The sequence below is a fragment of the Polyodon spathula genome, chromosome 15 (assembly GCF_017654505.1).
Source record: "Polyodon spathula isolate WHYD16114869_AA chromosome 15, ASM1765450v1, whole genome shotgun sequence".
Taxonomy (NCBI): Eukaryota; Metazoa; Chordata; class Actinopteri; order Acipenseriformes; family Polyodontidae; genus Polyodon; species Polyodon spathula.
Genome location: NC_054548.1, coordinates 32666369 through 32717595, shown reverse-complemented (window position 1 = coordinate 32717595; position 51227 = coordinate 32666369). Strand labels below are relative to the sequence as shown.

At 39.8% G+C, this 51227-nt stretch overlaps 1 protein-coding gene across 1 annotated transcript; it reads left to right on the top strand.

The window, feature by feature from the left end:
• The first annotated feature begins 8345 nt into the window (after positions 1 to 8345).
• On the top strand, positions 8346 to 48351 carry LOC121327763 (splicing factor U2AF 35 kDa subunit). Its single transcript, XM_041271950.1, has 8 exons — positions 8346 to 8440; positions 13198 to 13285; positions 17361 to 17427; positions 21751 to 21800; positions 22205 to 22303; positions 39104 to 39237; positions 39432 to 39524; positions 48075 to 48351. Exons 1-8 carry the CDS (start codon positions 8397 to 8399, stop codon positions 48211 to 48213), a joined length of 714 nt encoding a protein of 237 aa, XP_041127884.1. The 5' UTR covers positions 8346 to 8396; the 3' UTR covers positions 48214 to 48351.
• The last annotated feature ends 2876 nt before the right edge of the window (positions 48352 to 51227 follow it).

The window sequence follows — 51227 nt, the reverse complement described above, 5'->3', positions numbered from 1 at the left end:
TAATGTGGTATTTTGATGTACTAATGTAACAAACTGTGGGTTATTACTTTATATGAATTATCATGTTACGCACGAATGTAACTTTTTTTTTTTTTTTTCTGTAGTGGTGTACTTTTTTCTTTCAAATAGCAAATATCTAAAATTGTTTGCGCGATGTATTTTAATATCAAATATATACACTATTGCAGTTTTGTTACGGGATACATTAGTTTATCTCTAATGTAAACACAGTTTTAAATATAGAATGCCCCTGTTTTCATTTACAACCCAAATTCTGGGCCGATTTGGTTTGCAGATATCCCCAAATTCTGGGCTGATTTGGTTTTTAAATAATTTTTTAATTCAGCCCAGTTTTTGGGACTCAGCTTATAGACGAGTTTCCAAGCACACACCACCATGCAACACCTGCATGCACTCACACCATCATGCAACCCCTGCACGCACACACCACCATGCAACCCCTGCACACTCACATCACCATGCAATCCCTGCACACACCCACCATGCAACCCCTGCATGCACAACCACCATGCAACCCCTGCACGCACACACCACCATGCAACCCCTGCACACTCACATCACCATGCAATCCCTGCACATATCACCCACCATGCAACCCCTGCATGCACACAACACCATGCAATCCCTACACATATCACCCACCATGCAACCACTGCACACACATACACACACACCACAACGCAACCGCTGCATGCACACAACACCATGCAATCCCTACACATATCACCCACCATGCAACCACTGCACACTCACACCACCTTGCAATCCCTGCACGTATCACCCACCATACAACCCCTGCATGCAACCCCTTCACACTCACACCACCATGCAACCCCTGCAAGCACACACAACATTGCAATCCCTGCACATATCAACCACCATGCAACCTCTGCACACACACAAACACCACGCAACCCCTGCATGCACACAACACCATGCAATCCCTGCACACTCACACCACCATGCAACCCCTGCATGCACACACCACACAGCAATTACTGCACGTATCACCCACCATGCAACCTCTGCACATACACCACCATGCAATGCTTGCACAGTCACACCCCCATGCAATCCCTGTACGTATCACCCACCATGCAACCTCTGCACACACACAAACACCATGCAACCCCTGCATGCACATACCACATTGCAACCCCTGCACACTCACACCACCAGGCAACCACTGCACTCACACCACATTGCAACTCCTGCACACTCACACCACCATGCAAATCCTGCATGCACACACCACCATGCAACCCCTGTACACTCACACCATGTAATCCCTGCACGTATCACCCACCATGCAACCCCTGCATGCACACACCACCATGCAATCCCTGCATGTATCACCCATCATACAACTCCTGCACACTCACACCACCATGCAACCCCTGCACACACACACCACCATGGAACCTCTGCATGCAAACACCACTAAGCAACCCCTGCACGCACACACCTAGCCAGCACTTTTAGTGCATATTATTTCTGGAAAAGAAGCACCTAGACCAACCATTCAAATGGTTATAGACTCAGGGGACCAGACTGAATGTAACACGCCCAGTTTTGTAGCAATTCTTTGCAACAAAAACAAAAAATCAGGGTGTTCAGCCCCATTCATGTCTAGGCAGTGTTAAAAAAACACATTTAGAACATAAGAAAGTTTACAAACAAGAGGAGGCCATTCGGCCCATCTTGCTCGTTTGGTTGTTAGTAGCTTATTGGTCCCAAAATCTCATCAAGCAGCTTCTTGAAGAATCCCAGGCTGTCAGCTTCAACAACATTACTGGGGAGTAGATTCAAGACCCTCACAATTCTCTGTGTAAAAAAGTGCCTCCTATTTTCTGTTCTGAATGCCCCTTTGTCTAATCTCCATCTGTGACCCCTGGTCCTTGTTTCTCTTTTCCAGCTGAAAAAGTCCCTTGGGTCGACACTGTCAATACCTTTTAGAATTTTGAATGCTTGAATTAGGTCGCCACGTTGGGAGTCTTCTTTGTTCAAGACTGAACAGATTCAATTCTTTTAGCCTGTCTGCATATACATGCCTTTTAAGCCCGGAATAATTCTAGTCGCTCTTCTTTGCACTCTTTCTAGAGCAGCAATATCTTTTTTATAGCGAGGTGACCAGAACTGCACACAATATTCAAGATGAGGTCTTACTAATGCATTGTACAGTTTTAACATTACTTCCCTTGATTTAAATTCAACACTTTTCATAATGTATCCGAGCATCTTGTTAGCCTTTTTTAAAGCTTCCCCACATTGTCTAGATGAAGACATTTCTGAGTCAACAAAAACTCCTAGGTCTTTTTCATAGATTCCTTCTCCAATTTCAGTATCTCCCATATGATATTTATAATGTACATTTTTATTTCCTGCGTGCAGTACCTTACACTTTTCTCTATTAATAATTTGATCTATCTTTGGTTTAATTTTTTATTTTGATATTAATTTGTATTTATTTTTAAATTTTTAATATTGTATAAAGTTAAATAATATATTTTCTTATTTTTTTTAATTATATTAAATGTCATTTGCCATGTGTCTGCCCAGTTCTGAATCTTGTCTAGATCATTTTGAATGACCTTTGCTGCTGCAACAGTGTTTGCCACTCCTCCTACTTTTGTGTCGTCTGCAAATTTAACAAGTTTGCTTACTATACCAGAATCTAAATCATTAATGTAGATTAGGAATAGCAGAGGACCTAATACTGATCCCTGTGGTACACCGCTGGTTACCACACTCCATTCTGAGGTTTTTCCTCTAATCAGTACTTTCTGTTTTCTACATGTTAACCACTCCCTAATCCATGTACATGTGTTTCCTTGAATCCCAACTGCGTTCAGTTTGAGAATTAATCTTTTGTGCGGGACTTTGTCAAAAGCTTTTTGGAAATCCAAATAAACCATGTCATATGCTTTGCAATTATCCATTATCGATGTTGCATCCTCAAAAAAATCAAGCAGGTTAGTTAGACACGATCTCCCTTTCCTAAAACCATGTTGACTGTCTCCCAGTACCCTGTTACCATATAGGTAATTTTCCATTTTGGATCTTATTATAGTTTCCATAAGTTTGCATATAATAGAAGTCAGGCTTACTGGTCTGTAGTTACCTGGTTCAGTTTTGTTTCCCTTTTTGTGGATCGGTATTACGTTTGCAATTTTCCAGTCTGTCGGTACCACCCCTGTGTCAAGAGACTGCTGCATGATCTTGGTTAGCGGTTTGTAAATTACTTCTTTCATTTCTTTGAGTACTACTGGGAGGATCTCATCCGGCCCAGGGGATTTGTTTATTTTAAGAGCTCCTAGTCCCTTTAACACTTCTGCCTCAGTTATGCTAAAGTTATTTAAAACTGGATAGGAACTGGATGACATGTGGGGCATGTTGTCAGTATCTTCCTTTGTAAAAACTTGTGAAAAGTAATCATTTAACATATTTGCTATTTTTTTTTTCTTCCTCTACGATTTTGCCATTTGTATCTCTTAAACATTTAATCTCCTCTTTGAATGTTCTCTTGCTGTTGTAATATTGGAAAAACATTTTGGAATTGGTTTTAGCTCCCTTAGCAATGTTCATTTCTATTTCTCTCTTGGCCTTTCTAACTTCCTTTTTGACTTGCGTTTGCAGTTCTGTGTACTCTTTCTGCGTACTTTCTTTTTGGTCCTTTTTTAATGCTCTGTAAAGTGCCTTTTTTCGCTGAATATTTTTTTTAATTGATCTATTAAACCATTTTGGCAATTTAGTTTTACATTTAGATTTGTCTACTTTAGGGATATAATTGTTTTGCGCCTCTAGTACTACATTTTTGAAGAACAACCATCCTTCTTCTGTGGGTGTTTTCTCTATTTTACTCCAATCTACTTCTGTTAGTCTCTGTTTCATACCTTCATAGTTTGCTTTTCTAAAATTGTAAACCTTAACTTTAGTCTTTACTTTTGGGGATTTAAAAAACACTTCAAATGAGACCATGTTGTGGTCTGAGTTTGCCAGTGGTTCTCTGACCTCTGTTTTAGTTATTCTATCTTCGTTATTTGAAAAGACTAAATCAAGGCATGCCTCCCCTCTAGTGGGTGCCTTCACAAATTGTGTTAGGAAGCAGTCATTTGTCATTTCCACCATTTCTATTTCATCCTTCGCGCTACCCACCGGGTTTTCCCATTTTATTTGGGGGAAGTTGAAATCCCCCATTAGTATGGCTTCTCCTTTGCTACACACATTTCTAATGTCATTGTATAACAGATTATTGTGCTCACCTTCTGAATCTGGCGGTCTATAGCATGCTCCTATTATTATGCCTTTTGAATTTTTGTCCGTTATTCTGACCCATATTGATTCGGTTTTATTTTCTTTGTCCAGGTTTAACACCTGGGCTTCAAGACTGTTTCTTATGTATAGCGCTACCCCTCCTCCTCTTCTGTCCTGCCTGTCTTTCCTATACAGTGTATACCCACAAATATTAAATTCGTCCCCATCACTCTCAGATAACCACGTTTCTGTAACACCTATCACATCATAGTTACCTGTTAGTGCAGTAGCTTCAAGTTCTAGAATTTTGTTTCTGATACTTCTAGCATTTAGATAAATACATTTAATGGTTGTCTTACCTGAGTTGCTGTTCTTGTTTTGATGCGGTCTCCCTTCTGTTTTTTTGTTGATTTCTCCCCCCTTCCTTTCTAGTTTAAATGCTTCCGAACCTGCTCGAGGATCTTTTCTCCGAGTAGACTAGTTCCCTTGTTATTTAAATGCAGTCCATCCCGTCTATACCCGTTCTGTACTTATTTGACATTTACCATTTCACCAAAATAATTTGCTGAAAGACCAAAATAACCTTTCATTTTTTTCTTTGATAATTTGTAAAAGCTCAAATCGCGAAATGGTTATTTTTGCCGATGATTGACCGATTCCTGACTCTGAGTGCAACACACATACACACACACACACACACAGAGTATATACATTACATTAATGACAGTATACACTAATGTGGACTTTTCAAGCTTATATCAGAGGTTGTTTGGGAAGTAAATATTTGGACAGTAAAAAATAATAACATTTTGTAATCTCACAGCATCATACTATAAAAGGACTTTTGACTAAACTGTTTATGTTATGTTATTTATATATTTTTATTTCCATCCTAGGATCAATAGCAGTAATACTTTGAAACAAAATTAAATTAAAACGATCCTTGAAACATTGATTTATGAATAAATTGTGCTATCTGAACTTTCATTTATGATTTTTTAATCTTTTTACAAATGTTTGTTTCATTTCTTCTACTCTCCATTAATGTGGATTAAAGTCTACATCAAAACATATATTTTTAATGTACATCACACACACACACACACACACACAAACAATGTGTTTTATTTTCAATAAACACTTTTTGGAGCAACAGTGAACAGTAGAAACCCCTTTATCTTCGTGATACAAAGCAAGAGTAATTGGATTTTATATGATGGCCTAAAGGAAGTTCCAGATAACTGAAAAAAAAATATCACAGAATAAAAGCTGCAAAGTGTAGTGTAATTTACATACGGGTGTGAGTCCTGACATAACAACACACTTTACAGTAACATTACAGAACTTTAATTTCCAGAAATGTAGTGAATTGCACGTACCAGGCTACAGCTTGAAAACGTGTGTTGTTGCGTCATGTAAAATTTCATTCAAAGAAGAACACAAGACATATTTTCATAAGTTGTATGATTTTGTACCTTTAAATGTTTATTATAAATGAGTCTATTTCACATACTGTATTTGTTACTTAGTTCAAAACAACATGTGACTTTTTAACTAAATATCTGCTATCAAACAAGGCCTTTTTTCTTACAATTTATAATAAATGCTCTAATTTTCATACTAAATAGCACTTAATAGTACTGCCATACCACTATGCACCATACTCTATTCACAAGACAATTGCTTAGCCTTCAACATCACACCCAGCTTGAGGTGGCAACGCCCTCACAGTGAGCGCTAATATGCAGGAAAAGAAGGGCGTGTGTGTGTATATTTCACTGCATAGCCTGTGAATGCCTACTTGTGCCACTGCAATCTACTTTGTGTTGAGGAGAAAAGATCAAGCATTGAAATGATACCCTATTTGAGGTTGCACGTCCAGACTGTCTGTGTGATTCCCCCCTTAGAATGTTAGCTAATAATACGTAACTGTGCCAACAAGTAACTAACTTCAGCTTCGAATCGTAAATAATTAACTAACCAGTCCAAGAATGGTGAACAAAAAACTAACTTCAGCCCGGTCCTTCTTTCTGTAAAGCTCGGAGCGAGGATCCGTTGGGTTCCAACTAAACTTAGCTGTGATTAGCTGAACGTGTTGGCAGACAGCAAGCGCAAACCCCGATTTTCTCGGTGGAAGTGGGCGTGGCTGATGGGAATGATTGACACTTTATGCTTGCACAGTTCAAATAAAACGTATTTTAAAAAACTGTGGAGCAGAAATGCACAGCTCAAATAAAAATCTTGCGCACCCTAGCGTAAATTAAATTTCAGTGTAAGGGAAGCTGTTTTTTGTCCTTGAGTAAATTCAATTTCAATTGAATTTACTCAAGGACAAAAAACTGTCACTCTGGGATTCTTCAAGAAGCTGCTTGATGAGATTCTGGGATCAATAAGCTACTAACAACCAAACGAGCAAGATGGGCCGAATGGCCTCCTCTCGTTTGTAAACTTTCTTATGTTCTTAAGTTATGCTGTTTTGCAGTGTTGCAGAGTAGCGAGCTAATAGTGCGACTACTTTTTTTGTGTAGCTTTGCTGTAGAGAGTTACTTTTATTTTACAATAGCGAGCTATTTTTTCCTGCAAAATGTATTTGCCGCTACCGCTACTTCAGCCGCTACTTTTTCTTCTTCTTTTTCAGCAGAAACGTAAATAAACTGTTTCGATAAATCGGTTGCCCCCGAATGTGTTAATTCCTGAGCACTGTGGACAACTATCATGCTTCCACGTTTGTGTCTGTTTAGTTTGGTAGGATGGGCTATCAATTGGGCTAGGAGTTTGTCACGGAAAATTTGGACATAAATCACGGTGCAGTCACGGTCAATGCGTTCAAAATCACGGAGAAAATGACAGGGAGAATAAAGTCACGAGTATAAAAAGTTAAATAAAATTACTCTCTTCAATAAAAGTATATTGCGGCGTTGGTGCGCACAGGTTCAGCAAAGAACCACGAAACAATCAAATTAAATTTCAATGTGTTGATTTTTTATTTACTCTGCAACGGTGACTACTAACTAACAGTAGCATTTATAAGCGCTGAACTAAGCAGAGAATAAAGACGCAAACGGGAAAGGGTAAGAAACGGCAAGGGTAACACACTGGGGGCGAGAAATACACACGAGGATCACACAAAGAGGGTGTGGGGCAGACAAGAGACGTGTACATTAAATTAAGTGCAACCGCACAACAATTAAACAACAAGTGGAACAATAATTTCAACTAAAAAGAGAAAACTCTTCATTGTATGTCCCGCACCGAATGCTGGCAGTTAGAATAGTACACACACACTGAATTTAACTGTTAACATAACTTTAACGAAGTATTTAATCGAACAGCTTAGTTTGACTCAGATTTTTTTTTCTTCTCCAAAAAATCAAACAAACAATAAAACAGGACATCACAGTACGAAGATGGAGCTAGTTTAAATATGTAATTATTGATTCGAATTAATAACACTGCTCAGTGTCTCTACTGTCTCCCGTGGTGAAAAGGTGCACATTTTCTAGAAGGCCTGGAGTACAATTCTTGTTATTGTTTTATCTGATGATGTGCCAAATGCAACGAGAAAAGTATCGAGTTAAACTTGCAATTGAGGATTACATGAGATGATCTTTGTCTTCTACAAATAGTAATCACATACAAAGTGTCATCACGTGATCAAAAATAAAACGCGAAACTAGAAGCCCTAATTATATTATTATTACTTTTACCTCTCAGATTGTCTTCGCAGCAAGGAAATATAAAAAGCAAACCAAGAAAAGGGGAGGAGGACATGTAAATTCAAAACAACTGCCAAAATTAAATGTAAAGCAATTGGGAAAAGTCGAATAAATAAATAAATAAATAAATACACGTCGAAATAAATAAATATATAGAGATGTATTTATTGGTTTGGGCATTTCTGTATGTATTCATTAATGTATTTGTTCATTTATTTATGTATTTACTACTTTGGCATACAATTCAGTTAAATGAGCGAGCTGGAAAAATACTCTGCTTTCACCCTTCTCTCTGGCACTCCTCCCTGATGAGTGACGCGACACATTTCTGCTTACTTTAGAATCACACGCGCAGATGCGCGCAAGTGTATAATTTGTGACGTAAAAGAGTAGCACCAGTCGAAGATGGCGGAGTACTTGGCGTCCATTTTTGGTACCGAAAAAGACAAGTGAGTGTTTTTTTTGTAATTTGCTTCAATCAGATGTCCCAAGTAAGCCGTATTGATCAATTGTGGTAATGTATATAAATTATATACGCTTATTTTTTACATGATGGGGGGAATTATGTATGATGAGTAGCAACGCCAGTCTAGGGTCTGAGGAAATGTGAGCATGTGCGCCAAAACCTTTAACTCGGTAGCGCGTGTACATTTTCGTGTAAATGAAAACAAGAATGAGAATTTTGTATTGATTTAAACTCCGTTACCATTTGGCTTCAATCGTTTTAAATTATGTATGTATTACTTTGAGGTGATTTGAACCTTGTCGATTGCTCCAGCCTAACTCGCAGGCCACACATACCCGCATTGTTAATTGCACTGTGTTTGTTACGCAAACGAATAAGCTGTTTTATCCAAATAAAAATATAAAACACATTTCTAATTTATTTTGGCTGGTTTGTACAAAATAAATACAAAATGTGTATTTTTCAACTGGCATCCTTTTAAATTCAGTATTTCATGGTACATTACTGTAAACAGGAAGGAGAGTAGTATTATGAAGTGAATAGAAGGTAATGTGTTAACCCGTTGTTTATTTTCTCACGCTACACTGCAGATATCTACAATACCGAACCCATTATTGTAGTTTGAACGTTACTTTTTGGCTTTTGCAGCAATACTTGGTATTTATTTATTTAAATATGATTGCATAATTTACATTGTCATTAGACACATTGACTGTTGTGGTTCCAAAAAAGCTGTTTTGGTTAGCTTTTGCTTTATGCAGAACATCACATACTAACAGTTCAAATTAAATAACGATGTGATCAGTATATCTCGTAGTTTAAAACTGCCTCCCTTGTAGCTGGACACATTTTACATTTTGCAGGGCATTTTGGATAATTGAGGTTGCAGTGAGTATGAATGTGGAGGTATGATTTACCAAACATTGTCTTTTTTTAATTGTTACGATAGTCTACTGAATTCCCCAAATACCACTAATATGTGATTTCACAGGTGTGGCGTCTGATTTTCCGTTTTTACCCGATTTACTCCCACCCCCGTTGCTTTTTTTCTGCATTCAAGTTTAACACGAAAACTCACCGAATAAGCACACACTGTATGCATAAACGCATGCGCAGTTGTCTGTGATTCAAATGCAACAAAGCAGAACTGGCGCCGATGACGTTAAGTTGATTTTACTTATTACAAATATTTGACTTTTTGGTGTAAAAAATTATATATAATCTTTTTCAAAATTACAGTAATGCTTTAAGGTTTTTGCTTTTTTTGCACACTTATTCCCAGTTTTGTTTTGCTTGTGTGTTTAATCGAAGAGCATTTTAATGTAACAGTCGATCGTTTCTCTTTGTAAAACAGCGTGGAGTAAAGTTGTTTAATTTTCCCGTATGTTCTGTGTGCACTTATACTTGCAACTCCACTACAAAATAAAACTTGAACGGATAAATGCCATCATATACAATGTGAGAAAGAAAGGGGAGAGAGATGTCGCAAAAGTTTGCATACCCCAATGGTGGAAATATACATACGTTGGGGATTTAAACTGGTGACTTTGTTGTCAACACTTTGTGTTTAAGCAGAGTGGTACTAATGACGCCCTATGCGAAATATAAATCCAGCCCCCCCTTCAGTGATGCAAAGTCATTGATGACATGGTCATAATTCAGAGTTGGCCAATGCAAATTCAGTGGATATAATGGCTAGTTTTGTACAAGCGTGTTTAGACCATGGAGGTTCGGAGATCATTTTTAGTCAATTTCAGCTTTCTGAAGCTAAGTTGGATTGTAAGGAACTTACAAATAAATAACATATCTGCTTAAATGTCTACTTTTGGTTGGGAAAATGTTTATTTGCATGTAAAGAATTGTATGTGCAGATTTAAATTAAATTTTAGGTTACCAGTAATCAGTATAATTAAAATGAATAGTAGAAGTTGCTGAACTGGAACATTCTGTCAATCTCTCGATGTAGATTTTCTATGGAAGGTTCCCTCCCAGAGTAAAGAAAAGGAGACTCCCACTTTCCAAAATAGGAGGGCTAGCCATGCTTGTTTGGCTGCAAGGCTATATTCAGTGCAATACTGGATTTTCAAAAATGTTTGTGCCCAGTTGAAATCATTTATAAAACAGTCTGACTATTCACTCCTAACTGTCCCACCCTATCTTTTTTTATTTATTTTTTACATAAACTAAATGTCTGTTTTAAAAATGTTTAGCATCATACTGTGGTTATTTAAAACTGGAGGATGGTCTGCCCACAAAATAGTAAAAGCCTGCTATCAACACAGCAGGTCATCTCTGAAAGTGACACACTAATCTTTGTCACAGTATAGCAAAGGAACTCCTTCACTTCTTTGAAATAAGACAAGTCATCAGTGACCACAGTATAGCCTACACACTAATAGCATACGTTCAGTCGTATAAATGTGATTGCTGCATGCTACGTCATTAAAAAAAAAAAAAAAAAAAAAAAAAAAATGAAACCTGAAGGGTGCAGATAAACTAAAGCATAAAGACAATATTAGCCTATCACCTTGTGCCATTTTTACATACAATGTAGTATCCCAAAGCTCTTTTTCTAATAAAACATAAAGACCATACACGCATCACATGAATAAGAAAAAAAGCAATAAAATACATTCAGTTAAAAGGACATTAAAATCAGACAAAATAGCAGGTCATAAATAAAAAAAATAAAATAAAAATCAATAATTAACAATAATAATGGAAGGCTTTATATTATAGCCTATAAAAACAGATGTGTTGTGTGTTTGTAAACACAGATATAATATTAAACAACTAGCTTTGTATTATAAGCGGAGACAATACCTGTTGTGTGCTGCTGTTTTTCATCGAGTGGTGGGAGTGTTTGTCAGTTTTGGAAGGGGGAAAAAAACAAGGTCAGCTATTGTACAAATTTTTATTTGTGTCATAACTGAATCAACACATTGTGATAACATTATTTAAAAAGAACAAAAAAATGCAATCGCCCTTTAAAAATAGTGGCCACATCAATTTCAGTAAAATTGATGTGGCCACTAACAATGAAGATGGAGTGTGAAAATGGTGTTTCATCCCTGAATCCAACATTGGTTATAATGCTTTTTTTTCCTTGTATGTGGTCGCATTTTTCAAACAATAGTGTAAAACAGCTACTTGGCGATATGTTGCAGCCATGCTCAGACCCCAAGATCTTGTTTGCTCCTCGGCTTCTGGAAAATTGCATGAGTGATAACATAACCGCATACAATGGTTAGTTTTTCAGATTGATAGTGGAAAGTGTAGCCTGTTGCCAGCAAAAAAAAAATTTGGCGTAGGGTGGGGGAAAAATAGGGTCAGTCGGGAACCCGAACCACACATTTTTATTTGGCCTTATTATTCATCGGGCAAGTGGTGCCCCCTCAGGTTGGATGCTGACTTGGAGGTGCCGATTGGCTGACGAATAATAAAGCCCTGTCGTTTCGTAATTTTTGTTTTGAATCGTTATTGCACACGTTTTTGTTTTACTTATTTGTCAACCAATCAATCGGCGCCCCCTCAGGTCAGTGCCCTGTGCGGCCGCGCTGCCCGCGTCCCCCATGGTACGGCCCTGTGCTTAAGAATTAGTTTTTCTTTCTAAATAAAACCCAATTTATACCCGAATATTTATTCTTTCTTGAGATATATAAATAAAATCCACCTGATTTTTTTCACTAAATAATTCTACCCGCTTTAAAAAAAAAAAAAAATGGCAAAATGTTGTGGAAAAATCAGACTCCTTAGAGAATGTGTTTGAAGTTTAAGGCAGTGTAGATTTTTGGATGTGTTCTTTATTTCTGAATACTGAATTGTTTGCAGTACCAATACAAACAATTGATGGCACTGTATTGCTGTTTATAATGTAACCCGTATTTGGTAAATGAAGGAGTTTGTTACTTTCTCTCTATAAAATATCTTTGCAATCCTCTGCCAGGTTGCAATAAGAATGTGCAAGATGTAAGATACACTAAAGGAATATTCAGAAATTGAACTGGGAAAAGCCAAATAAAACTGAAAACATTGTGGCTAATAAAATATTTGCTTGCACCATGTGTTCGTTTTTAAGTCTAACTGCTAATGTATTCATCATTTAGGTTGGCTAAACAAGCATAGCTGGCCTGTTAATAAACTCATCTTTCACAGCTGAGCTTGTACATATATATTTTAATACTAAGTATATCTAAACTGCTTCAGGAAAATGCCAAACTAGCCCCATGTTGGCTGCAAGTTGGTATCCAATAGCCTGGGGAAGCTTCATGCAGCCATATATTTATATCATTCATGACGAGCGCTATGATTTCAACATGCGTCTTGATTTTACGCCTCATGTTCCGCAGTAAGGACGTCTGGAGTCTCAAACACAGTTCTACTAACTTTTATTTACTTCAGGTATTCTTAGTGTTTTGTTAGCAGGACTGACAAACTACGGTTTTGCTTAGTTTATATCTACCAGAAATGCAAAGTAATAAAGAAAGGTTATAAAGAAAACTAAGAACCTGAAGGTGGGAACATTAACTTTTAATGTATGACAGCTGCTCATGGCTTATGATGCCAATACTTGGTACTTCTCCTGTGAAGACACATTGAACTATGGTGCGTAATACTAATGCAGTTATGTTACATACCAGCAGGGGTGCTACTTGGGCCACAGGAACCTCAAGTGTATCTATTTTGATTGGAAATGATTAATTATTATTGCCTTTGACACTTTTTTTTTTTCCTTAACAGAGTAAATTGTTCATTCTACTTTAAAATTGGGGCATGTCGTCATGGAGACAGATGTTCTAGGTTGCACAATAAGCCAACTTTCAGCCAGGTAAGTTTTGTATTCTGGAGAGCAATAAATGCCTGCTGACACTTCTGCTATTTGGAGATTATTTTTAAATGTTTAAGAAGTTGAATAAATACCTTTATCTATAGTCTTGCTAGCTTGGGTGTATCCAGTTATAATTAAAGTAATTGATATGCGATCTGTCCTGAAACCTGAGCATGTTTTCTCATTTATGATCGTATGAAAAAGACCTTGAATAAATGTAACATACATGGTTAACCCATTGCGGTCCTATGTTGGACCAGGTCCGACATTACAATTTTTCCTTTCCAGTCCGAAGTCGGACCCTGTCCGACATCTTCAAAAAGATGTAAAGCATGGGTCTAGTCGTTTTTTCTCTGGAAAAAGCAGAGAAAACCTTTCAGTGGCCAAGGTGAGACTGATAGGAGCTGAATGAAATTGAAAAAAAAAAAAAGGGGGGGGGGGGGGGGGGGGGGGGCTTATCTCATAGCCCCATCCACTACAGAGATAACACGGACATAGCAAAGGAGACAGCTGCTTCTGCATCCAGCGCTCAAAGAATATCATGGAAATTTGCAGAGGTTTGAGAAAGTACAGTGTGTCCTTTTTGTAGCAAGGTGACCAGAACTGAATACAATATTCAAGATGAGGTCTTATTAATGCATTGTAAAGTTTTAACATTACTTCCCTTGATTTTAAATTCAACACTATCTAACTATCTATCGCTTTTTTATAGCTTTCCCACATTGTCTAGATGAAGAAATTGCAGTACCTTACACTTTTCTCTCTTAAATGTCATTTGCCATGTATTCTGCCCAGTTCTGGGTCTTGTCTAGATCATGTTGGATGACCTTTGCTGCTGCAACTTTTTTTGTGCCATCTGCACAATTTAACAAGTTTTCTTACTATACCAGAATCCAAATCATTAATGTAGATTAGGAATAGCAGAGGCCCTAATACTGATCCTTGTAACCAGGAAGTCCCCGGTTCAAATCCTGTCTGACTCGCTGTGTGACCCTGAGAGTCACTTAACCTCCTTGTGCTCTGTCTTTCGTGTGAGATGTTGTGAGTGAGATGGTGTGAGTTGCCTATCCCCCTTTCGATGAAAATAAGCTACTTTTATTTCTCAAAACTGACCTCGCCTGGAGGGCCGACGACTAAATATTTAGGGAATTCGTTTAGGGAATTCAAAATTAAATGTACTGCAGCCTGCCATTCACTAAATTTAGCTCATTGATTGTGCAAATGGAAATATGACAATGTGCTTGCTATGGTGTATTTAAAGAGATAAAATTGACATGGTTGTTAATCCCTTATTTTAAACATGCATATCTAAGCTAGCTGCCTTTTCAAATTATGTAATATTGGTTTTCATCTGAGATACAATAGCCATTTTGCCATAATTTGTTCAGAGCTGTTTTTTTTTTTTTTTTTTTTTTTCCTCCAGTAGTGTGAACTAATTTTAAAAACTAATTTAAGGATCCTTCGAGTTGTACAAAACCGGACTAAAAATATTTTGGCCTGATTTAGGTAACTACAACAAATACACTGAAAACATCGCAACAACGTGTTCTTTACAACGTGTAAACTGCTAAAACATGTTGACATTTTTCGAAATGTCCAACACCGTTTTCCTCACAAGTGCAATTAGGGTCTGATCGTTCGACGGACGATGCAGTATCCCGTTCACAGACTGCAATGGTTGTTCTTCAAAAATGTAGTACTAGAGGCACAAAACAATTATATCCCTAAAGTAGACAAATCTAAATGTAAAACTAAATTGCCAAAATGGTTTAATAGATCAATTAAAAAAAATATTCAGCGAAAAAAGGCACTTTACAGAGCATTAAAAAAGGACCGAAAAGAAAGTACGCAGAAAGAGTACACGGAACTGCAAACGCAAGTCAAAAAGGAAGTTAGAAAGGCCAAGAGAGAAATAGAAATGAACATTGCTAAGGGAGCTAAAACCAATTCCAAAATGTTTTTCCAATATTACAACAGCAAGAGAACATTCAAAGAGGAGATTAAATGTTTAAGAGATACAAATGGCAAAATCGTAGAGGAAGAAAAAAAAATAGCAAATATATTAAATGATTACTTTTCACAAGTTTTTACAAAGGAAGATACTGACAACATGCTCCACATGTCAACCAGTTCCTATCCAGTTTTAAATAGCTTTAGCATAACTGAGGCAGAAGTGTTAAAGGGACTAGGAGCTCTTAAAATAAACAAATCCCCTGGGCCGGATGAGATCCTCCCAGTAGTACTCAAAGAAATGAAAGAAGTAATTTACAAACCGCTAACCAAGATCATGCAGCAGTCTCTTGACACAGGGGTGGTACCGACAGACTGGAAAATTGCAAACGTAATACCGATCCACAAAAAGGGAAACAAAACTGAACCAGGTAACTACAGACCAGTAAGCCTGACTTCTATTATATGTAAACTTATGGAAACTATAATAAGATCCAAAATGGAAAATTACCTATATGGTAACAGGGTCCTGGGAGACAGTCAACATGGTTTTAGGAAAGGGAGATCGTGTCTAACTAACTTGCTTGATTTTTTTGAGGATGCAACATCGATAATGGATAATTGCAAAGCATATGACATGGTTTATTTAGATTTCCAGAAAGCTTTTGACAAAGTCCCGCACAAAAGATTAATTCTCAAACTGAACGCAGTTGGGATTCAAGGAAACACATGTACATGGATTAGGGAGTGGTTAACATGTAGAAAACAGAAAGTACTGATTAGAGGAAAAACCTCAGAATGGAGTGTGGTAACCAGCGGTGTACCACAGGGATCAGTATTAGGTCCTCTGCTATTCCTAATCTACATTAATGATTTAGATTCTGGTATAGTAAGCAAACTTGTTAAATTTGCAGACGACACAAAAGTAGGAGGAGTGGCAAACACTGTTGCAGCAGCAAAGGTCATTCAAAATGATCTAGACAAGATTCAGAACTGGGCAGACACATGGCAAATTACATTTAATAGAGAAAAGTGTAAGGTACTGCACGCAGGAAATAAAAATGTACATTATAAATATCATATGGGAGATATTGAAATTGGAGAAGGAATCTATGAAAAAGACCTAGGAGTTTTTGTTGACTCAGAAATGTCTTCATCTAGACAATGTGGGGAAGCTATAAAAAAGGCTAACAAGATGCTCGGATACATTGTGAAAAGTGTTGAATTTAAATCAAGGGAAGTAATGTTAAAACTGTACAATGCACTTGTAAGACCTCATCTTGAATATTGTGTTCAGTTCTGGTCACCTCGCTATAAAAAAGATATTGCTGCTCTAGAAAGAGTGCAAAGAAGAGCGACCAGAATTATTCCGGGCTTAAAAGGCATGTCATATGCAGACAGGCTAAAAGAATTGAATCTGTTCAGTCTTGAACAAAGAAGACTACGTGGCGACCTAATTCAAGCATTCAAAATTCTAAAAGGTATTGACAGTGTCGACCCAAGGGACTTTTTCAGCCTGAAAAAAGAAACAAGGACCAGGGGTCACAAATGGAGTTTAGAAAAAGGGGCATTCAGAACAGAAAATAGGAGACACTTTTTTTTTTTACACAGAGAATTGTGAGGGTCTGGAATCAACTCCCCAGTAATGTTGTTGAAGCTGACACCCTGGGATCCTTCAAGAAGCTGCTTGATGAGATTTTGGGATCAATAAGCTACTAACAACCAAACGAGCAAGATGGGCCGAATGGCCTCCTCTCGTTTGTAAACTTTCTTATGTTCTGTTCTTAATTGTGATTTCTCAAAAAAACACTATTATTGAACTAATTATAATGTGTCTTCTGTCAGATTCTGGAGTATTGCTTTTAATTGTGCAATTAAAGGGTGAATGTGCCTGACTTCATTGTTTTGAATGTAGGCTATGTGGTTAATTGTTTGGTCAGTACAGTCATTTGAATTCTCCTGATATTCCTGTTCCTATACAGCAGCTTCATCATTGTCAGGACAACAGTGGGGATTAACAGTTTTTGTTTCAGTGCTCGGCATGCAGTTATCTCTGAGGATCATATGCCTAAAAGAAAAGGTTAGCTGGGAAAAGTAATTTTTTCCAAAATGTTTTGTATTTCAGACCATTGCCCTCTTGAACATTTACCGTAACCCTCAAAACACTGCCCAGTCTGCTGATGGTTTACGCTGTAAGTTTAATCCAAAACTTGTTTGCATGATCCTGCACCATTAATTATAAATGTTTCTTACAAAGCATTACAACTTGCTCTCTAAAGTCTTGAAGAGAACAAGACTTGACAGTCCTTTAGAGTGCAGTCCATACTTGTACTTTTCCTATATATTGAACTAATGCATTGCTCTGTCCTCTTCACAGTAAGGGTGAGTCTGTTTACTGGTTTTGCAGTTTATTTACATTACGGTATTGACACCGTTCCTGTTATTCTTAACCTCAAATATCGTAAATATGGTATACAATGGTTGATGCTATGTTTGTGTTTCTGTGAAAAAATTGAAGTAACAGCTTTTATTGAACATCCCGTACAAGGCAAGTCTTGATTACTTCTTGGTTTTCTCATCTAGCTTAACCTTTTAAAAACAGAAATAGCTTTGTATGCAGGTGGATTATAGCTAAAATAAATGTAATACAACTCACCAGTTACGTCAAGAAAAAATAGAAGCACTGCAAAGAACTGAAGTTGGGTAAAGATACATGGGTTAAGCAGCATAACGTGTATTGAGGCTATCTTCACTGTCTGTGATGTATCATTTTATTATAATACTCCTTAAACGCATACAGAAACACATTTTTGTATGCTTTATTTTAATTTAGTGTGAACTGATTACTGTATTTTGGTAAGTTTTGGAGGAAACTCGGTGACGCAGATTAAATTTCAAAGTGTAAATTTATTAGCCGAGACAAACGACTGCAGCAGGAAAACCTACTTATTCTCAAAGTAGTTTAAACAAGCTATTTAGTTTTCAAAACTTTAGACAAGTGAAAATCGTTTTGTACAAAATAAAAAACACCTAAATGTGTAAATAATTAGCAGTAACATGAGAAACGTACTTGTGCGGTGCCGCATGAGCTGTAGATAAAAATCCAGTAACATTTGTCGGTGTCTGAAAAGTTTCTCAGTGGTTTTGATATGTATTTGAGCCCTGTGGATTTATTTTTTATTTTTAAATTTTTGTTGTCGCAAACTGTTTTTACCCTAATTTGCAATTGCCAATTGTATTTTATTAATCCTGGTTCACTGCTGCAACCCCCCCTGCGACTCTGGGGGGGGGGATATGACGGTTGATGCGCGTCCTTCGAAACATGTCCTGCCTAGCAGTCATTTTTTCAAACTTCAGATCCAACAGCAAAGCCATCAGACCTGTAGTACCAGAGGACAACACAGATCTGAATGGCTCCACAGCAGATCTGCAAGTGCCCTATCAACCACAAGAGTTGCTACTGTGTGGTGAACATGTATTGCCTTGCCAACGTAAGCCCTCCATAACCAGGTGGCACTCTGCCAATTGTGCGCCGCTGCCCCATGGAAACTCCCAGTCACGGTCAGCAATGACATGGTGTGGATTCGAACTCACGATCTCGAGGCTATAGGGTGCATCCTGCACTCCACGTGGAGCGCCTTCACTGGATGCGCCACTCAGTAGAATAAAATGGGTCGGCCAGGGTGTCCTCGGCTCACCATGCACCAGTGACCCCTGAGTCTGGCCAGGCGCCTGTGGGCTTGTCTGTAAGTTGCCTGACGCTGTAGCTCGAAGGTGGCTGCATGGTGGGTCTGCAGTTTGAAAAGAAGCGGTTGGCTGACGACACACATCCATTTGAGGACAGCATCCATTTGTCTTCGCTGCTCCAGAGTGCGGGGGTGGTAGCAGTGAGCTGAGCATAATGAAGTATAATTGGCTATTCTGAATTGGGAGAAAATGATAAACAGTCTGCAACTACTAAATTAAAATAAATAAAAATACAACTAATTGAGACAAGGTCCTCTGGCATGATATCGAAGATTAAATAGATTGGATTTAAAATGTTCCACTTTCTGTGGTGTATAAACCTGAGTCTGTTTTAAATTTGTGCCACTGGTGCAGATTCAGTGACGTGCTTGTTCTGAATATTCTAAACTGTAGACCTGCTGCATTGACTTGTGAGAAACTGGTTTTGTAACACCACCAAACTCCAATTTAACTGTAGTTTCATTCAGTAAGTTGGCAACTATACCAAAAATGAATAACCATATGCGAATACATGTACGGTGTCCATTTTAGGACATCCTCATTCCTCACCCCTCCGACTCAATCGTCAGACCGCTTCAAGCCATACTATTACCTCGCTTTTTTACGGTTATACTGGAATAGCTGGACTGAAATTTAACAGTACAGTTTTACTTGCTAGAGAGACGGTGAGTGTTGCGATTAAAAAAAAAAAAAAAAAAAAAAAAAAAAAAAACACACATTAAATAGGCCTACATTAATATAGGTACACAAACGTACCTTAATAGGACAGCGTGAGTTAGTACAGTGTTGGCGTTATTCTGAAAGTACGTTAAACTACGTAATGTTTTCACTTTAATTTCTTTTAATATAGGTTGCTTGTGTTTTGCAATGTTGAAGATCAGACGATGGTAAACCACAACCGTATCCTTTAAATGAAATCATACACCAATAACTCATATTCCTTAGTAACATGCATACTTTCTGTTTTATGTATTGCATTATTTTAACTTTATGGGTTAATGTAAATATGTGAATGTATTAATAAGTAGGCTGAAGATAATTGAAGGTCTGAAGCAACGAATTACTGAATTGATAGTAGCTAGCTACCTATAAAGTAATAAAATAAACATTTGGTTTGCAATTAAATTTACATTGATCTCATAAAAGGTAGTGTGTTTAATTTTGTTTAAATTCCGGAAATCTTTCACTATTACCATACTTCAGATCAACTAATCCTGAAACGTAATATGTAATTTAATAATTGGCTAAAAAGGCAACGTGGAAGCCAATACATACGGAAGCCCATTTCCACCACACAAAATAAATGCATCTTAAAATAACGTTCAGCATACTATCATTTCGTTGTTTTGACTTAACAAGTCAAAAATAACAAGATACTATCTCACAATTGACTCTAAGATTAAGATTATTAGAAAAATAAAACAACACACAAACTTAATCTTGTATGCCTACTTAAATCCAAGATGACTGCGGGTCAATATTTTAATTAAATTGTACAGTTAAATTTTTGTATTCAAAGACTTGCTTAATTTATACGATCTTAGATTTTGGTTGTTTAAATTCAGAAACCCACCCTATTATCTTTTTCAAAATTGCAAAACCCAAGCAAGCTATAAAGTAAAAAAAAAAAAAAAAAAAAAAAAAGTGAAAATCTATGGTAACAAGAATAGTGACCTTTCAGTCGATTGTGTACAAACTCGATCTAGTAAACGTGTTTTTGTCTTTGATCATTTATTATCGAAATACTATTTAACAAGGTTAACTAAAAATTTAACAGGTCGCTGTGGGCCACGACCTACGCCGCTAAAATAACAACAAATCTCTAACTGTTCTGTTTATTCGTTTCTTTCTCTGCTTCCAACAACACACTCCCCCTGTCACTGCTCTGCAGCACCAGCCAGTCCCAACTCATCCAACTCCATGACAATCACCTGTGGCCCGTGCCCGTTGCCCATAGGCTGCTGGACTGAGGCAAAACGCAGTCCCTCCCACCCCAAGCATTCCTGTACTTCAGATACCACATGTTACAATATATCGTAGTTTTTTTAAGGTACTTTTCAAATTAACGCATAACACATTTAACTGTACTAACTCGGTGTCCTATTAAGGTACGTTTGTGTACCTACGTTAATATAGGCCTATTTGTATTTATTTTTTAAAAATCTCAGTACTCCCTGGTGTGTCTAGCAAGTAAAACTGTGCTGTTACATTTGTCAAGCTATTCCAGTGTAACCTGTAAAAAAGGAGAGGGGATAGTATTGGTTGAAGTGGTCTGACGATTGAGTCGAGGAGGGGAATGATTGAGTCGGAAGGGTGAGATCTGAGGATGTCCTAAAAGGGACACCGTATACGTGTCTGTCTAATGACCTTCCCCCTGTCTGCCCTAAATGTTACTGTTATGAATATATAAATGAGTTTGAGTTGCAACTGCAGTGTGTTTCTTGTAAATGTTATTTATATAATACATATGTGGTCTGTGAAACCAGCCATAATTGGCACTAATCTTGGACTACCTAGTTACTCTAGGTAAGGCAGTCCAAAATTAGTGCCATCAAAAAATTAGCTAAGCTAGTGTTTACCTAGGCATTCAGCTGATAAAAGCAATGGAAATGGGTTGAGTTCTTTCAGTCAAGGTGTAGTTTCATTGCTTTGTATACTTACCCATTTATATAGCAATATACTATTTCTAAAGTTTTGTAGAAAAGTTGTATTGAAATTCTTATAAGGCAATTATCAAATATGTTAATTTATGTTTTTACATTTACCAGGTGCGGTTAGTGATGTGGAGATGCAAGAGCATTATGATGAGTTCTTTGAGGTGAGCTGAATGTCAACGTTTTTTGTATGTTCTTTTAATTGTAGGAATTGAGTGTTTACTGCATATGGAAAAGTGTCGCCATTATGAAGTGAATAGAACTTTTCAATCACGTTGGTAAGAGAAGTGCAGCCCTCTTTCATTTATGGTTTGGTTTGCAATCTGATTCCTCATTGATCCCTTCTATTGGCCAGGTCCATTGTCTGTTAGTCACACTGATATAGAGGTGCCTTGTCTATCAGACTTGCATTGTTACATGTGCATGCAATGGATATATACCAAGTAATGGTGGTGATTTTTTTTTTTTTTTGTTCTGTTCAAATGACTGGGTTGATGCCAATGACAGCCTTGTTTTCCTTGTTCAGTGTGAATGCTGTAACGTTGGTCCTTTTTTATTTGTTCTTCAGGAGGTGTTTACAGAGATGGAAGAGAAATATGGTGAAGTTGAAGAAATGAACGTTTGTGATAATCTTGGTGATCATTTGGTCGGAAATGTTTATGTGAAGGTAAGTAATACCGTTAATAATAATGCTACTTACTGTTGACTCTGTTAAACCAAACCCACAATACTTAAGGTTCAAATGTTGAAGGTTTATCAATAACCATGTATATTACATGTATAGTAGCGATATTTAAATTGTACATCTGTTGTGCAGTCTTCCAATCGCCAGAACTGTAACACAGTTGCAATATGAAACGTATATAGCTGTTAACAGATATTTACATACGAAAAGCAATAACTTTCTTTAACTTCGTGGTGCTTTGCTTCACAATATCCACGGAGAGAAACAAGGGTTGTTTTATTTTCTTAAAACCCTCCTTCGCACATTTACCTAGTTTTGTTTGGCAGGTGTTTTGTCCATTCTCAAGTATTGGCAACTCTTAGTTTGTGAAACCAGCAGTTGAGGTTCACTTATCTGCTATACATTTTCAGGTGTAGTCTGAATATTAACTTCATTCAATTTGGGTTCCTGAGCAAAAAATCAAACATGGCAGTGGATCCCAGATTCTTGCCACTTTTTTTTTCTTTTTTTTAAATCTCTGCACTCAGTTTACTAACTTTTTTGCAAGTTGTTATAAATCAACCTGTTGAGACTCGAACATTAATTGAGGGCATTCTTACAAAGCATTAACATAAGCATATTTGCATCTGTCTTCCAGCGGATTCTCCGATTTCCCTCTAAAAATGCACGTCATATTCGTGCAGAGCTACAGTAGTACACGGTGGGCGAAGCAGGTGTCTGCCGATTCTGCCTCTGGAGAGTTCTGCTCATGAGATTTTGCAGATTTTGCATATAATAGAATACTAATCAATTAAGCACAATATTTCTGCATTTAGAAGTATAAATATTCCAGTTAACAAATCACAATACTCCTACTTTTGATGGTTTTTGTTTTATTTCCCTTAAACCACCATTTCAGAAATCAAGTTTTGAAACCTGGTATCAAAATAGTCAAAATATTGAGTACAAAAAAGCAAACAAGACGGCAGCCCTGGCAAAGCGCTGCATTCTTCTGTGATGAAAAACTAAGGTACTGTACTCAGATGGGGCTTTTCCTAAGTAAGCCAAATTAATTGCATGTTTAATTATTGTTTAGTTTATTTCTTTCCATGCTACCTGCCTTTTAAATAAAGCTATAATTAGTCATAGTAAACCATGGCAGTTTAATTATATTGTTTGACAATGAATTGTCTCTGCTACTTTTCTAGCTGTACATTCCTTAAAGGAAACTGATCACTACTGTAATATTTTGTATTGTCATGCCAGCAATACGATTGGTCTTTTCAAAACACCTTTATTTCAGACTGAACTACATTGTTAGTGAAGACTGTAAATACAATTTGCAAAACAGTGCTGGACAATTGTTTTCTTACTGCTGTTGTAATATAATTCTTGGGTTCCCTTTAAAGTAGGGAATATTAACCATTTACAAATGGGCGTTTCCCCTTCAAGACACACGAGCACAAAGACTTCTCATCAGGGCAGTGTGACGCAGCTGCTGCTCCACCCCCAATAGCATAAAGGAGCTGCGCACACTGATTGTTGTAATTTTCCTTTTCAGCTGAGCCTCAATACTTGAAGCATTTTGATATATAATATACACACACACACAGTGGCTTGCAAAAGTATTCAGACCCCTGACCAATTCTCTCTACCGAATTACAAATGGTACATTGAAATTTTGTTCTGTTTGATTTTTTTTTTTTAAACACTGAAACTCAGAATCAATTATTGTAAGGTGACATTGGTTTTATGTTGGGAAATATTTTTAAGAAATAAACTGAAATATCTTGCTTGCATAAGTATTCAACCCCTGTGTTGTGGAAGCTCCCAGTTTGCACCGATGAAAGAAATTGCCCGAACGAGGACACAGTTACCTTACCATTGGCCTCCACCTGTGAACCATTAAAGTTGCTGTCACATTTTCTGGATAAAACCCCAATGTTGAAGGATCATTGGTAAGGCTGTGAATCTGAAGGAAAATGAAGACCAAAGAGCATTCTACAGAAGTTAGAGATAAAGTAATACAAATGCATAGATTAGGGAAAGGGTACAAAATAATATCCAAGTGTTTGGATATCCCAATGAGCACAGATGGATCAATAATCTGGAAGTGGAAGCTGCATCACACCACCCAGGCACTCCCAAGAAAAGGCTGCCCCTCAAAACTTGGCGCTCAAACAAGAAGGAGACTTGTGAGAAAAGCCACAGAGAAGCCAACAAACACTTTGAAGGAGCTACAGAGTTCAGTGGCTGGGAGTGGAGTATTGGTGCACCAGTCTACCATATCAAGAGATCTGCATTACGCTGGTCTGTATGGGAGGGTGTCAAGAAAGAAGCCATTACTCAAAAAGTACCATTTGAAAGCACGTCTGGAGTTTGCCAGAAAGCATGAGTGACCCAGCTGCGATGTGGGAAAAGGTTTTGTGGTCAGATGAGACCAAGATAGAGCTTTTTGGCCAAAACTCAATGCGCTATGTGTGGCGCAAACCTAACACTGCCCAGCCTCAAGACACACCATCCCTACAGTGAAGCATGGTGGTGGTAGCATCATGCTGTGGGGATGCTTCTCATCTGCAGGGACTGGGCATCTTGTTACAATTGAAGGAAGAATGGATGGAGCAAAATACAGGAAAATACTGCAAGAGAATCTGCTTCAGTCCGCTAAAAAACTGAAGCTTGGGAGGAAATTCACCTTTCAGCAGGACAGTGATCCCAAGCACAAGGCCAAAGCAACATTGGAATGGCTCAAGAACAAAAAGGTGAATGACTGGGCCACTGTAGGACAAAGTCCTGATCTCAATCCCATTGAGAATCTGTGGCACTATTTGAAAATTGCGGTCCACAAGCGTTGTCCAACCAACCTGAACAACCTGGAGCAAATCTACCAAGAATGGGCCAAAATCACTCCAACACTGTGTGCAAAGCTGGTACTTACTTACCCCAAAAGACTTAAAGCTGTTATTGCAGCGAAAGACCAAAGATTAATGTGTGGGGGTTGAATATTTATGCAAGCAAGATATTTCAGTTTTTTTTATTTTTCTTAAATATTTTCCAACATAAAACCAATGTAACCTTACAGTAATTGAGTTTAGGTGTTTTAAAATAAAATATCGGAACGGAACGAAATTTCAATGTACCATTTGTAATTCGGTAATATGAGAGAATTGGTCAGGGGTCTGAATACTTTTGCAAGCCACTGTGTGTGTGTGTGTGTGTGATATATATATATATATGTATGTGTGTATGTATATATATATATATATATATATATATATATATATATATATATATATATATATATATATATATATATATATAAATATAAATAAATAAATAAATAAATCTCTTAAACTCCAACAAGCAGAATATTGCGCAGCCAAAGGAGTGCTAAGGACCCCAATTAGAACAGCACTTGAGCCTCAGGATTCCCGTGGGACAATAGGCTGCACCAGGACTTTACCAGCACTTGGCTGAAATAACAAGAAAGCTGTAAATTATTTTACTTCAGCGATTCAATATAAAATTTAACATTTTAGATTGAGTGTGAACAAAAAAGGTAATTAGAAAGGCAATACACATTTTATAATTACCTTTTTTGTTCATTCAATCTAAAATGTTAAATTTTATATTGAATCGCTGAAGTAAAATAATTTACCTGGTTGTGTGGCATGGAGCATTGTCCTTCTGGAAAAACCAATCCTCAGAGTTGGGGAACATTGTCAGAGCAGAAGGAAGCTAGTTTTTTTTCAGGACAACCTTGTACTTGGCTTGATGCATGCCAAAGCTGCCAGATTCCAGCCTTGCTGAAGCACCCCCAGATCATCACCGATCCTCCACCACATTTCACAGTGGGTGTGAGACACTGTGGCTTGTAGGCCTCTCCAGGTCTCCGTCTAACCATTAGACAACCAGGTGTTGGGCAGAGCTGAAAATTGGACTCATCTGGGGGTGCATCAGCAAGGCTGGAATTGGGCAGATTTCTCTTTGTGAAGGGTATAAGGTTGTCCTGGAAGAAAACTTGCTTCCTTCTGCTCTGACAATGTTCCCCAACTCTGAGGATTGGTTTTTCCAGCAGGACAATGCTCCATGCCACACAGCCAGGTCAATCAAGGTGTGGATGGAGGACCACCAGATCATGGCCAGCCCAATCTCTAGACCAGAACCCCATTGAAAACCTCTGGAATGTGATCAAGAGGAAGATGGATGGTCACAAGCCATCAAACAAAGCCGAGCTGCTTGAATTTTTGCGCCAGGAGTGGCAGTCACCCAACATCAATGTGAAAGACTGGTGGAGAGCATGCCAAGATGCATGAAAGCTGTGCTTGAAAATCAGGGTTATTCCCCCAAATATTGATTTCTGAACTCTTCCTAAGTTAAAACGTTAGTATTGTGTTTAAAAATGAATATGAACTTATTTTCTTTGCATTACTCGGTCTGACAACGCTGCATCTTTTATTTTGACCAGTTGTCATTTAGAGCATTTGTTTGCAGAAAATGACAATATTTTTATTTGGAATTTGGGAGAAATGTCAGTAGTTTATAGAATAAAACACAAATGTTCATTTTACCCAAACACATACCTATAAACAGTAAAACCAGAGAAACTGAATTTTGCAGTGGTCAATTTTTTCCAGAGCTCTGTGTGTGTGTATGTATGTGGGTTGCAGTTACGTTGTTGTATTTGCTGCGTCTCGTTATACAAGAATACATAAAGAAAATACATCGTGTATATTACCCTCTTTAAAATCAGACAACGGTATCAGTATCTACATTTAAATCCCATTCATAATTTTTATGTAGCAGCTTAATTGTGGTTGTGGGTGTTGCCATTTTTCTGTTTAGGAATGCAGCCTTAGTAATTATCCCCTGCACCTGGCTATCATTGTAAATTTAGAGCCAGGTGCAGGGTATTTAAGGAGAGCAGCCAGTCATTTCGGGGCTGCTGGTTTGTAAAGAAGCCCAACTGTGCTGGCGTTTGTACAGCTGTAATGATAGGGGAAAGGCCATGTGAAACCTTTTGTTTCAGTGTGTTGTGTAAAACTGTTTGTTTTGGAACCAGTAAACAAGCTTACCTGTCGGATTATTAGAAGGTTCCAGTTTGTGTTTGGCGCTTGAAAGAGTTAGGTGTGTGTTTATTTTTATTTATTTTTTTTTATTAAAAACAGAGCAGAAGTGCTTTGAAAATCAATTTGTGTGGCTGGGTCATTATAGTGCTGAAAGAACCTGAAGGACTGAAATCCTCATGGCACCCTTGATAAAGATGAGCAAAAAAAGTCATAAAAAACACAGGTAATGAGCTATATTGTAATTTTCCAACATGTGAATATATTGTACTTTATTAATGATTTCAGGGGAATCCAACCAAAATTACTAATTTCTCAAATTAAATTTATTTCCAAAAAAATTGTGTCAGTTGTTGGCACCCTTATTTTTCAGTACTTTGTGCACCCTCGCTTTGCAAGGATAATGGCACTGAGACTTTGTTTAAGTTGAGATTGGAGAAGACATTGAAAGGAATCTTAGACCATTCCTCCACACGGAATCTTTCCAGATCCTTGCTATCCTTTGGTCTGTGCTTATGGATTTCCCTCCTCAATTCAAACCACAGGTTTTCAATGGGATTCAAGTCTGGAGACTGAGATGGCCATTGCAGAATGTTGAGTTTTTGGTCAACTAACAATTTCTTTGTGGATTTTGATGTGTGCCTGGGGTCATTGTTTTGCTGGAAGATCCACTTGCTGCCAAGTTTCAACCTCCTGGCAGAAGCAACCAGGTTTTTGACTAAAATGTCCTGGTACTTGATAGAGTTCATGATGCTGTTGATTTTAACAAGGGCCCCAGGACCAGTGGAAGCAAAACAGCACCATAACCTGAAAGATCCATCACCATATTTTACATTAGGTATGAGGTTCTTTTCTACATATGCATCCTTCTTTTGACGCCAAACCCACCGCTGGTGTGCGTGGCCAGAGCTCCATTTGGTCTCATCTGACCATAGCACCCGTTTCCAATCCAAGTGCCAATGTTTAGCTAACCAGGCACTTACATTTGTTGGTTGCTCTCAATAAAGGCATTTTTCTGGCAACCCTTCCAAATAGGCTATTGGCATGGAGATGGTGTCTAATTGTAGATTTGGAGACTTGGTGACTCCAAGATGCAACCAATTTCTGTAATTTTCCAACTATGGCCCTTGGATTCTTCTTTGCCTCTGGAACTATCTTCCTCACTGTGTGTGTGGACAAGATGCACTTGCATCCTCTACCAGGCAGATTTACCACTGTTCCAGTGGTTTTGAACTTCTTTAATTATTGCCCTAATAGTGGTAAGTGGGATATTTAGGTGTTTAACAATTTTTTTGTACCCATTGCCTGATTTTATGAAGGTCAACACACAGCCATTTGTCTCTCCATTTGTCTAAATGGTTAGCAGTTAAGACTGTTAATGACCTGGCCAATATGCCTCCTCCAGAGAAGCTCACCGGCCATTCTGCTAGGGGTCAGACGACTTCATGGGCTTTGTTCCAGGGTGCATTTGTCCGGGACACGTGGAATACAGCACTGATGAAGTCTGGTATAAAGCTTCAGATTTGGGTGTCTTAAAGGGGAAATACCCAAGTAATGGTTAATCCTGTTTCGGGGAACCACGGTTATGATAATAACCTAATGTTTTCCTGCATATTTTATTGCCAGCAACGAGCCAATTGATGTCTATAAACATTGACACGTTTGAAATGTCCATAAGGTGCCAACAAGTTTTTTTTTTTTTAAAAAACAAAAACTTCTTGGTTTAACCCCTTCTCTGCCCTGTGCTACAGACATTTTTTTAATTTGGGACTCGCCTGGCTTGCATCAATTACTCCATGTTCCTTTTCAGGTACCCCTGGCAAACTATATGTATTGTATTTTTGTCACTCAAGTTTTTGTGGTTTATTTGCACATGACCAAGAAATATAGCTGTTTTCATAAAATGTATTACACATGCATCACATTTCGTCCCTAAAATGCTAATGCTTGATGTAAGAATGTAGAAACTTTTAAGGTGCTGCCTGTGTGAATCTTTTCATTGGTTTTGGGGGGTTTACATGTTCGACAGATACCAGGCAATTTTTTTGAAAAACGCAGCCCATGGTCTATTATGCCCACCCTGATTTCAAATGGCCACTACTCCACCAAAAAATAAGTACTTTGTGAAACTGTACAAGATAATGATTTTATAAATGGGTAACATGACCTTGTGTGTCAATGGGGTGTTACTCGCATTCCTGCTGAAATTTGAGGGAATGTCACTTTTTTTTTTTTTTCCCCCATTACATTTGGACCTGTGAATCTCTGCTTTTGTTCCATTGTTAATGACGGTGTTTCTGGATTACCCTGATTTCTGAATTCAGAAATACCAAAGATGTGCACCTTTCTATAGTTTGTCAGGCGTTTATAGGTCCTAGACTGAGACTAGGTCGCTTTGAACTGTCCACTTCCACACGGTAATGTTGCTGCATGACGAGAAGTAACTTTTTTAGTACCTTTTGTTCCCTTTCAATGGAATGACAACCGTTACTGAATGGGAAGAGCCCTCTCTGACCGCCAATCACTGAGCATATATTAAAAAGCTGCCCTATTGTTGCCCTGCTGTGAGGAGGAGGAGGTCCCTCCCACCTCCTGCAGAAGAGGGACATCCTGACATTATCATATCGCCATTTTCTCTCTTGCTTCACTGAGACAAGTCACAGATTGCCTCATGCTTTCTTTGTCCGGATTTGGCTGATTTTGTTGGTTCTACCTTCAAATTTAAAAAATTCACGGTAAAATCACGCTTTTGAGCGTTTGAGAGTGCTTTTGCCTGATTCTCCTGTCAGTTTACTGACTAGAGCTGGTTTCGACCCCTCTTGCGAGATTGGCAAGTGGCCATTACTCTCTTCTACCTCATGTAGTTCCCTCTGTGTTTGGAGCTGTAAGCCGCTACACATCCCGGCATCGACTTCACTTCTACTCGCTGATTTCAGGCTTGAAACAGCACCTACCCGGCTCTGATTGACTCGCCGCCGTCTACAGCCTGGCATCGACCGCGCTCCCCATTGGAACAGATTGACTGACTGTACCGACCGTGCTGTCCCTCAGCGCTGACAGACGCGGTACCGACTGCTAGGCACTGATCGCAGTTCCTCTTGGCACAGAGCGCAGTAGCCCCGCCTACGCACACGCCATGTCAGTGCGTTCAACTGGGTCCTCAGCTGGTTTTCACCAGTGCGACCAGTACGCGGCGAAGCTGCCCAGACAGGATGAGCACTTGTCCTGCGCCAGATACTTTAGGCCAGACCATGCAGCCAAAGCACTGGTGGGCGAGTTGGACTGCTCTCCATGCAGAAAGCTCTCTAAAAGCGAAGCAAAGGAGAGCAGCCCTATCCCCAGCAGTATCTCCTTCCCTGAGCCAGGGAAGACTGAGGTCCGTGGTCCAAGGCCCTCTGCAGAGGTCTTCTAGGAACCCCCCCGCCACAGTGACCAGGTAGCTCCCCTTCTTCACCACTGGTGCAGAGGCATAGGCGTCTCTCAGTGGAAGTGAGATAGTCACCACCCAGGCGGTACCACTCAAGGGGACTAGGGGACAGGCGGTCACCGCTCAAGTACCGCTCTCCTTCCCCGCGCAGATGATCCCCGTTTGTCTCCTTGGAGGTGCCCAAGCTCGGCTGAGCGGCGCTTTGCAGAGCTGGTGGAGACTGTGCTAGAGACAGTACTCAAATCGCAGGGCAGACTGCCCCCTATCACCGGGCAGCCCCAACTTCCACAGTCTCGTTCCCCATCCCCAGCACCTAGACCTCCTAGCCCAGGTGAGCTGTCCCTCACAGCGTCGTGGTCAGACGTGTCTGATCCAGCCACTTCTATTGGGAAAGCCACAGCGGTGGGGCTCCTTACTGCCGCATGTGTCGCAGAGGGAAGATTTCTGGGCACGCATGCAGCTGCAGCCATGGGCGTTCCCTGGCTGGCAGAACAGTAGGGGAAAGGGAAAACTGTTCTATGCCAAAGGTGGCCTTCACAGCCTGCAGGGGCAACTGGGCCTGAACGCCGCCCTCCACCCCAGAACAGACAAGCAGGCAGAAGAGCCTGCTGGGGGTAACCGGTTCTCCGGCTGGAGGCCGGGGCCCAAGGGAGACTGCCCCTGAGGGGCCCCGGCTGCCACCAACCCCCCTCACAACCGGACTGACCCAAGGCAAGAACGTATCTGCACTTCGCCTTTCAAGGCAAAGTGTACAAATTCTGCGTGCTCCCATTTGGCCTCTCGCTGGTGCTCCGCACATTTACAAAGTGCATGGATGTAGCACTGTCTCCACTCAGGCTGTGGGGTATTCGGATCCTGACCTAGCTGGACGATTGGCTAGTCTGCACGCATTCCAAAGTGTGCGCACACAAAATGGGTCATAGATCATGTGACGAAGCTAAGGCTCTCGATACATCAACAGAAGAGCAACTTCGCACAGTCTCATCCCACAGTGTTCCTGGGGATCAAACTGATTTCTGAGCATGCTTCCCTCACTGTTGGAAGACAGTATTTGGTCGTTGGAAGCCACACTATTCAGAGAGGCTGCTGTCCTACATATATCAAAGGTTGTTGTACACCTCGAGAATCCTTCCACTAGGGCTGCTGAGAATGCGCCTGCTTCAAGCCTGGGTAAATACGCTCAAGGTGCACCCGGTCTGAGATCGGTACTGGCTGGTGCGAGTGTCCAGACAATGCTGGAAGACACTGGAGTGGTGGCTCCATCCCAGCAATCTGCGCATCAGATCCCCTCATAGAAGGGAAGTGGTCACTACACTACAGAGCCTGGGCTGGGGAGTGGTCTGGAATGGGAGAGGAATAAGAGGTAAGTGAATGGGACATGGGCATTTATGTGCGCTTGCTGCCATAGAGCTGCAAGTAGTAAACCTGGCGTTCATTTTCGCCAGCAGTTAGTGCACAAACATGTGCTGGTCCAGACGGACAATGCTACAGTGGTAGCCTACATAAACCACCAAGGCCTACGCTCGCCGGGCCTTCACCACGCAGCGCACAGAACCCTGTCCTGGATGCACTGAAACTTGTTTTCCATCAGGGCGGTTTACCTCCCTGGTGTGGGCAAGAAGGCAGCAGACCTGTCCAGAAGAGCTCCAGACAGCTCAGAATGGAGACTGCATCCTCAAGTGGTGAAACAGATTTGGGAGAGGTTTCAATCTGCATGAGTCTACCGTATTGCCCCCTTTGGTTCTCCATCGAGGGGAGGGCCTTGGGAAGAGACGCGCTAGCTCAACCCTGGCCACGGGGGCTCTTGTATGCGTTCCTTCTGCTACCATTAATACCCCTGACACTAGAGAGGATTAGGGTGGAGGGAGCACAGGTTCTGCTAGTTGCACCCAGGTGGCAGAGGTGCCCCTGGTTTGCTCGGCGTGTCGGGTCAACTGTGGCAGCTCCCGCTGCGCAAGGATCCCCTGAGCCAAGCGAAGGGGCTATTATGGCACCCTAACCTAGCCCAGCTCCAACTCTGGGACTGGCCGTTGAACGGAGCAGTCTATTCAGATGTAGTTTTCCAGATGCAGTGGTGGAAACATTACAGTCTGCTAGGGTGCTGAACACTACAGCCCAGTATTCATACAAATGGAAAGTTTTCCAAGACTAGTGCATTGCTGAAGGTCACGATCCTGTGACCTGCCCTATTGAGACGATATTAATCTTACAACACCTGTTTGACGCAGGAAAATCAGCGTCCACTTTGAAGGTATATCTGGCAGTAATATCAGTGTGCCATGATAAAATTGACTGTGTCCCCTGGGGCACATTTCCTGGCAGTGCAATTTCTTAAAGGTGCTCGGAGACTTCGTCCTCCCATGAAAAGTATGGTCCCCAAGTGGGATCTAGAACTGGTACTGCGGGTCCTTTTACGGGTCCCCCATTCAAACCCATGGCGTCGGTAGAACTGCGCCGTTTCCTTGAAGGTGGAGTTTTTAATAACTGTTATGTCTGCTAGACAAGTAAGTGAGCTTCATGTGCTGTCCATCAATGACACGTGTGGCTTTTACTGGAAATGATTCGCGGGTAACATTAAAAACAAATTCAGCCTTTTTACCAAAGGTGGTATCTTCATTCCATATTAACCAGCCGGTGGTTTTTAAAACTTTCAGACCTCCCCCGCACGAGTCAGAGGAGGACTGTAGACGGCACACGCTCGTCCCAGTTCGGACTCTGCGCTGTTACCTGGGTAGGACGACATCCTGGAGACAGTCCAACCAGCTGTTTGTCTGCTACGGGTCCCGCTCTAGAGGTCAGGCCCTATCGAAGCAAAGTCTAGCGCATTGGGTGGCAGATGCTATACGCTTGGCGTATGAACAGATGGACTCCCCCTTACTGATAGACATTACGGCTCATTCTACCAGGGGCCAGGAAACTTCGTGGGCTTTCCTTCGTGGTGCCTCCTTTAGATTTATGCAATGCTGCTACATGGACAGGTAGTCCAGACATTTTGCGCATTTCTACCGCCTTGATGTTGCAAACTGAACGAGACCCTCTTTGGGCTCTAGGGTGTTGCAGGCGGCATGCCCTTAGGCATGCTATTGCCGTGAAACTGTACTGTCGGTAATCTGGAGCCACGACCACTTTGGTATAGTTTCCCATTCGGTAACGGTTGTCATTCCATTGAAAGGAAATGTTAGGTTATTGCCATATCCCTGGTTCCCTGGAAGAGAATGACAACCATTACCCTTCAAGGTCGTGTCCCCAGCTGACCTCTGTTTTCGAAAGAAAATGGCGGTATGCCACTGTGAGGACGTCCCTCTTCAGCAGGAGGTGGGAGGGACCTCCTCCTCACAGCAGGGCCCTGATAGGGCAGCTTTTTTATATACGCTCAGTGATTGGCAGTCAGAGAGGGCTCTTCCCATTCGGTAATGGTTGTCATTCTCTTTCAAATAACCTAATGTTCCATTTGTTAAAGGTTATGGTGGTTTGTTCTGGGGTTTAGTCTTTTTAGTACTCATGTACCATGTGGTATCTTTTCAAAACACTCCTCCAAACAGAGGCCTGGCTGAGAGGGACAGTGTGGACGGTAGTACCGTGTATTCCTCTGCATGCCCTTGCGGGAACACTTGCTGCACTTTTGTGGTCTTGCTTTACACCCAGATGGTGGCAGCGTTGGTATGAAATGACATTCAGTAAGTCTAGCCACTGTCTCTAATCTTACCATTTCTGGCATTTCTTGGCCGGCAAATATGAGGCTGGAGATGACAGAAGTCTGAAAGGCTAGAAAAGGAAGCTTGTTTTCTGGAGCCGTACAGTACACAACGTGGCTGTTGTATAATGAAATCTGGACCATGTACATGGTGAGTTTTTAATACCATGCCATGGTCTTCCTTGCAGCATTGTACTGCCTTAGGATTTGGTCTGACTTTATCTATACCTTCCATGTGTCTACACTCGGGCTTACTTGTGCTAGAGTTTTTTTTTTTTTTTTTTTTTTTTATGTGTATTTCATTGCCAGTAGTTCCTCCCAGCGCTGGTTTTGCCGCGCCTCTGTTTCTTGGTTGCCAATTGATGGGGAAATCCCTTCTGGTTTGGTCTTATTATGCCACAAGCAATTGTTTGGAATGTGTACAAGGCTCTAAACAGAGGGATTCCTGCGTAGAAGTTGTCTACATACAAATGGTAGCCCAAATTTAGGAGGGGTGAAGCCATATCCCTTACAATTCTCTGGTCTGCAACCATGGGGGCAGCCAGGCAGCTCAATCTGAGAGTCCTTCCCTGTGTACACACTGAACCAATGAGTGTAGCCAGTGGAGATCTCCGTTTAATCCCATAACGGCCATGTTTCATGGGAATATACCGTTTTAAATAGGTTCGGTTAGGGGCTCCAGCTCAATGTCCATTGGCTGCTCTTACTGCTGTTGGATTTTTCACTGGAGGAAGAGTCACTCTGAACATAATCACTACAGAGTCATCAGGCACAAAATCTGAGTCTTGACTCCATTAGGAGGTCAGCAACAGCCTCTGCACTGAGCCATTTCAAAATTTAACAATAAAATAAACACAAATCAAATTCAAGGCCATTTTTATCCCAATTTACATATTTTAAATGTAGCAAATGGAAACTTAATAAATTCAAATTGTTGGGAAAGGAGAAAAAATGGATCTGTACAATATTTATTGAAAAAACAACCCCCAATAATCATTAGTTACTGTAAAATTGTAGAAAATATAAAATCAATAAATACTAATCAAAATAGTTTTTACAAGCAGGGGGGTGGGGAATGCAGAATAGGAAAAATAACACTAACACAATTTTTGTTCCTGGGTAGTAAGTGTTATTTTCTAATTGCTTATGCCTCAAAAGTATAGAAAATGGCTATTATTCCCCACAAACTTTGCTTTTGTGACCAGGGCAATGATATTTCAAAATATCTCTATTTCCAATGGGAAAATAGGCAAATGTGTGTCTTTTCGTTCACAGTCAGAAAAATACAACATATGAATCCAAATTAACATGTATTTATACTAAAGTAATACAAAAATGACTACAAAAGATTTAGAAGTGATTAGTTTTTCGAGATTTACAATTAGTATAATTACAATCCTTCTCAATTAGTACAGTATTATAAAAATAAGTTATGTATTTATACAGTATATATTACTGTAATACTGTACATTGTGTTTTTTGTATGCATAGCTATGTAAATGTGTATGTACAGTAGGTGTTTAAACAACATGAAAAAAGGAATGAAAACATGAGTCATTGCAAGTATAAAAAACAATTACAACAAAAACATTGCATTTACGTTAATCTTATTGTTATCCTGGCACACTGAAGGCTGCATTTTGGTGGTGGGTGACAGTGGGCTTAATTTGTCTGAGGAGGAGGAGACAGGCATTACATCATCTGAACTTTTTGCGTAAGGTCGAATTTGCGTAAGTCAGGTCTTGCGTAACCCGGGGAGCGTCTGTCGAATGATCAAGCTCACTAGAGTAGTTTCTCTCCAACACCAACTATACCATAAGAACAATTTAACTGCAGTACCTCCCACACACCTGATACATTACAATGGTGTCATGTGATGACAGCCAGGAGCATTTAATATTTCTTTACCGTCATATAAACAAACAAGATGTAGTCAAATACAGTAGGCCGATGTTGTTGTTAATTTTATGAAACACAGGTACTAATCAAGGGTAAACCCCCCCCCTTTTTTTTTTTTTTTTTTTATGAATCCACATTTTTGGGGTTTCCATAAGGGTCATTTTACACGTGAAATGGTGATGCTCTTGTGCGTTTGGGAGAAATACTCGGGTAAATCAGGTTTGTGGCAGAAAAAACTGCCAGAGGGGGATAGGGTAAATCTCATTTACTCGTATAAATGATGAAACACAGGAAAATCCACGTTCAATTTTGCATGGAAACCCACGTTTCACATGTAAATGTTAATGAGTGTATTTATCCTTAACTACAAATATTGCAAGGGAGCAGGTCGGTTCTTACTGTGGATTCCATGACAGAAGAAAGTAGTGGCTGAAGGGTGATTTCATGGTTAGCAGTGGTGTAGCTCACCTTAGTGATAATGCGGGCGGCTTTTTTTTATTGTGATTTATGTAAACACCCACTTGACCATGGGTTGTGCTTGTTTTTGGCTTGTTGTGAAAGGCAGTGCCACTTTTTTTTTTCTCGAGACTGTCACCTTCACAGGCAGGCACTGATTCTTAAACCTAATTTTGTTGACAAGTTTGTGCAGGATACAGCAGGCAGTGGCGATTTTGGGAAACAGCAGGTTTGTGCATTTGAGAAAGAACATAAAGTTTACAAACGAGAGGAGGCCATTCGCCCCGTCTTGCTCGTTTGGTTGTTTGTTAGTAGCTTATTGATCCCAGAATCTCATCAAGCAGCTTCTTGAAGGATCCCAGGGTGTCGGCTTCAACAACATTACTGGGGAGTTGATTCCAGACCCTCACAATTCTCTGTGCAAAAAAGTGCCTCCTATTTTCTGTTCTGAATGCCCCTTTGTCTAATCTCCATTTGTGACCCCTGGTCCTTTGTTTCTTTTTTCAGGCTGAAAAAGTCCCTTGGGTCGACATTGTCAATACCTTTTAGAATTTTGAATGCTTGAATTAGGTCGCCACGTAGTCTTCTTTGTTCAAGACTGAACAGATTCAATTCTTTTAGCCTGTCTGCATATGACATGCCTTTTAAGCCCGGAATAATTCTGGTCGCTCTTCTTTGCACTCTTTCTAGAGCAGCAATATCTTTTTTATAGCGAGGTGACCAGAACTGCACACAATATTCAAGATGAGGTCTTACAAGTGCATTGTACAGTTTTAACATTACTTCCCTTGATTTAAATTCAACACTTTTCACAATGTATCCGAGCATCTTGTTAGCCTTTTTTATAGCTTCCCCACATTGCCTAGATGAAGACATTTCTGAGTCAACAAAAACTCCTAGGTCTTTTTCATAGATTCCTTCTCCAATTTCAGTATCTCCCATATGTTATTTATAATGCACATTTTTATTTCCTGTGTGCAGTGCCTTACACTGTTCTCTATTAAATGTCATTTGCCACGTGTCTGCCCAGTTCTGCATCTTGTCTAGATCATTTTGAATGACCTTTGCTGCTGCAACAGTGTTTGCCACTCCTCCTACTTTTGTGTCGTCTGCAAATTTAACAAGTTTGCTTACTATACCAGAATCTAGATCATTAATGTAGATTAGGAATAGCAGAGGACCTAATACTGATCCCTGTGGTACACCGCTGGTTACCACACTCCATTCTGAGGTTTTTCCTCTAATCAGTACTTTCTGTTTTCTACATGTTAACCACTCCCTAATCCATGTACATGTGTTTCCTTGAATCCCAACTGCGTTCAGTTTGAGAATGAATCTTTTGTGCGGGACTTTGTCAAAAGCTTTCTGGAAATCTAAATAAACCATGTCATATGCTTTGCAATTATCCATTATCGATGTTGCATCCTCAAAAAAATCAAGCAAGTTAGTTAGACACGATCTCCCTTTCCTGAAACCATGTTGACTGTCTCCCAGGACCCTGTTACCATATAGGTAATTTTCCATTTTGGATCTTGGAGGCAGACTCGTGAAATTAATTGGAGATGAAAAGCAATTACTCTTTGCAGTACAAATTAAGACTGTGCTGCTGCTTATACAAAAAATGAAAAAAGGCGGGTTGCATAGAGGATTTATATTGGACCCTGACAAACGATAAAACGAGGGAGTGGTTGTACAGTATTTATTAGCCTATTTTGTTTTTCTGTTGGTCTCTCCCTATATTGCTGCCCTAGATATATAGTGGATTTATATTGGATCCCAACACCTGCGAAATATTGTGGGTGGTGTATAATGAAATTAAAGCCACCAACCTAATGCTATGTAATGCAACACCAACGAAAGTCTCTATGTTCAGTGCAAACGCATAACGCGAAAATCGAACGTGGCAGATGGTGGCTACCCAAAGACCACAGCAATGGAGGCTACAAAGGGGTTACATTTGTAAGCCTGAATAAATATACTTGAATGCAGCTGATCTTCAGTTCTGGAACCTCATACAGAAATATGAACATGGGGTCATATGTGTATGATTCTATTTTGGGCACTGGTAGGTCTTAAATGTGTTGGGTAAAGTGGGGGGAAAAAAAGTTTCAGAGTTAAATATATAGTAACCTAAAAATGTTAATATTGACTTTGCTATTTGTTCAGTGTGTTCATAAAGTTTATTCAAAGCCATCTGCTGTTTTAACATTGTGGTTCAACATTTTCTAAATTTCACGTTGCTTTTTTTTTTTTTTTTGTAGTTCCGCAGAGAGGAGGATGCTGAGAAAGCTGTGATGGATTTAAACAACCGATGGTTCAACGGACAGCCTATTCATGCAGAGCTTTCGCCTGTGACAGACTTCAGGGAAGCCTGCTGTCGCCAATATGAAATGGGGTAACTGGCATGGCCTGTTTTTAATAGCAGATTTTCATTTGCTAAAACCAGAAAGTTGCTACGACGACTCTGTTTCCTTTTCAAAGATACTGAAATGCTCTTGCCACAGAAAAGTATTTTGATGCTAAACATTCAGACTTGGTGCATTTTTCTTGAAGTTTCTTTGTCTCATGACATCTCTATTTAAATTACAGAGAGTGCACCCGAGGTGGGTTTTGCAACTTTATGCATCTGAAGCCCATTTCCAGGGAGCTACGTCGGGAACTGTATGGCCGCCGTCGGAAAAGGTAGAGTTGCAGTTTAAAACTTAGGAGGTTCCCATGCTGAGGGTAATCTTGCTTTGCTTCATGAACTAGCTTGTGTCCTTCTATAGATGAAACATTACCCTTTGAAAAAATAACCAGCAAAGGGAAATGAGCTTTTATATTTTGGCTTGTAATAATTGTCTTCTATAAACTTAGATTAATTTTGCAAGTGAAACCAGAAAGCATGATTTTATCAGTGTCCTCATTTTTTAAGAAGCACCAACTTTCAGCAGTCAAGGAGCTTCTGTGTTTCTTTAATTCCCGTCTGGCATGGTGAACTCAATTATAATTAGGGCCTCTGATTTTCTGTTTTAAACAAAAACACCCCCAGATACAAAAAAATGAAACCGGTGGATAGCCAGTAAACACTGGAAATGGTTAATCAATTCACGTTGACTTTACCCTTTTCCCTTTAAAACCTACTGCAAACATAATAAATACATTTCCCAATGCTGCTGGGCAATGTCCCGTCTGCCTGCCTGCCTGCCTGCATCTGTCATTGATTCGTTCTGAATACTTTAAACCTGCCCCAGCTACTGAGTGACAGCACATTCCTACATTTCTATTGGAGACTGCGCTTGCTAGATCTAAAACAAAGTTAGTCAGGATGGAGGCTTGTTAGCAGGATTTTAATCTGTATTATAGTTAAGATACAGAGGATTTAAAACAATTGTGGTGAAATGTACAAAAATGCCTACACACAAAACCCCAGAAATAATGTGCCTGTAGGATAGGGATTTTGTTGTGGAAGACAAAGGAAAGAAGGCACAATATAAGTGTGCAAGTACTGTTGAGTTACTACTATACATATTTTGACAGAAAAAAACCTCAAACACCAATAGTAAGCATTTTAATTCCTTCCATTGTAACTACATAATATAATTATCATGCTTCTACAAGTTTACAAACCACTTGGTATTGTTTTCCATTGTAAAAGCAATATTGAAATTAGTCCCAGAGTGGTTTGCCTGGTAAAAGCACAGCCGCATGGTGTGCAGTGCAGGTTTGCGTCCTGGCTGTGCGGAATCGCTGGGAGTTCTGAAGGGAGCATTGCATTGACTCTGACACTCGTGTCTTAGGGAGGCAAAACTGGCAGTGACTTTTTCTTCTCGTCACGCTACAGCGAACTCTGCTGGTCAAAACCCACATGCAGGGCTGACCTTTGTCCTCCTGATGTCAGTTGCTTGTTGACATCTGCTCTTGCTTTCCTTGGTATAAAAGAGGAAGCTGGATCGGAAGACGTTCACACCACTTTCAGTTCTCTTGAGCTGTGTGGGGAATTGCTGAGTTGGGGGTAAAATAATTGGACATTCCAAATTGGGGAGAAAATCAGGTTAAGTAATTGGTGCTGTAATAAATTTAAAGGAATATTGAAACCTCTCTGATCAAACTGAACAGGCAGGGCTCTACGTTTTTAGATTTTTAACTACTCTCCTCTCGAGCCACTAAGCTAGTGTTTTTACTGGCCCGGATGCAATTTTATCTGGCCCAATATATTTATTTTTTCATGGTGGCTTTTATTTTCAGTATGTTTCTAACTGTGTATAGTTACACACAGTTATTTCTTTCAAATTTTGTGCACAAATTTGTTTACATCCCTGTTGGTGAACATTTCTCCTTTGCCAAGATAATCCATCCACTTGACAGGTGTGGCATATCAAGAAGCTGATTAAACAGCATGATCATTACACAGGTGCACCTTGTGCTGGGGACAATAAAAGGCCACTCTAAAATGTGCAGTTTTGTCACAACACAATGCCACATATGTCTCAAGTTTTGAGGGAGCGTGCAGTTGGCATGCTGACTGCAGGAATGTCCATCAGTGCTGTTGCCAGAGAATTGATTGTTTATTTCTCTACCATAAGCCACCTCCAGCATTGTTTTAGAGAATTTGGCAGTATGTCCAAATGGCCTCGCAACCGCAAACCACGTGTAACCACGCCAGCCCAGGACCTCCACATCCGGCTTCTTCATCTGCGGGATTGTCTGAGACCAGCCAGTCGGACAGCTGATGAAACTGTAGGTTTGCACAACCGAAGAATTTCTGCACAAACTGTCAGAAACCGTCTCTGGGGAAGCTCATCTGCGTGCTAGTCTACCTCACCAGGGTCATGAACAGACTGCAGTTCGGCGTTGTAACTGACTTCAATGGGCAAATGCTGGAGAAGTGTGCTCTTCACAGATGAATCCCAGTTTCAACTGTACCGGGCAGATGGCAGACAGCATGTATGGCGTCGTGTGGGCGAGCGGTTTGCTGATGTCAAAGTTGTGGCAGTGGGGTTATGGTATGGGCAGGCATAAGCTACGGACGATGAACACAGTTGCATTTTATCTATGGCAATTTGAATGCACGGAGATACCGTGATGAGATCCTGAGGCCCATTGTCGTGCCATTCATGAGGCAAATGGTGGTGTCACAAGATACTGACTGGTTTTCTGATCCACACCCCAACCTTCTTTTTTTTTAACGTATCTGTGACCAACAGATGCTTATCTGTATTCCCAGTCATGTGAAATCCATAGATTAGGGCCTAATGAATTTATTTCAATTGACTGATTTCCTTATATGAACTGTAACTCGGTAAAATCTTTGAAATTATTGCATGTTGCATTTATATTTTTGTTCAGTGTATAAGAAAAGGCAAGATACTTGGAGTTGGAAAGGAGGTTTTTTTTTTGTTTGTTTGTTTTTTAAACTCTGGGCTGCTGTTCAATATAAAACATCAACTGTTGACTTTCTGTGAATGGATGGAGTAACGGCAACATTTGCACTGACCAATAAAAGTACAACCAGGTATCCTTGTTTTGAATTATTTACAGGTTATTGATTAAACAAAGTAACTTGACTTGGATTGATCTGATGTCAGTACTTAATGGCTAGTTGTTATTGGTAATGTTAAACTGTTGGAATATATTCTTTTTTGGCCAGGTTACGATATTTACACCAAGATTATTTTATAAATATTTGTTAAACAGATGTAGAATATTTAGGTTGCTATATGATAGGTGGTACCCGGCTAAACTTTACTAGCTTACGCTGTTATTGCATATGCCTTTGGTAGCGTAAGGGACCAGAGCTCGGGTAATCGAATACACAAAAAAGGTTGCACTCTGTTTATTCAAATAGGAAACCATTTGAAATTCTCATCCTTACTCATAATAATAAACACTATTAAAACAATATTCATAGTACAAAATAATAGGAATTGTATATACAGCGTTGTCACTTGTGTAGCCTCTCCCAAGTCAGCGCCAATATTGCTGAGTGAACCAGCGAGTCCTGGAAAGATTGTGAATGGCATTTTCACTTGAACACATCAGACCCCAAATCCGAGTGTTAGACGATTTGATTGCGTATCTCGGTATCCATCAGGACACCTTATTGTGAGACTGGATATGATGTAAACGAAGTGTTGAATTCACAACAAATGAAGCTGCTGTTTTATCTGCAAGTCTGGGAAACTGACGCCAAACAAGGCAAAGCGTTACTTAAAAAAAGCGTTTTTTTTTCTCTTTTATAATGAAACCTCCACTCTAAATGTTTCGTTTTTTTTTTTTTGTTTCCATAAGTACATTCTTTGTTTTATTGATTTCAGCGCTTTCCTTCTGGCTTATTGGTTGCTTAGTTGTAGAAAACCTGATTTTGTAAAAGATTTTGCCGCGGGAACGAGTATCAGCACAGCAGTCTGCGATTCTGACCTTACAAATATGATGTGCGGCGGGAAAGTTAGGATTAGTTAGTTATGTTTTTAAAAAAATGGTTTTTGTAAATTTAAATTTTCAGCTTTGACACACTGGCCCGTTTTCCTGGATTCATGAAACGGAAGCCATGTGCTATATATAATATATAAAAAAAATACACACGCACTCAGTGTACAAAACATTTGGAACACCTGCTCTTTCCATGAAATAGACTGACAAGGAGAATCCAGATGAAAGCTATGATCCCTTGTTGATGTAACCTGTTAAATCCACTTCAATCAGTGTAGATGAAGGGGAGACAGGTTAAAAAATGATTTGTCTTGACACAGTTGAGACATGGATTGTGTATGGGTGCCATTGAAAGGGTAAATGGGCAAGACAAAAGATTTAAATCCCTTTGAACGGGGTATGGTAGGTGCCAGGTGTGCTGGGTTCAGTGTGTCAAAACCTGCAACACTGCTGGGTTTTTCACTCAACAGTTTCCCATGTGCATCAAGAATGGTCCATTACCCAGCCAACAGCAAGCCAGTGGTTGAAAACGGCTCATTTATGAGAGAGGCCAAAGGAGCCTGCCACTAATTGTGCAGAGCAACAGAGGGGCTACAGTTAGTCAACTGACAGTCCAGTACAATATTGGTGCCAAAAGACCCATAAGAGAATGCACAACTCATCGTACCTTGACACGAATGGGATATGGCAGCTGCCGACCTAACAGAGTTCAACTTCTTTCAGCAAAACGCAAGAAACTGCGGTTGCAGTGGGCTAAGGAACGAAAATACTGGACACTGGAAAAACATTGCCTGGTCATCTGAATCCTGGTTCCTGCTGTTCCTCCCTTATGGGAGGACTAGGGTATGGAGAAAACCACATGAGTACGTGCATCCATCATGCTGCGTGTCAACATTGCAGGCTGGTGGTGGTGGTGTGGGGTGTGTGTTCATGGCACACATTGGGCCTCTTGATAAAAGTGGAGCAACGTTTGAATGCCACAGGATATCTGAACATCATTGCCAATCAGGTGCATCCCTTCATGGCAGCAGTGTATCCATCTGCTAATGGATTTTTTTCAGCAGGATAATGCCCCATGCCACAAGGCTTGGATTGTCCAGGAATGGTTCCACAAACATGACAGTGAATTTAGGTTACTGCAGTGGCCTGCCCAGTCACCAGATCTCAATCCAATTGAGCATCTGGGATGAGATGGAACGAGCTATTCTGAGTAGAGATCCACTACCAGCCAACTTGACACAACTGTGGGAAGCATTGGAGTCAACGTGTTCCAGCATCCCTGTGGAACGCTTTCAACACCTTGTAGAGTCCATGCCACGACGAATTGAGGCTGTTCTGAGGGCAAAAGGGGGTGCAACTCCATATTAGGAAGGTGTTCCTAATGTTTTGTACGTTCGGTGTGTGTATATCTTGTCTGTCTGTCACCGACCCAGTCGGGCCTGTGATGCTTCATAACTGTGGGCCAAAATGCAATCTCTACCAGGCCATGGTTAATGTTGAACCCCGACAGGTTTGCCACCTTGCCCACATTGACTTAGTAGCCCTGGCAGTCCAAGTTATTCTGTATTGTCTACCAATAAGTTGGGGCGGTTGATATACTTCAAAATATATCATAATAATTTTGCTGTTCTACATTGAGGAGGTATTTTTTCAACACTAGAACATTTAAAATGAATTACCAAGGGTATCCATGGGTAAACATGAAAGTATTTTCTTTCACAATTTCACTAATTATTGAACTTATAATTATACTCAACATAACCAACTTCACCACATGTTAAAATAGTAAATAGAGATCAACCATTTTTTTTGTATTGCCTCGCTTTACATCAATTTTTCAAAAACCAGTGTTCCATGCACCATAGGTCACGTTTTGTGCAGCCTGTCAGATGTTGCATGGCTGGGCTTAACTAAGTAACCACAAGATATAATTTATTTCCAATGCAACTACAACCAATAATCCTCTCTGCTGATGAATTGACATTTTGTGCAGCCATCTAATGCTGCAAGGGTGGTCTTGACGGGATATAGTTCAGTTACCAAACAAACTCCACCAACTTGTTATTTCAGTCAGTCTTGTACAGATGCACAAAAAAGTGCAACACCTAATTTATAGCTCTCATCAGTCAACTTTTTCAGTCGATTCATGGTAAATGTATGACAGCACATTCATGACTAAATGTAGTTTTAAAAACACTGCTCTTTAATTCACTGTTAGTTCGTTCTTTTTTTTTCTCGCACTCAATATGCTGTCATAGGCAAACGTGAAACCCGGTTTATATCCCAAATTGCCTGCACAGCAACCGAGGTATAAAGCGGGTTCATCTAACTGCAGTGAAAATGTCAACAGCTTGCATAACAATACGAACATCAATTAAATATAAATAAAAATGAGATTTATATATAAAAGTGTCACCCTCTACTTCTAATCATTTCAGTAAACAAATTTATCCACAGTATAGATTTAAGTACAAAGAAATATGAATGTCAGTGTTGCCTCCTACTTGCATTCCATTCTAACTGCATTTGACATGTCTGTTTCTTAGTATTGCACTAAAGTAATGAAACATGGTGTGAACCAGTTACTATTCACAGATTTATATCAAATACAAACGCATACATAGAGTAAAATGGATTACTGTACATGGGATGGTACTGTTTATACATGTATATACTTCTAAATAAATGTTTAGAATACCCCAGTTCATTTCTTGCATGTTTTGGATGTCTTGTCCTTTTGAAATAATAGAAAATACAAATAGTATAGTAATAGTGTAGTAGACCAGTAACAAGATTTGTGATGCGTATGAAAATTGGCAGAAACGTACTCCCTTAATATTGTGAACAATGTGAGACGTGTGGGCATCGCTATGACCAGTTAAGTTTGGTCAGTTTCAAGATGGCTGCAAAATGATTTCCGGTACATATGTTTCTACACTAATACACACATTCAAACTTTAATTTCTTTACCTTTTCATGGCACTATCTGCTTGGAAATAGGCAGGAATGTACTTTGGGACATGCTGAACAATGTTAGATGTCGATACCAATCAAAAGGTTTGCTACACGACCTCTAATACAGAGCATATTATTAGAACAAAAGAGCAGTATTAGAACAAAATCTAACATCTGTCTGAAAACTGTCATTACAATTTAAGAGCAGTTACTACATTCTCCATTGCATCAAAATAGCCCAACACTATAGTCTATTTTTGGTGCTGAAGTAATTTTAGCAGCTAACTTGAAATAAGTGGTGGCTGTGCCCACACATCTGACAACATTCAAGAGTACACATCTGCTGAATCTGGTACTTCTATCACAAAGAGCAATACTTACACATCTACTTCGCTAAAATAGAAAGTTTTTTGGGGCTGTGTGAACAGGATGGCTTTGCAGGGGTGACATCAGACCAGAAATAGACTCCAAACAATGATGAATGTGGTGAGTTTTATTGCAAATAATAAACAAAAAGGCTTAAACAAAACATGATACAGCAGTTGAGGCCAAAATAAAAAGGTAAACGAAGCGGACAACACTAAACAAGACAGTGGACGAACAGACAATTACCGTCTGGCACTTCCAGCACGCTGTAGCAATTGTTCTCAAAACCTCTCTCCTGTTCTCCACTGACTAACACACAACCCAGAGTCAATGAAAACATGCTGTTTTATATGCAGCTGCACCGAGACTCGATTTGCTAATCAATCGTTCAATTGGAGTTTCGGTACAACTGTACAAATTAAGTGTAATTCCCCGTGCTCACATATTCCATTTTACCTGCAGGTGAAATGCTGTGCAATCCTCGTGCCTAAATACAAATATACATTTTAAACACTTGTGCTCGTAACCCATATTTATATCCTGTGTATTTTATACATAAACACCAACATTAACACACTACATACAACATAAAACACTTATAAACATAAAGGGGCGGGACACTGCCACAGGCTGAAAAAAAAAAAAAAAAAAAAAATGCTCCATGCAAGTGATCTGGGAATGTGATACCTGTGAGTGACAGCTGCAACACAAATGAGTCTATCTTCAATGCGAACAGCCTATCAATCAAGCAGTGTAAATAAGCAGAGGCAAGTCTGGCAGGTTCGCAAGTGTCGGAAAGAAGGGACGCATAATGCAAAGTCGAATGGGGTACCCAAAGACCACAGCAATGGAGGCTGCAAAGGGGTTACATTTACAACATGATTATATTTCTTTTTTTTTTTTTTAGTACCATAACTGAACAAATGGGTCACATGATTCTCACTGGAAACTAACTAAATGTACCCCCCACTGCTTTTTATAAATGAAGCACTATTTGCTTTTGAATACAAATGTTTTCCTCATAATCCCCCCTCAGACTGGTTTGTTTGTTTGTTTGTTTAAATCTTAACTAGTAAAGAGCAGTGACACTTTCTAGGTAAAACTAGCCTGAATAAATATACTTGAATGCAGCTGATCTTAATTTCTGGAACCCCATACAGAAAAGTGAACATAGGGTCATGTGTGTATGATTCTATTTTAGTTACTGGTAGGTCTTAAATGTATTGGGTAAATATCTAGTAGCCTAGAAATGTTAATATTGAATACCGTTTGAATCCCATTGTTTGATTTCTACAACTTGTCAAGGAAACTGGAGACTAGTTGCTGTTGTAATTCGTGTATATACGCCGATGTACGATATACCACTATCAATAACATTTGTTATTCATACCGATATTAACAATAATACTGGTGTATCGACTCTCTCTACCTATAAGGTATATTGGATTTTAATGAATTGCGAGCTTTGTCTTAAACTTGCACCTGCTTTTGTCTTGTCAGACATCGGTCTCGCTCAAGGTCCCGTGAAAGGCGTTCGAGGTCCAGAGATCGTGGTGAGCGAGGAGACCGTGGAGGCAGAGGTGGTCGTGATCGTGAAAGACGGAGATCTAGGGATCGTGAGAGATCTGGTCGATTCTGAGAAAATAGGAGTGTTTCTCCACCTAGAATATGTTGTCTTACAATTACCAAAATGTTCAGTATGTTGTAATTGTAACTTCTTATTTCTTTCTTTTTTTAAACCTTGCATTCTCAATAAAACAACTTTGTAGTGATTCCATATTGTGTATGTGTGTGTGTGTGTGTGGTTTCTCCCTTTCAGTGGAAAACAATGGATCCGTCGTCTGTGATTCTCTACCCAAAGTTCAATCATGTCTATCGTGCAAGAAACTCAAGTGCTAGTTATTTTACAAAGTTGCCACTTTTTTTCTTTGTTTACAAACCATTTGATCTGATATATTCCCCTTAGATTATGCCCCTGGGGATGCACGGTTTCCTATTTCTTGTAGTTCCTTACATTTTAACCTTAAGCCATATCAATAAACACCACGCACTTTGAAGTCTTTACAGTTGACAGTATGTAGGTACACAGCAGTGTTTTCTGATTCAATATAGTTACAGATGTCTAAGAATGAATGGTTCCAGATAAATTGTTATAGGAATCCTATAAATTCCTGTGTTTTGAATACATGAATATTTTTGGTTAGTGGCAGCAATGTACGCAATACAGTATGTTTTCATGTTTGTAGTAACATTTGTATCTGACATTTGTTTTCTCTTTTACGCAGTTCCAATTGTGAAATGCAACTATACTTCATTTTAACTGATATGTGTACAAACTGGTCTCCCTTATTCAGTCAGTTAAAATATTTAATCACATGATTCAATATTAAGTACATAATTTAGTCTCTTTTTATTATTCCTAAACAAAATTGCTGTTTTTATTTCTACATGAAATGAAAACTGATGAAATCACAAGGCAAGGCACCTGCGATGTTGACACGCTAGCTTTCTTTGCAACGCAGCCTGAGAAACCAGAGCCTGTAGCTCCTGCAAGAGTTCAGTGTGGTTTACGCAAGTCGCAGCAATCCTAATGTCTGCACTACTGTGAACATTCTGAATAGCGATCTCCATTCATCATTTGAACATACTGTATCCCAAGTTAATGACATAAATAGCATTGAGAAGAACCGTCTCATTAAAGCAGAAATCCTGATTAGGCTGCACCAACTGTGAGGTAAATGTTTTGCTTACTCGTGCTTTCCATTGTTTTCTATGTAAGTCAGCGTTTCCATTATTACTCTAATGCTCAGAGACCAAGTATCGTGGAGCTCTCCACCTTGTGAAGATTTTCTGCGTGAGAATTCTCGTGATCTTTGGTGTTTTGCTGACATGTGGAACTTCTCCAGCCTTTTTGAATAATAGTCCACTATCACCTGTAAATATTGGTTACCCAATTTATTGTGTGGAAGTGGGTCCATCAGGTCTATCCCCAACCTCTCTATTGGAGCCTCATTGTGTAGACTGGAGCAGACCTGCTAGCTTTATATTAGTGGGTTTAAACTGACAGATTAGTATCCTTTAGAACAGAAGACCACCAAGCCACTTCTAAAATACAAAGGAGCATTTTAAGATGGCCTCCTAAAGGATTATTGTGAAAGTACATTAGAAAGCATAGTTTTAAAGATTCTGGAACCACAAATTGAAAACAATAACCTCCATTTGCTATAGGAACCTTTCGATAGATCAAACCTTGTTCCATCCCAAATGTGATGCGACTTGTTTTGTTGGAAGTTGACTAAGATTGGCAATGATGTCAGCTATATCTGGATTGAGTGGCCGCTATTTCATCCAGGGAGATCAGAGCTGTAAGCTGGAGACTTACTTGTATACACTGCAACAGAGCCATCACTTTGGAAGAGTGCATGAAATAATGCGTCAAGAACTATATTCAAGCTTCCTCTTCTATAATGAACCTTAAAATTAAACTGTTGTAACCAAAAGGTCCAACAAGTGAGTCGAGATGAAGTTTTGGGGTGTGTGACAGGCTGGTTAGTGGTGACGTCAGGCCAGAGTGCAGGAAGGAAAACAAAGAAAAGTAGTGCGGTGCAAAAAGACACGCTGTGCGCCTTTTATTCAAACACAAAAATGAAATTAAAATGTTTAACCAAAATAATCGCCCACAGCACAGAAAATAAAAGTGAACAAAAACAAATCGCGAATACTAATAGGTCAGGCTGGGAAATCGCCTTCACTGTTCCTATATGTATTACTTTTAAACTCCTCTCTCCTCTCCCTCTCGTTCTCACTCTTGTTCTCCACTTCCAAACATCCACCCAGAGTGCAGGTTTATATACAGGTGACCTCTCCCGATTTAGCAACAAATTAAATCACTTAATTCGGGTGATGGCCACCTTCCGCACAAGGTTTTTAATCATTCCTGGCAGAGGACATGCTGCTACCTCACTTCTGCCAGAGTCTAAAATAAAAACAAAACAATAACAAAACAAACCGCACGGCTATGCTATCATTTTAATACAATAACAATAACCACGGCTTTCACCATCATAAATACAATAAATAAATTAATAAACAAACACAAAATAACACAGGGCAGAGGGGGAGACCCCATTCTAAACATAAACAACTGTACAGTGCTCCATGTGCAAAGCACACTTGGCCCCAACATCCACCTCCCCCCTCAGTCTTCAAGTCCTGGAAGAGGGGGGAGCAAGGTGTCGATGGTGGCGGCTATGGTGGGAGGTCCCTCACCCCCCACTCCTTCATGGCTGGCAGCTCCCTCTTCCGGGGCTTCAGCCACTGTTCCTCCTGGTGCGAAAGTGTGGCTGGGGGAGCTGGTCTGACACCCCTCCCTCCCCCCCTTCTTCGTGGCCGGCAGCTTCGTGACGAGTTGTATGTGTTGTTGTGCTTGACCTGGCGACTCCGCACAAATGAGCTAGTCATCCAGGTAGTTTTGAACTCTGATACCCTCGAGTCTCAGAGTGGCCAGAATAGCGTCCATACATTCCGTAAAAATGCATGGTCTCGTAGCCTTTTACTTCAAAGACAAACCGAAGGTACTTCTACTGCCCTGGTTTTATGGAAATGTGGAAGTAGGCATCCTGTAAGTCCACTGTCGTGAACCAGTCGCCTGGC

Coding starts and splice junctions, on each gene's coding strand:
- LOC121327763 (XM_041271950.1), top strand. CDS start 8,397: ATGGCGGAGTACTTGGCGTCCATTTTTGGTACCGAAAAAGACAA. Junction 8,441..13,197: donor TTTGGTACCGAAAAAGACAA/GTGAGTGTTTTT, acceptor TTTCCTTAACAG/AGTAAATTGTTCATTCTACT. Junction 13,286..17,360: donor ATAAGCCAACTTTCAGCCAG/GTAAGTTTTGTA, acceptor TTTGTATTTCAG/ACCATTGCCCTCTTGAACAT.